Raw genomic sequence first — 72,089 nt, 5'->3', positions numbered from 1 at the left:
CACCATGGTGTTAGGACCATAGCTCAAACCAGCAGCAGTATCAGCCCAGAGCACCATGGTGTTAGGACCATAGCTCAAACCAGCAGCAGTGTCAGCCCAGAGAACCATGGTGTTAGGACCATAGCTCAAACCAGCAGCAGTATCAGCCCAGAGCACCATGGTGTTAGGACCATAGCTCAAACCAGCAGCAGTATCAGCCCAGAGCACCATGGTGTTAGGACCATAGCTCAAACCAGCAGTACAAACCCAGAGCAGCAATACTACAGCACACAGGGAAATAGCTACAGTACACATTAGTGACTGGTAGCTACACATCAGGGGGTGCATAGCATCATGAACCCTCTAACTCATGCTACCTCAGTCAACCCAGGGTGCTGGGTTATTATTGAATCAGTCACTGAGCCTGGGATTTTGGATGCCATTCTCTCTCTTGTAAATATTCATAGCTTTCTGCTCTAATTGTCTGGTTGTCACCCGGATATCTATCTGTATCTGTGCAGAAGAGCAATAACTGGCAGATGTGTCTTATTGGTGAATGGGAGTCTGGGAGAGAAAGTTGGGCTCTCAATTTTTATTGCCGGTCCCAGACAATGCCAGAGAGACAGATCTATAAGGAATCTGTCTGGGCATTGACCTCTTGGACTTCTCCCATCTTCTTTGATATGTTGTTTGTTTAGGAGCTTACCACAGACTGTATCCAGAAAGTTCAACAGGTTTACACTCAAATGTAAGGGGGAGAATAGCTTTAGGAATGAATTTACATTATAACAAGGTTCAATAGGCTTACACATTCAACTTCAGCTGAATTTTCCTGAAACAAGAGGGGCTAGAGCAGTCTTGTCAAACATATGGGCTGCGGGGTCCAATCTGGCCCGCTGGTGGTGTGAGTAAAAAAAACAATAATAAAAATAAAAAAACAATGGGAAAACAAACTCAATATACTTTAAAATTACTACAACCAAATCAAAACTGTGTAGAAATTATAATGGTCCTACATTCATACAGTTTCTTGACTGTGTCCAGCTCCCTAATAATCACAGAAATGAAAGCTAGACTGTCAGGGAGCATAAATAATTCCCCAAACTATCGATAAAGGACAATTTTCTGCACATTTTAATGGCGAGGAAATATAAACAATTTTCAGTGCGGCCCTCCGGACCTCGTTGAAAACCGAATGCGTCCACCGGGGGAAAATGGGTTTAGAGTGATCGTTGAATGACAGTTCATTCAACTTGTGTTGACAGGGGGAATAGATACAATACAGAAGTACTAACTATCTTTGCAAATGAGTTATACTGAGACAATTGGTAATGGGGGTTTATGCAATAAAAACATATGCTATCTGTTGCACTGTTACACAATGGTACAGTGGCTGTACAGAAGCTGGGGTGAGCTTCTGTAACGGTTCATTTCATATCAAAGTGTTCCTACTCCCTCAGGCTCATGGCTTCATGATGCTATTATATGGATGAGCACAAGAACGTGCACAAGAGCATAGAGAGTAGAGGGGACTGTGTGATGATGTCTGCTTCAGCAGAAACTGCTTGAAGCAGAAAGCAAGATAAGCTCTTACTGACTGAGAAAGGCTAAAGCGATCTGAGAAGAATTGGGGAACACTGCCGACCTAAGACTCACCAAGTTGTTGAAATTATACCCTTTTGTGAGGAACTGGATTTTGAGCATCAACCTGGAATTCAGGGACAATTGTAACCCTGAGTTTGTATACAGTGAGGGAAAAAAGTATTTGATCCCCTGCTGATTTTGTACGTTTGCCTACTGACAAAGACATGATCACTCTATAATTTTAATGGTAGGTTTATTTGAACAGTGAGAGACAGAATAACAACAACAAAATCCAGAAAAACGCATGTCAAAAATTTTATAAATTGATTTGCATTTTAATGAGGGAAATAAGTATTTGACCCCTCTGCAAAACATGACTTAGTACTTGGTGGCAAAACCCTTGTTGGCAATCACAGAGGTCAGACGTTTCTTGTAGTTGGCCACAAGGTTTGCACACATCTCAGGAGGGATTTTGTTCCACTCCTCTATGCAGATCTTCTCCAAGTCATTAAGGTTTCGAGGCTGACGTTTGATAACTCGAACCTTCAGCTCCCTCCACAGATTTTCTATGGGATTAAGGTCTGGAGACTGGCTAGGACACTCCAGGACCTTAATGTGCTTCTTCTTGAGCCACTCCTTTGCTGGAATACCCATCCACGACCCACTTTCAATGCCCTGGCTGAGGGAAGGAGGTTCTCACCCAAGATTTGACGATACATGGCCCCGTCCATCGTCCCTTTGATGCGGTGAAGTTGTCCTGTCCCCTTAGCAGAAAAACACCCCCAAAGCATAATGTTTCCACCTCCATGTTTGACAGTGGGGATGGTGTTCTTGGGGTCATAGAAAGTCTTCCTCCTCCAAACACGGGGAGTTGAGTTGATGCCAAAGACCTCGATTTTGGTCTCATCTGACCACAACACTTTCACCCAGTTCTCCTCTGAATCATTCAGATGATCACTGGCAAACTTCAGATGGCCCTGTATATGTGCTTTCTTGAGCAGGGGGACCATGCGGGCGCTGCAGGATTTCAGTCCTTCACGGCGTAGTGTGTTACCAATTGTTTTCTTGGTGACTATGGTCCCAGCTGTCTTGAGATCATTGACAAGATCCTCCCGTGTTGTTCTGGGCTGATTCCTCACCGTTCTCATGATCATTGCAACTCCACGAGGTGAGATCTTGCATGGAGCCCCAGGCCGAGGGATATTGACAGTTCTTTTGTGTTTCTTCCATTTCCGAATAATCGCACCAACTGTTGTCACCTTCTCACCAAGCTGCTTGGCAATAGTCTTGTAGCCCATTCCAGCCTTATGTAGGTCTACAATCTTGTCCCTGACATCCTTGGAGAGCTCTTTGGTCTTGGCCATGGTGGAGAGTTTGGAATCTGATTAATTGATTGCTTCTGTGGACAGGTGTCTTTTAAACAGGTAACAAGCTGAGATTAGGAGCACTCCCTTTAATAGTATGCTCCTAATCTCAGCTCGTTACCTGTATAAAAGACACCTGGGAGCCAGAAATCTTTCTGATTGAGAGGGGGTCAAATACTTATTTCCCTCATTAAAATGCAAATCAATTTATAACATTTTTGACATGCGTTTTACTGGATTTTTTTGTTGTTATTCTGTCTCTCACTGTTCAAATAAACCTACCATAAAAATTATAGACTGATAATTTCTTTGTCAGTGGGCAAACGTACAAAATCAGCAGGGGATCAAATACTTTTTTCCCTCACTGTACTCAAGGCTGAGTCACTGACAAGCCATGGATGACGGAAAGAGATTGGCTACTCAGTCTGACTCAGTTTACATAAAATATATGTGTGAAAGTCTATACTACATTAGAATAGGTCATAGACCGAGTCTATTGTATGTGACCTCATATTACATTGATACCTAATGGTCTCTGTGGATCTAAAGCATCACACAATAGATATTATGTAATACTGTATGCTTTCTAATGCTATGTGCTGTGCATGGAATATTAATGGCCCTCAAGAATGCAGATTAGAGATAGTTAAACTATAACACACTCAGAATATTTACATATGCATAAGATATTATAATTGTTCTATCATTGTTCACGGTAAAATAGTGTGGAAATGATTGTAAGGGCCTTAACTAAGAGAAGAGCCCTGAGACTAATTCAGGCTGGAGACGGTTAACACTGTTTATTAATTACATGTTTAATAGCCCTTCCAGCTTTCTAGATGGTCTTCTCATCCATTTCTCTCTTCCATGTCACTCTTTCTGTGAGACTCCACACATTTTTCATGATTATTTGTGCGCTGTCTTCCTCTCTTTCACGCTCTCACACTTTCTCTCTCTCTCTCTCTCTCTCTCTCTCTCTCTCTCTCTCTCTCTCTCCTCTCTCTCTCTCTCTCTCTCTCTCTCTCTCTCTCTCTCTCTCTCTCTCTCTCTCTCTCTCTCTCTCTCTCTCTCTCTCTCTCTCTCTCTCTCTCTCTCTCTCTCTCTCTCTCTCTCTCTCTCTCTCTCTCTCTCTCTCTCTCTCTCTCTCTCTCTCTCTCTCTCACACACACACACACTCCTTCCTTCTAACTCCATCCATCCCTTCCTTTCTTCTCTCTCAGGTCTGTGCAGAACTAACTTGTTCACTCCTGGCAACCGAGCCAGGAGTCATGGACAGTTTGGCAATTTGTTCAGTCTGCTGAGCCCAAGCCCTGCGTTGAGCCGCCCACGACCCCATTCCATTACAGGAAGTCCCAGTCACCACACTTGCTCAAGTCCCATACCTCCTCACGTCATGCCGCACTTCAGTCACCAAGGCCCCAAGGCCACCGCTATCAAGAGCGTGGACATTTTTTAATGACTCAGAAATGGATGGTTCTTAGGAGTGATGTCCTAAGTTATTTGGCAGGTACATATAATAAAGAAATGAATCAATTACAATGAACATAATCTCGAGAGGCCTTAATTTTATCTGCATTTCATTAACTGAAACATACACCTTAATCAAATTCAGACTAAGGTAATGTAATATGTGAGTTAACCCTGTTATCGAATACAACAGCAATTTCGAGGCTGTTAAACCCATAGAGATGCATTAATCATTAAATCAAATCAAATTTTATTCATCACATGCTTCGTAAACAACAGGTGTAGACTAACAGTGAAATGCTTACTTACGGGCCCTTCCCAACAACGCAGAGAGAAAAATAGAAAAATAATAGAAAGATAATAACACAAGGAATAAATACACAATGAGTAACAATAACTTGGCTATATACACGGGATACCAATACCGAGTCGATGTGCAGGGGTACGAGGTAACTGAGGTAGATATGTACATATAGGTAGGGATAAAGTGACTAGGCAACAGGATAGATATGAAATAGTAACAACAACGTATGTGATGAGTCAAAAGCATTAGTGCAAAAAAGGGTCAATGGGTAGCTATTGGTTAACTACATTGAACAAAAATATAACATGTAAAGTATTGGTCCCATGTTTCATGAGCTGAAATAAAATATCCCAGAAATGTTCCATATGCACAAAAAGCTTACAATATTTCTCTCAAATGCTTTGCATAAATTTGTTTACATCCCTGTTAGTGAACATTTCTCCTTTGCCAAGATAATCCATCCACCTGACAGGTGTGGCATATCAAGAAGTCGATGTCCGCTGGCCCGCAGAAATTATATTAGCATAAAACAAAATCCACATAAAAATCTGTCAGTTTAAGCTAGAGATATCTTATTTTTTGCATTGGATGAGTCTCAATCCACCGCATCCGCCAATGTCGCACTTCCGCATCTGCGGTGAAAGGTGACAAAGCTAGAGTGGTGTTAGTCAGACCATGAGACATCCCGAAAATCGGTCTTCTCACAAAATCGTCTGTAGCATCCGAACGGTTTGGCCTACAAACTATTACCCCTCTATGGAAAGATGAGACACTCATGAACATGATGGTGTTCTCCATTTTGCTCTACGACCCCCACAAGCGTCTGTAGTGTCCGAACAGTTTGGGCTACACGCTAATATGACCCCTCTGTGTAAAAGTGAGACTCTCATAAACATTTACATGTCAATTGGCCTCACAAGACTTGTCTGAAGTTCCCCCGGTACCAGTTGAAAAAATGTATGGAAGTATATATGGAGATAGTTTAGTGGCTTAAAATAAGGGGTTAAATAAATGTAAAAAAACAACAAAATAAAAATACAAACACTTGCCAGCTGGTCAGCGCATGCTCTGAGTACGCGTCCTGGTAATCCGTCTGTTCCTGCGGTCAGTGTTAACCTGTTTAAAAGTCTTACTCATATCGGCTACGGAGAGCGTGATCACAAAGTCGTAAGGAACAGCTAGTGCTCTCATGCATGTAGTAGGATTCGATCTTAGTCCTGTATTGACGCTTTGCATGTTTGAGGGTTCCTCTGAGGGCGTAGCGGGATTTCTTATAAGCGTCCGGATTAGTGTCCCACTCCTTGAAAACGGCAGCTCTAGCTTTTAGCTCAGTGAGGATGTTGCTTGTAATCCATGGCTTCTGGTTGGGATATGTATGTACGGTCACTGTGAGGACGACGTCTTCCGATGCACTTATTAATGAAGCCGGTGACTGATGTGGTAAATTCCTCAATGCCATCGGATGAATCCAGGAACATATTCCAGTCTGTGCTAGCGAAACAGTCCTGTAGTTTAGCATCCGCTTCATCGGACCACTTCAGTATTGCACTGATACTTCCTGTTTGAGTTTTTGCTTGTAAGCAGGAATCGGAATACCGTTATGGTCAGATCAGATTTGCCAAATGGAGGGCAAGGGAAAGTTTGTATGTGTGTCTGTGTGTGGAGTAAAGGGGATCTATAGTTTTTTCACCTCTAGTTACACAGGTGAAATTAAGTAAAACAGATTTCAGCTTCCCTGCATTATATTCACCGGCCACTAGGAGCGCCGCCTCTGGAAGAGCATTTTCTTGTTTGCTCATGGCCCCATACAGCTCGTTGAGTGCGGTCTTAGTGCCAGCGTCTGTTTGTGGTGGTAAATAGACAGCTACGAAAAACATAGATGAAAACTATCTTGGTAAATAGTATGGTCTACAGCTTATCATGAGGTATTCTTACTCAGGCAAGCAGAACCTTGAGACTTCCTTAATATTAGAGACTGCGCACCAGCTGTTGTTAACAAAGAGACACACCACCTCCCCTGAGCTTCCCCAACACTGCCGTTCTGTCCTGCCAATGTATAGAAAACCAGCTAGAGAAACATAGGATAGGATAGTCTCAAACGGAGCTCATCCAGTTTATTCTCCAGTGATTGCACATTCGCCACTAGAACGGCGGGTAGAGACGATTTATCCACTCTCCAACTTAGACTCGTAAGGTATCCCGCATGCCAGCCTCTATAGCGCCGTCTTCTCCTTCTTCGAGTGTCGGGGATTTGGGCCTGGTCCGCGATAATCAATATGTCCTTCGCCTCCGACTGCAGATACAGAGTTATCACGATGAGAGAGTTATACTCAGTGATGAGAGAGGATGAGTCATGAGCAGCATAGATACTCTCTTTCTTCATCTCAGATGCCATTGACTATCATAACATTGTTTTTAGAATAAGAACAATCAAGATACGTTTTTGCCTCGTAATGCTGTCTCTATGGAAACAAGGCATCTGACTGACCCAAAATAAAAACCCACATTACATATTGATTTTGTAATGTGACATGTCTAACAAGACAGGAAGCTGGTAGCAAGCTTATAGCACCATGTTTTAAAGGAATAAGGCAAAGATACCAGACACACAAGGTGATCAAAAAGTATATTTGATCAACTGAGAAACAAGATGCCACATACTCATGCCTATTGTACATGTGATGCTGTGGTATTTGACTACATATTCCCCCAGCAACACTTGTTTATTTTTTGTTCCAAGGGAACCTTCTAGATTCTAGATCCATGTGAGAAAGTTGATCTCCTCCAGCCATTTACAGTCAGGTCCATAAGTATTTGGACAGTGACACAATATGCATAATTTTGGCTCTGTATGCCACCACAATGGATTTGAAAGGAAACAATCAAGATGTGCTTTAAGTGTAGACTTTCATCTTTAATTTAAGGGTTTTGTCAAAATTATTGTATGAACCGTGTAGGAATTACAACCATTTTTACATACTGTAGCCCCCCAATTTTAGGGGCTCAAAAGTAATTGGACAAACTAACATAATCATAAATTAAATTGTGAGTTTTAATACTTGGTTGCAAATCCTTTGCAGTCAATGACTGCCTGAAGTCTGGAACCCATAGACATCACCAGATTCTGGGTTTCTTCCCTGGTGATGCTCTGCCAGGCCTTTACTGCAGCTGTCTTCAGTTCCTGCTAGTTCTTTAGCGTTTTGCCTTCAGTTTTGCCTTCAGCAAGTGAAATGTATGCTCAATTGGATTCAGGTCAGGTGATTGACTTGGCCATTGCAGAACATTCCACTTCTTTGCCTTAAAAAAGTATTAGGTTGCTTTCGCAGTATGCTTCGAGTCATTGTCCATCTGCACTGTGAAGCGCCGTCCAATGAGTTTTGAAGCATTTGGCTGAATCTGAGCAGATAATATAGCCCTAAACACTCCAGAATTCATCCTGCTGCTTTTTTCAGCAGTCACATCATCAATAAATACAAGGGAACCAGTTCCATTGGCAGCCATACATGCCCACGCCATAACACTAACTCCACCAAGCTTCGCAGATGAGGTGGTATGCTTCGGATCATGAGCAGTTCCTTCTGTACAGGCTTTTTTTGATGTTTTTTGGCAAACTCTAATCTGGTCTTCCTGTTTTTGAGGCTTACCAATTACATTTACATTTACGTCATTTAGCAGACGCTCTTATCCAGAGCGACTTACAAATTGGTGCATTCACCCTATAGCCAGTGGGTTAACCACTTTACAATATTTATTTTATTTTACTTTATTATTATTTTTTTTTGGGGGGGGGTAGAAGGATTACTTTATCCTATCCCAGGTATTCCTTAAAGAGGTGGGGTTTCAAATGTCTCCGGAAGGTGGTGAGTGACTCCGCTGTCCTGGCGTCGTGAGGGAGCTTGTTCCACCATTGGGGTGCCAGAGCAGCGAACAGTTTTAACTGGGCTGAGCGGGAACTATGTTTCCGCAGAGGAAGGGGAGCCAGCAGGCCAGAGGTGGATGAACGCAATGCCCTCGTTTGGGTGTAGGGACTGATCAGAGCCTGAAGGTACGGAGGTGCCGTTCCCCTCACTGCTCCATAGGCAAGCACCATGGTCTTGTAACGGATGCGAGCTTCAACTGGAAGCCAGTGGAGTGTGCGGAGGAGGGGGGTGACGTGAGAGAACTTGGGAAGGTTGAACACCAGACGGGCTGCGGCATTCTGGATGAGTTGTAGGGGTTTAATGGCACAGGCAGGGAGCCCGGCCAACAGCGAGTTGCAGTAATCCAGACGGGAGATGACAAGTGCCTGGATTAGGACCTGTGCCGCTTCCTGTGTAAGGCAGGGTCGTACTCTCCGAATGTTGTAGAGCATGAACCTGCAGGATCGGGTCACCGCCTTGATGTTAGCGGAGAACGACAGGGTGTTGTCCAGGGTCACGCCAAGGCTCTTCGCACTCTGGGAGGAGGACACAACGGAGTTGTCAACCGTGATGGCGAGATCATGGAACGGGCAGTCCTTCCCCGGGAGGACGAGCAGCTCCGTCTTGCCAGGGTTCAGCTTGAGGTGGTGATCCGTCATCCATACTGATATGTCGGCCAGACATGCAGAGATGCGATTCGCCACCTGGTTATCAGAAGGGGGAAAGGAGAAGATTAGTTGTGTATCGTCAGCGTAGCAATGATAGGAGAGGCCACGTGAGGATATGACAGAGCCAAGTGACTTGGTGTATAGGGAGAAAAGGAGAGGGCCTAGAACTGAGCACTGGGGGACACCAGTGGTGAGAGCACGTGGTGCGGAGACAGCTTCTCGCCACGCCACTTGGTAGGAGCGACCGGTCAGGTAGGACGCAATCCAGGAGTGAGCCGCGCCGGAGATGCCCAGCTCGGAGAGGGTGGAGAGGAGGATCTGATGGTTCACAGTATCAAAGGCAGCAGACAGGTCTAGAAGGACAAGAGCAGAGGAGAGAGAGTTAGCTTTAGCAGTGTGGAGAGCCTCCGTGACACAGAGAAGAGCAGTCTCAGTTGAATGACCAGTCCTGAAACCTGACTGGTTTGGATCAAGAAGGTCATTCTGAGAGAGATAGCAAGAGAGTTGACTAAAGACGGCACGCTCAATAGTTTTGGAAAGAAAAGAAAGAAGGGATACTGGTCTGTAGTTGTTGACATCAGTGGGATCGAGTGTTGGTTTTTTGAGAAGGGGTGCAACTCTCACTCTCTTGAAGACAGAAGGGACATAGCCAGCGGTCAAGGATGAGTTGATCAGCGAGGTGAGGTAGGGGAGAAGGTCACCGGAGATGGTCTGGAGAAGAGAGGAGGGGATGGGGTCAAGCGGGCAGGTTGTTGGGCGGCCAGCAGTCACCAGTCACAAGATTTTATCTGGAGAGAGAGGGGAGAAATAAGTCAAAGCATAGGGTAGGGCAGTGTGAGCAGGACCAGCAGTGTCATTAGACTTAACAAATGACGATCGGATGTCGTCAACCTTCTTTTCAAAGTGGTTGACGAAGTCATCCACAGAGAGGGGGGGGGGGAGGATTCAGCAGTGAGGAGAATGTGGCAAAGAGCTTCCTAGGGTTAGAGGCAGATGCTTGGAATTTAGAGTGGTAGAAAGTGGCCTTAGCAGCAGAAACAGATGAAGAAAATGTAGAGAGGAGGGAGTGAAAAGATGCCAGGTCGGCAGGGAGTTTAGTTTTCTTCCATTTCCGCTCAGCTGCCCGGAGCTCTGCTCTGTGAGCTCGCAATGAGTCATCAAGCCACGGAGCTGGAGGGGAGGACCGAGCCGGCCGGGAGGATAGGGGACACAGGGAGTCAAAGGATGCAGAAAGGGGAGGAGAGGAGGGTTGAGGAGGCAGAATCAGGAGATTGGAGGGAGAAGGATTGAGCAGAGGGAAGAGATGATAGGATGGAAGAGGAGAGAGTAGTGGGAGAGCGAAGGTTGCGGCGGCGTGTACCATCTGTGTAGGGGCAGAGTGAGTAGTGTTGGAGGAGAGCGAGAGAGAAAAGGATACAAAGTAGTGGTCGGAGACATGGAGGGGAGTTGCAGTGAGATTAGTAGAAGAGCAACATCTAGTAAAGATGAAGTCAAGCGTATTGCCTGCCTTGTGAGTAGGGGGGGACGGTGAGAGGGTGAGGTCAAAAGAGGAGAGGAGTGGAAAGAAGGAGGCAGAGAGAAATGAGTCAAATGTAGACATAGGGAGGTTGAAATCCCCCAAAACTGTGAAGGGTGAGCCATCCTCAGGAAAGGAACTTATCAAGGCGTCAAGCTCATTGATGAACTCTCCAAGGGAACCTGGACGGCGATAGATGACAAGGATATTAAGCTTAAATGGGCTAGTGACTGTGACAGCGTGGAATTCAAATGAGGAGATAGACAGATGGGTTAGGGGAAAATTTGAGAATGACCACTTGGGAGAGATGAGGATTCCTGTGCCACCACCCCTCTGACCAGATGCTCTCGGGGTATGCGAGAACACATGGTCAGACGAGGAGAGAGCAGTAGGAGTCGCAGTGTTTTCAGTGGTAATCCATGTTTCCGTCAGCGCCAGGAAGTCGAGGGACTGAGGGTAGCATAGGCTGGGATGAAGTCAGCCTTGTTGGCGGCAGAACGGCAGTTCCAGAGGCTGCCTGAGACCTGGAACTCCAGGTGTGTGGTGCGTGCAGGGACCACCAGGTTAGAGAGGCAGCAGCCACGCGGTGTGAGGCGTTTGTGTAGCCTGTGCGGAGAGGAGAGAACAGGGATAGGCAGAGGCATAGTTGACAGGCTGTAGCAGATGGCTACAATAATGCAGAGGAGATCGGAATGAAATGAACTAAACATCTGGGAAAGGAGAGAGCAGGGCCTCCCTCACCAAAAAAAATATAACTCTCCCAACTTCCACCTCAGAAACTATAATTGTTTCACTGAACCACCCAAATAAAACTCTCCCAACTTCCACTTTAGAAATTAGAATTGTTGTAAACTACAGCGGTTCAATGAATAGACTCAACTTACTTTATTCAGCTAGCTAACTATGACGCCATAGCTAACTAGCATGCTAGCATCCAATAACACACAGTTTAGCACCAATACTTGGTTACAAAAACTACCAGTAGTGTGTGAACACACTAAACAGATAATTCGTGTCCGTGTCTAGTTCTTTCATAACGCAGCAATAATTAAACGTTGGCTAGCTAGCACAAAGATATTGTATTTAGCTACCACAGTACAGCTAGCTGGTAGTGTTGGCTAGCTAGCAATGGCTGCTGTGTTGACTTTGTTTGAAAACGGCGTCGCTGCGAACGAATGTAGCTGGCTAAAAGGATATTGTTTTTAGTTGCTACCGTTGCTAATAGCTACTCGCCAGCTAATCCAGGAGGTGAGTTAGCTAGCTAGCTTCGTGCTACACCCGGCACCGCCGAATACAAAAGTAACCTACAATAACTACATACAACAACTACCCACAACAGCCCACGATGCCTACCTATACTACCTATTAATATACAGCCCACGATGCCTACCTATAATACCTAACTACAATCTAAATACATAGTTTAAGCCTTACTCGACAAAGCCCAAGCTATGTATAAAGCCAAACTTACCCAACGCCAGCTGTCTGGGTGGCAGACTGCAATCAGTAGCTGTAATTAAGTACAGCAGCTACCAACCACCTAACGTTAATGCCTCGGATAATGAGGTTAGAAAAACAGCTGAATGGTAGGCAGCTAGCTGGCTCAATCACAGGTACTCTTAAGCGTGAAATAACATTGGAAACAATTAACCACAGTTGCTAAAAGTTACCAGTAGCTACCCGCTAGCTAGCTAGCTAGCTTTGTTGGTCCAAGTAGTGGGTAAGCTAGCCTCGTGCTTCGCCGGGGTCCGCCGAATACAATACTTACCTACAATAACCTACAATAACCTACAATAACTACCTGAGTAAACTACCTATAATACCTAACTACAATACCTACCTACAATCTAAATACATGGTTTAAGCTTTACTCAACACCATATAAGAAGCCAAGCTTACCTCCTGCTAGAGAAAACACAACCTCTCCCGACAACCGCTCCCGTCCTTGGTTTACATATTGTGGTAAACTCTCTGTATTTACTCTGGTGAAGTCTTCTCTTGATTGTTGACTTTGACACAGATACGCCTACCTCCTGGAGGTTGTTCTTGATCTGGCCAACTGTTGTGAAGGGTTCTTTCTTCACCACGGTTGTTTTCTGTTGTCTTCCGGGCCTTTTGGTCTTCCTGAGCTCACCAGTGCATTCTTTCTTTTTAAGAATATACCAAATAGTTGATTTGGCCACACCTAATTTTTTTGCTATCTCTCTGATGTTTTTTATTTTATTTTTCAGCCTAATGATGGCTTGCTTCACTGGCGGTGACAGCTCTTTGGACTTCATATTGAGGGTTAACAGCAACAGATTCCAAATGCAAATGCCACACTTGAAATCAACTCTAGACCTTTTATCGGCTTACTTGTAAATGAACTAATGAGGGAATAACACACACCTGGCCATGGAACAGCTGAGCAGCCAATTGTCCAATTACTTTTGGTCCCTTAAAAGGGGGGGGGGGACCACATATAAAAAGTGCTGTAATTCCTACACCGTTCACCCCATTTGGATTTAAATACCCTCAACTTAAAGCTGAAAGTCTGCACTTTCAGTTCATATTCATTATATAATTTCAACTCCAATATACTGTGGTAGACAGCAAAAATAATAATAACTTGGTCAATGTCCAAATATTTATGGACTGACAGTCAATTAAAGGCAGAAATAGAAACATCCTATAGTGGGCACTGCAGAGCTTAATCTAATTCTCCCAGGCTTTCAAAATAAGGTTAAAGGGGACATCCATGGGAGGAAATTCCATGGGAACCAGTCAAACTGATAGATTTAGGGGAAAATCAATTTAACCAACACATTTTGGCCCTAAAAACAGTTCCAGAGTGATATTAGTATACCTTTAATGAGAGATGATTTGTCATTCTCGTTAGACTCACGTATTGTTATCCTCATTCCAGAAACATCCGTCGGCGAGATTGGTTGCCCTGAGTAACCGCTGAAATCTTCCCTCTGTAAAGGCTGTTACCATGACAGCAACTGCAAAGAAGTCAAGATGGTACTTATTTGCTTGATAAATAAGGATATATTCATAACATGTTATTTAAATGAATCTATTGTCTAACCCCACATGTAATATAACCACTGAAATGACATTTTCTTCTGTCCTTTCCATCCTCAACATACCTCACCAGATCTCCTTCTGCTTCATTTATATGGGCCATTTGTCATGCCATGAGGTCAGCATCTATCTTGGATCATTAAGTCGGAGACAGATCTCATATTGAGGAGTCTCGCAATGAAACTCAGAGGTCAATATCCAAACGCATTTCCAATGCATAATTATTAATGGCCAGTTGGGAGATTAGGAGATGGTCAAGCCTCTCATGGAGGAAACAGCTGTGTGCCGTGCTTAATGTGCAGGTTGCATGTCGGCAAAATAGGGGTCAGCCAATGGGGAAGGGAGGAACCCAGTGGGCATACGAAGTGATAAAGACGTCTTTTACCGATTGAAATCTGGTCGGGACGTCTTATAACCAGATCACAACCAGATTAAGACGTTTTATTAATTACGTATTTTTGCCGTCATGAAAAAGACAACTTATTTTGGATGATATGTGGTTTTTGGTTGAAATCTGTACTACTGACCAGTTATCTATATGCTTCTCAATTAATAGATACCAATCTATACAAACATGTGCATAGTGTTTGTGGGCCATGCATCCATTGCATATAAAACACTAGAACCATTACAATTAAACACATTTGAGTAAACACACTTTTTGCATGATTCAGCTAGCACAACAGCTGGCAGAGCGCACCAAAGCGGGTTAGGGTCATACTCTCGGCTCCCGCTAATGGTACTCGGGCCGAGTCCACTTCAGCTTATCCAGCCCGATTTAACTTTTTCAGGAGTACCAGGTTTTTATTGGGCAGGTGATTAAATACCAATAAAAAAAATAAAAAAATACCTCAAATTTTTGACAGTCTCTGCGGGTCCTATAACTATCAGAGATGGTCCCTAATTTAGAGAATCTCCGATGCTATAAATGCTTTTGCTTTTACTACATGCTATGGCAGCTTTTTTCGTAGTTGCACCCAATTGAAAAGTGCACATTCACTTCCATCACATATTTTTCTAGGCTACCAACATGTAAGATAAACATGCACAAAAATACATGATACCCTTACAACACTTTAATGCTGTTCAAATGCAGTAAAACTGCAGTACAATGAAATAATGGTTGTTTAATTAATGATATCTGGTAGCTTGCTGTGTGTGTTGGTTTCTAATGGTAATCTTTTATCTGTGTTAGCTAATTGCACAGTTTATTGTGCTGCACATTTTATTCTGTTCCACTGAATGCATTTTTGATGTTCTATTAGGACTAACTCAATTTTCTTTCAGAATTTAAAGTTATAGATCTGTCATTCTCATTGAAAGCAAGTCTAAGAGGCGATAGATCTGTTCTATGTGTGCTGTTTCTATGCTTCCCATGCTTAAGTTGAGTTTTTCTGTCTTTTACTATCGGTTTTGTACACCAGCTTCAAACAGCTGAAAATACAATATTTTGGTTATGGAAAATCTATTTCACAGTGGTTTAGATGGTACAATAATTCTCTACACTATGCTTGTATGTTTTGTCACATAAACTGAAATTAGGTGAACTATTTGAATATTAGCAACCAGGAAATGGCGGAACGATTTCTGCATATTGCATCTTTAATAAATAGCACATAGGCCTATGTCTTTGATTGGAATATCCTACTACAATCCACCAGGATGTACAAAACATTATTTCTATCACATTTATTTCCATCAATAATTCGTTAAAAATTATTGCACCTGAATTTGACCCTGAAAATATAAACTATTATATTTTCCCTTAAAGCTTTTAACCAATTAACATAATGTGTGCAGTAATTTTATTTTAATTTCAGTAGCTAAATAAGGAGGTAGGCATATCAGTTCCAGCTAAACTTGGAATCTGTGCTTCACTGTGCAGCAATAAATCTCTGTGTGCAGACAGCCTGCTCGAGCGCATTGGTCAACATTCTAAATGGCCATTGGAAAACAGCGCCTGGTAGGCTACACAATAACACAGCTGGAAAACAATGAGTTTCTCAAAATGTACACCAAAAACTTTGAAAATATTTGACTGCTAAGTGGTAGTCCCTGTTCTCCTGCATTCTTGTTTTACTTTTGTAAGTAAAGCTGTGGTTTGTTGGAGGGAAGAACGCCAAGGAACGATTTGCTAGCTAGCTAACGTTAGCTAATTTAGCAGGCTAATTTTAGTTAGCTAACGTTAGCTCTCTGGCTAATCCTCCATGGACATGGTAAGTTAAAATGTTTACCTGTTGTAGCCATTGGTTGTAGCTAACATTAGTTAGCTAATGTTTTGACATTTTGATATCTGTTTAGTTAATAACAGTAAATGTGTGTGTCTGTGTGTGAGAGAGAGAGGGAGAGACAGAGAGAGATTATGATCGCAATAACTTTAGAAAATATTGTCATCATTTCAACATTGTGTCATGCTAGCATTGTGTGTCTATGTCAGAGAGAGAGAGAGAGAGAGAGAGAGAGAGAGAGAGAGAGAGAGAGAGAGAGAGAGAGAGAGAGAGAGAGAGAGAGAGAGAGAGAGAGAGAGAGAGAGAGAGAGAGAGAGAGAGAGAGAGAGAGAGAGAGAGAGAGAGAGAGAGAGAACGTTACAACTCTCAACTGCCTTTTTCAATATCCTGAATCTTCTAGCTTGGATGGAAGGATGGAGGAGGGAACAAAGGGAAGGAGTACAGAAGTTAGCCTGCTGACCAAGTAATGCAAATAGCCTATGTATTTCTGCTTCTCTCCGTCTGTCTGCCTGACTGCCAGATTGCTGAGGGGCAACATAGTCAATGTACTTGCTAAGCTAATTCTAACTGTGAAGACCTTAGACCTGTTCCTGAAACAGGTCAATGACCTGATGCATGGCCTCTACAGCAGTGCTTGGCCACCCACTCAGTTACCAGTGACCTATTCAGCCACATCCCAGGGAGCGAGAGCAGAACCACCCCTCATTAAATCCATAGTCATTGAAAGTAAGTTTTGTGTGAAATTATTGATTTTTTCTGTTTGATACTGTTCAATGTGTATTGATTCCTACTATCCAGCTTTGTAAGAGCTAGGTTTGTACTAGCTGTGCTGAATTTCAATAATGTTTTTTCTTGTAAAAACATCTCAAGGATGATCAATGGAAACAGGGTGCACCTTAGCTCAATTTCGAGTCTCATAGCAAAGGGTATGAATGCTTATGTAAATAAGGTATTTCGGTAAATCTAAAAACGTGTTTTTGGTTTGACATTATTGGGTAGTGTGTGTAGATTGATGAGGGGGAAAAAATACAATTTAATCAATTTTAGAATAAGGCTGTAATGTAACACAATGTGGAAAAAGTCAAGGGGTCTGAATACTTTCCGAATGCACTGTATATGAACAAGATGCTCTTTTTTGAAGACATCTCTAAGCTATAACTGCCACAAACTTCTTCAACTAGTCCCATGGAAATACTTTTAGCCAGCTGAGTCCACAAGGTTTCTTCAGGAAAAATGTTATTTTTAAAATCTAAAATGGATAAAGTTGTAATGCGTTGATTCTCTTCACTGCAGATCTGACCCATCAGACGACTCTTCAATAGGGCCACTATGCTCCAGATCGCCTTCTGTGCTCAAAGATCGTGGTCCTCTGTAGCTCAGCTGGTAGAGCGCGGTGCTTGTAACGCCAAGGTAGTGGGTTCGATCCCCGGGACCACCCATACACAAAAATGTATGCACGCATGACTGTAAGTCGCTTTGGATAAAAGCGTCTGCTAAATGGCATATTATTATTTATTATTATTATCATTGATGAAGATCCACACAGCTCTTATTAATTATTAATCAAATAAAACAATCAGCCTTTATATACTCTGTGTCCCAGTCTTTCAATGCATGTAATGTCTGTGGGTGAATTATGAAACCAATTACTATATGCAGATGTGAAAAAAAATGGTGATGTACACTACCGTTCAAAAGTTTGGGGTCACTTAGAAATGTCTTTGTTTTCGATAGAAAAGCAATTTATTTGTCCATTAAAATAACATCAAATTGATCAGAAATACAGTGGAGACATTGTTAATGTTGTAAATGGCTATTGTAGCTGGAAAAGGCTGATTTTTTATGGAATATCTACATAGTGTTCCAATGGCACGTTGTGTTTGCTAATCCAAGTTTATCATTTAAAAAGGCTAATTGATCATTAGAAAACCCTTTTGCAATTATGTTAGCACAGCTGAAAACTGTTGTGCTGATTAAAGAAGCAATAAAACTGGCCTTCTTGAGACTAGTTGAGTATCTGGAGCATCAGCAACTGTGGGTTCGATTACAGAATCAAAATGGCCAGAAACAAATAACTTTCTTCTGAAACTCGTCAGTCTATTCTTGTTCTGAGAAATGAAGGCTATTCCATGCGAGAAATTGCCAAGAAACTGAAGATCTCGTACAACGCTGTGTACTACTCCCTTCACAGAACAGCGCAAACTGGCTCTAACCAGAATAGAAAGAGGAGTGGGAGGCCCCGGTGCACAACTGAGCAAGAGGACAAATACATTAGACTGTGTCTAGTTTGAGAAACAGACGCCTCACAGGTCCTCAACTGGCAGCTTCATTAAATAGTACCCGCAAAACACCAGTCTCAACATCAACAGTGAAGAGGCGACTCCGGGATGCTGACCTTCTAGGCAGAGTTGCAAAGAAAAAGCCATATCTCAGACTGGCCAATAAAAAGAAAAGATTAAGATGGGCAAAAGAACACAGACACTGGATAGAGGAAGATTGGAAAAAAGTGTTATGGACAGACAAATCGAAGTTTGAGGTGTTCGGATCACAAAGAAGAACATTTGTGAGACGCAGACCAAATGAAAAGATGCTGGTGGAGTGCTTGATGCCATCTGTCAAGCATGGTGGAGGCAATGTGATGGTCTGGGGGTGGTTTGGTGGTGGTAAAGTGGGAGATTTGTACAGGGTAAAAGGGATCTTGAAGAAGGAAGGCTATCACTCCATTTTGCAACGCCATGCCATACCCTGTGGACGGCGCTTGATTGGAGCCAATTTCCTCCTACAACAGGACAATAACCCAAAGCACAGCTCCAAACTATGCAATAACTATTTAGGGAAGAAGCAGTCAGCTGGTATTCTGTCTATAATGGAGTGGCCAGCACAGTCACCGGATCTCAACCCTATTGAGCTGTTGTGGGAGCAGCTTGACCGTATGGTACGTAAGAAGTGCCCATCAAGCCAATCCAACTTGATGTGCTTCAGGAAGCATGGGGTGAAATCTCTTCAGATTAACTCAACAAATTGACAACTAGAATGCCAAAAGTCTGCAAGGCTGTAATTGCTGCAAATGGAGGATTCTTTGACGAAAGCAAAGTTTGAAGGACACAATTATTATTTATTTAAAAAATCATTATTTCTAACCTTGTCAATGACTACATTTCCTATTCATTTTGCTATATTTCCTATTGTAACTCATTTCATGTATGTTTTCATGGAAAACAAGGAAATGTCTAAGTGACCCCAAACTTTTGAATGGTAGTGTAGATTCGTTTTTGTCACGGTTCTCTAAGACAGAACCCAGAAGCAGACCAGGACAAGGTGAGTTGAACGATGGTGAGTATTTATTTACAGATTCAAAAAAGATGCAGAATAATCCAGGAGACGGAGCGGGCGGCGGATATGAGTTGGTGGAGGTGAAGTGGCAGATCCAATGATGGCACGGCAGCCGCCGACAACCAGGCAGGGGTTGGGTGAAGGTTCCGGGAGAATGACTGTAGACAGAAAAAAACGGAGGTAAGTACACGGCAGGCCAACAAGGTGCAAAACAACAAAACTAACGCTAATAACTCAGAGGCTGATACGTTGACAAAACATACTGTTCATGGCTAACGATCCGGCAGGGAATGGATGTCAGGTCAGAGCTTATGAAGGGGTGATGATCAGGACCAGGTGTGGCGAGGCTGATGAGAAGCAGGTGCGGGTAATCGAGAGATCACCCGCCTAGCAACGTCGCCCAGCAACCGGACAGGGTGCGTTCAGGAACCTTCAGGAAACAGGAGATACAGAGCAGAAAAACAGCAACACAGGCAGGAACAGACTCAGGACGCAGTGTTCATGACAGTACCCCCCCTCCGATGAACGCCACCGGGCGGACTACCCGGAGCGCCAGGATGGAGGCGGTAGAAGTCACGAAGGAGGTCAGCATCAAGGATCTGACGCCGAGGAATCCAACTCCTCTCCTCAGGACCATACCCCTCCCAGTCCACGAGATACTGAAAACCCGGCCCCGCCGTCTGGAATCCATGATGCGGCGCACCGTGTAGACAGGACCTCCTCCGATCATCCGAGGAGGAGGAGGCGGAGGGGGCAACAGAGGGCTGAGGAGAACAGGCTTGAGGCAGGAGACATGGAAGGTGGGATGGACTCTGAGCGTCCTAGGCAACTTGAGTCGAACCACAACCGGATTAATCACTCTCTCCACAAACGGACCAATGAACCTCGGCGACAGTTTCCTTGACTCAGTCCGCAGAGGAAGGTCCCGTGTAGCCAACCAGACCCTATCTCCGATGGCATAAGCGGGGGCTGGAATACGGCGACGATTCGCCTGGAGCTGATACCGGTCAGAAACTCGAAGGAGGGCCTTTCTGGCCCGATGCCAGGTCCGGTGGCAACGACGAATGTGGGCCTGGACAGAGGGAACCGAGAGATCCTTCTCCTGAGAAGGAAACAAGGGGGGTTGGTAGCCATATAGGCACTGGAAGGGAGACATCCCAGTGGCAGAAGTAGGGAGAGTATTGTGGGCATACTCCACCCAAGGCAACTGAGAGACCCAAGAGGTGGGGTTGGAGGAAACAAGGCAGCGCAGCGTGGATTCCATCTTCTGGTTGGCTCTCTCCGCCTGTCCATTGGATTGGGGGTGAAATCCAGATGTGAGACTGACTGTAGCTCCAATGGCCAAACAGAAGGACTTCCAGACAGCAGAGGTGAACTGAGGACCACGGTCGGAAACTATGTCACTGGGCAATCCGTGAACCCTGAAAACCTCCCTAACCAGGATCTTGGACGTCTCAGAGGCAGAGGGAAGCTTGGAGATGGGCACAAAGTGGGCGAACTTGCTGAATCTGTCCACAATAGTCAGAATGACCGTGTTCCCCTCAGAAGAGGGCAACCCAGTGACAAAGTCCAGGGCCAGATGCGACCATGGTCGCCGGGGGATAGGTAGGGGGTGAAGAAGTCCAGAGCTGGGCCGATTGGCACTCTTATTCTGCGCACAAACTGGACAGGCAGCAACAAACCTCCGAGTATCTTCTCCCATGGCAGGCCACCAAAATCGTCTGCGTAGAAGCGCCATCGTCCGAGCCACGCCAGGGTGGCAAGCCATCTTGCTGGCGTGGGACCATTGGAGGACAGCCGAACGGACCGACTCAGGCACAAACAACCGACCGGGTGGACCGTTACCGGGGCCGGGCTGCGTCCGAAGGGCCGCCATAACCTCCTCCTCAATCCTCCACATAACGGCTCCTACGACAAGGTTCCGGGGAAGAATCGTCTCAGTCTTGGCCCCACTCTCCTCCGTCTTGGAGAACATCCGGGACAAGGCGTCCGCCTTGCCGTTCTTAGACCCCGGTCGGAACGTCAAGGAAAAATTAAAGCGTCCAAAAAACAACGACCACCTGGCCTGACGGGAGTTGAGACGTTTAGCCGATTGCGCGTAAGCAAGATTCTTGTGGTCAGTCCAGACAACAATTGGTTGCTCCGCCCCCTCCAACCAGTGGCGCCACTCCTCCAAGGCAAGTTTCACTGCGAGAAGCTCCCGGTTACCCACATCGTAGTTCCTCTCCGCAGACGAAAGACGACGAGAGTAGTAGGCGCAGGGATGGAGTTTACCGTCAGTGGAGCATCGCTGGGACAGGATGGCGCCAACCCCCACATCAGACGCATCCACCTCAACGACAAACTGACGGGCAGTGTCAGGTTGAGAGAGAATCGGAGCGTTGGTGAATCGCCTCTTCAAATCCAGAAATGCTCGGTCCGCCTCAGGATTCCAACTGAAGGTTCTGGTACTAGAAGTCAGGGTGGTTAAAGGAGCGGCCACACGGCTGTAATCACTGATAAATCTACGATAGAAATTCGCAAACCCCAGAAACCTCTGGAGCTGCAATCTCGTTCCGGGCTGGGCCCAATCCAGAACCGCCCTAACCTTCTCTTGGTCCATCCTAATCTCTCCCCTGGAGATGATGTACCCGAGGAAGGATGTAGTGTGGGCGTGAAATTCACACTTCTCGGCCTTCACAAACAGGCGATTCTCCAACAATCGCTGCAGAACCTGCTTGACATGCTGGACGTGGCTGGAAAGCTCCTTAGAGAAGATAAGAATGTCATCCAGGTAAACAAACACAAAAATACCGATCATATCTCTCAGGACGTCATTCACCATACTCTGGAACACTGCTGGAGCATTGGTCAGTCCAAACGGCATCACCTGATACTCGAAATGACCCATCTGTGTATTGAAACCAGTCAACCACTCGTCCCCCTCTCTGATCCGGACCAGATGATACGCATTGCGTAGGTCCAGCTTGGTGAACACCGTAGCACCCTGTAAGGAGTCGAAAGCAGAGCTCATCAAGGGCAGGGGATACTTGTTCTTCACCGTGATATCATTCAACCCCCGATAATCAATACAAGGTCGAAGAGAGCCATCCTTCTTACTCACAAAGAAGAATCCTGCCCCCAGGGGTGATGACGAGGGACGAATGAGACCAGCAGCTAGGGACTCCTTTATGTAGGTCTCCAAAGCTTCACGTTCAGGTCGGGAGATGCGGTATAACAGTCCCTTGGGATAGACAGCTCCAGGGAACAGGTTTATGGCACAATCATATGGTCGGTGGGGAGGGAGTGACAGAGCCCTCTGCTTACTGAACACTTCCCCCAAATCGTGATATGTTTCGGGAACCAGGGACAAATCTGTGGGGTTAGCCTCAATGACCTGACTGGGAACAGAATGGAAACAGGCAGTCTTGAGGCAGTTAGCATGACAATCAATGCTCCAACTAGTTACCTTGCCAGTCACCCAATCGAACGTGGGATTGTGTTCCTTCAGCCAGGGGTATCCAAGGACCAGAGAAACATGGGGAGAAGGCAGAATGAAGAATGAGATAACCTCAGAATGATTCCCTGACAACAGCATCTTAACCGGTTCAGTCCTCATCGTGATACGTGCCAGACTACTGCCGTTCAGAGTGGTAGCTTAAATGGCTTCCGGTAGTCGCTCCTTGGGAAGCCCCAGCTGTTCCACCACGTCGGCATCAATAAAGCTGCCATCGGCACCTGAATCGATGAAAGCGTTAATCGCTAAACTCTGATTCCTGTTCATGAGGGTAGCCGGAAAACGGGGTCTGACAGGGGTATTGAGAGGTTGAAACCGGCTCGCTAAAAGTCCTCCCAAACTTAGCGAGCCGGGCAGTTTGACGGCCGCTGGGAACAAGTGGAGATGTAATGTCTCGAACTACCACAGTAGAGGCAGCGGTTGGTCTCACGTCTATGTTGGCGCTCCTCCTTGGTTAACCCGTGCCGCCCCACTTGCATGGGTTCAGAATCTGGAGGCAGGACCTCTCCACTAATCCCGTGTGGTGGACAATGATCGACGCGTTCTGGTCCACCTCCTGACCCGACTGGGAACCGAGAAGCTGATTGATTGGACGGGCCCCATTGCTTCTCCCTCCTTCTCTCTCGAACTCTGTTATCTACCCGAATAGACAAAGCTACCAAACTGTCCAGGTCACTAGGCTCCGGATAGGAGATCAGCTCATCCTTGAGTTGCTCCGACAACCCCTGATAAAAGGCTGCTTGCAGTGACTCTTCATTCCACCCACTCTCCACAGCCAATGTCCTGAATTCGATTACGAAGTCGGCAACTCTGCGAGCTCCTTGGCGAAGAGAAAACAGGCGCTTAGCTGCGTCCTTACCTCGGACTGGATGGTCAAACAGCTTCCTCATCTCTGCCGTGAACTCCTGGTATGACGCCATGCAGGTGTCCTGTCGTTCCCATACGGCTGAAGCCCACTCCAGGGCTCTACCACGCAGCAATTCAATAACAAAGGCTATCCTAGCCTTGTCTGTGGCATAAGAGTGGGGCTGTAGATCGAACACTAATCCACACTGCATAAGAAAGGAACGGCATCTTCCCAAATCCCCTTCATACTTATCAGGCGTCGGAACCTTGGGCTCACGGAAGGGCACAGCTCCAGAAGCGGCAGGCGAGAGGGGTGAAACCGGTGGTGGATTCTCCACCGGCAAACTGAGCTGAGCCTGGATCTTCGTCAGACTGGTAGAAAAACTCCGAACCGACAACGCTATCTCCTGTAGCGCCGTGCTGTGTTGTCCCAACATCCTTTCCTGATTGGTAATGGCATGGCGAACAGAGTCCAGGTCCGCTGGGTTCATTTCTGTCCGGATCGTTCTGTCACGGTTCTCTAAGACAGAACCCAGAAGCAGACCAGGACAAGGTGAGTTGAACGATGGTGAGTATTTATTTACAAATTCAAAAAAGATGCAGAATAATCCAGGAGACGGAGCGGGCGGCGGAGATGAGTTGGTGGAGGTGAAGTGGCAGATCCAATGATGGCACGGCAGCCGCCGACAACCAGGCAGGGGTTGGGTGAAGGTTCCGGGAGAATGACTGTAGACAGAAAAAAACGGAGGTAAGTACACGGCAGGCCAACAAGGTGCAAAACAACAAAACTAACGCTAGTAACTCAGAGGCTGATACGTTGACAAAACATACTGTTCATGGCTAACGATCCGGCAGGGAATGGATGTCAGGTCAGAGCTCATGAAGGGGTGATGATCAAGACCAGGTGTGCCGAGGCTGATGAGAAGCAGGTGCGGGTAATCGAGAGATCACCCGCCTAGCAATGTCGCCCGGCAACCGGACAGGGTGCGTTCAGGAACCTTCAGGAAACAGGAGATACAGAGCAGAAAAACGGCAACACAGGCAGGAACAGACTCAGGACGCAGGGTTCATGACAGTTTTGTCCATTGCTTGATCTATTTTAAATGTAAGAATATGTTGCAGATTTAAACTTTAATTGGTGACTATGGAAACAAATAGAAATGTAATGAACAATGTTTTCAATATCCAACTTTATCCTCTGCAATACTTTCTACAGCAGGTAATAAGCTGTAGTCAGGTGGTTATTACCAGGTTAGGATGAGATCTATGACCAGTACATAATATAGTGGTCAGAATTATGACCAGCTGGTCAGATAGAGGTCACAATTATGACCAACTGGGCATATGGTGGTCAGAAAAAGACATAAAAAGCCTGTCATTTTCAATCAGTTTGCGACCAGAATAAGACCTTATACTGACATCTTTTCAACTAGGTTCTGCCCACTGGGAAGATGGATAGATATTCCACAATTAGGAAACGGAGCACCGAGCACGCCCCCATTCACATTGACTGGGCTGTAGTGGAGCGGGTCGAGAGCTTCATGTTCCTGTCTCCACATCACTAAGGATTTAACATGGTCCAAACACACCAACACAGTCTTGAAGAGGGCACAACAACGCCTCGTCCCCCTCAGGACGCTGAGACTTCTAAATAAGACTGCTAAATAGCTAATCATTTGGCTACCTGGACTACCTGCATTGACCCTTTTTAACAAACTTTCTTACACTGACTCTATGCACACACACTGGACTCTACCCACACACTCACACATACTTACACTGACACCCCAACATACACACACACACACAAACACACACACACACACACACACACACACACACACACACACACACACACACACACTACATACGCCCAAACACACACATAACATGCACACACATGCATACTGACGACACACACACACTTCCACACTGTATATAGATGGCTTCCTGCCATCCAGGACCTCTATACCAGGCGGTCAGAGGAAGGCCCTCAAAATTGTCAAAGACTCCAGCCACCCTAGTCATAGACTGTTCTCTCTGCTACCGCACGGCAAGCGGTACCGGAGCGCCAAGTCTAGGTCCAAAAGGCTTCTCAACAGCTTCTACCCCCAAGCCATAAGACTCCTGAACAGCTAATCATGGCTACCCGGACTATTTTCACTGCCCCCCCCCACCCCCACCCCATCATTTTAAGCTGCAGCTAATCTGTTAATTATTTATGCATAGTCACTTTAACTATACATGTACATATTACCTCAACTACCTGCACCGGTACCCCCCTGTATATAGCCTCCCTACTGTTATTTTATTTTACTTCTGCTCTTTCTTGCTCAACACTTTTTTGTTGTTGTTGTTTTATTTTACTTTTTTATTAAAAAATAAATGCATTGTTGGATAAGGGCTGTAAGTAAGCATTTCACGGTAATGTCTACACCTGTGGTATGTGATTTGATTTGATTTGATTTATAGCCATGTTATTACCTCTTATCCCTGCACATCCACTCAGTACTGGTACTCCCTGTATATAGCCATGTTATTACCTCTTATCCCTTCACATCCACTCAGTACTGGTACTCCCTGTATATAGCCATGTTATTACCTATTATCCCTGTGTATTTATTCCTTCTGTCACTATGTCTATTTTTTATATATACAAAAATCTCTGCGTTGTTGGAAAATGACCCTTAAGTAAGCATTTCACTGTTAGTCTACCCTTGTTGTCTACGAAGCATGTGACAAATAACATTTGATTTTATTTATTAATCTTACTGTGATTGATCTATCACAAATGTGTCTGTTTTTATGAGGAGAAGTTAACCTTTTGATACCATGTGAATAATTTAGGGGAAGGGGGTTATTTCTCAGATATCTGGAAAAATCATTGAGTTTACTTTAATGAGCAATGGGTATACTGTTTGATTAATCTCACATTCTTTAGTCATTGTGGTAAATCTGTGATAAATGTGTATAGGGATAGACAGATTTAGACTACTACAAATAATATCACAAATACATCATTGTGTGAGTCATATAAACATTTATTTAGTTTGTAAATTGTAAACTTGCAAATTACATACATGGTCAGTTTGTTAACCCATTTACACATGATATATGGTGTTGAACATGTAGTGATATGTGAGATTGTCAAAAGGTACAATTCTCGTAGTGGCAATGTCATATAACCATCTGAACAAGGACACAGTTTTTCACATATCAACAGTGGTCTTTTAGAGAGAAAATAATACCATAATATCAAAGGTAATATTTAGTATTTAATATTACAGTTAGCCTCATTTCAGTTTATGTGATAAAACAAGCAGTGTAGAGAATCATTGTATAATCCAAACCGCTGGGAAATATATTTTCAATATCCAAAAATATTGTATTTTCAGCAGTTTGAAGCTGGTGTACAAAACCGAAAGTAAAAGATGCAAAAACAAAATTTAAGAACGGGAAGCATAGAAATAGCGCACATAGAACATATCTTCCACTTCTTAGACTTGCTTTCAATGAGAATTACAGATCTATAACTCACTTTTCTATGTGAACTTGGTCGGGTCGCACAAAAAGTTACATACCGTAGCTTTAATAAACTTTCATAGATATAATATACTGTATTTAAAATCATATAAGCAATTTTTAACATGCAATTGTAAACTTTGTGCCGATGCCATCTTATCAATCTTGCGAGCAAGTTCCTGCTCTTAGTGACAAAAAGCAGAGGATCTGGCTATGTACACTAATATTTTTAATAAATTATTTATTTTATCTATTTTTAGGGTGTTTTCACATATGAAATGCGGTACCCTGGTGCGGTTCTCTGGAGCGTTTGAGAGAGTTCGACATAATACGTTTGGGTTTCACAATGCAATTTATTTAACTTATCAGAATGCATTTTGGAATTCTGGGACTGTCTACGTTAAAACCCTGCTAGCTTAAACATGGAGACCAATTTACAATTATTTGTAATTTCTCTTATGATTTCCTTGAACTAAGTACTACAACAGTATTCTATTTTTTTTTCTTTATTGATTTTCAAATTGTCAAATAATTTATACCATTCATCTCACGAATTACACCTGTGATGGATGTTTGCTCTTCCTAGTGCCAATAATGATGAATTAATGGATGATATGATTGTTCTAGTATATAGATTAATATAAACAGATCAACAAATAAATAACTTTAAGGAAGAATGGATCAAAATACAAGATGCTCACAAGCAAAGGTGTGTTCTACTAGCCCTTCAATTCCATCCCTGATCACAAGTACACGGACCAATAGATGACGTTGAAGAAGAGGAAGGAGAAGGGGAAGAGGGCTCGGGCGTAGAGGTCGACCCGCTTGGCGGCTGAGGGAATGACGGGCTTGGGCGGCGGACGTTTCTTGGCCTTGGCCTGGCTTTTGCTCAGGCCATGGGGCAAGGTAATGGGCTTCCCGTAGCAGTCAAAGTTCGAAAGCTCAAAGTCCCGCGGCAGTGAGCCCACAATGCTGAAGTCGTTGGTGCGCAGGTCCGACTTGGAGGTGCACACCTTTTTGCACCGGGTCTCTGCCCCCTGGAAAAGGGAAAGGTGGTAAACATAACTTTGTTTATGGGAAAGTGGCTTTTTGCTGACAGAGTACCCACCCAACAATCACACCACACACACACATTCACGGAAGGCTGTGGGGAGCATATGGTCAGGTAAAAAGCAGCACCCCTTGAGCAGGTTAGAGGTTAAGTGCCTTGCTCAAGTGCACAATGGCATTGGTGGTGAGATAGTGATGGGTGCAATTGCAAACATTTCATTATTCCCACTACTCCAAACATTCCCGTCCAGTCACTCTCCAGCTCTCTGACTTTCTCTCAGCTAATGGCATCATACATCTCGGCAGCCAGCAGTCAGCTAGAGCTCTAATCACATCCCATGTCATCCTCCTCCCTTACTGCCAACCACCAATGCTGAGCCATAGTGTCCAGAGCCAGAGAGACAGTAGTGATAAGCTGACCCGAGTGGAGCCTGACTCAACGGGGGGAAACTCAAATACCCTGTTCTGTTTGTCATTTCCAGAGACTTCACAGTGTCACATTCATAAAAGGAGTTGTTGAAGCTCATGAGGAATGCAAATGGCTGCCACAGATCACCTGACCACCTGGCCCTTATTACCAGGAGAACGGGGAGACGATGGAGGAGTCAAGGACTTGTCTGGCTCCAGTTTGTAAAGGAAGTGCAATGATGCTTGCCATACCCTTTGTATGTCTCAAAGCCTGTCCTCCAACCCCCTCCAATCAAGGAATACCTTAATTCGTGTGACATTCTGACAAGTTAATTTATGACTGTTCTTTGCCAACCCTGTCAGGACCGTTTGGTGTGGTTTCAGTCAGATCTATTCTGTTGTATGGTTCTAGTGTGGTTGTAGGGTAGGATGGTGCTAACATGCCTACGTTCTGAAGACATTGGCTGTGTTGTGCGTTCCCTATGGAGATAGCGCATAAGGTGTCATGCTTCAAACGTCAGAGCGATGGATCAGCTACATTCCTCTGTATATGATCTTACTCGGAGACACTTTGAGTGACGCTGGGTTGCGAGACACATGGGGTTGATCATTATTGGATGTCCATATATATCGGCATATACAGTGGGGGAAAAAAGTATTTAGTCAGCCACCAATTGTGCAAGTTCTCCCACTTAAAAAGATGAGAGAGGCCTGTAATTTTCATCATAGGTACACGTCAACTATGACAGACAAATTGAGAATTTTCTTTACAGAAAATCACATTGTAGGATTTTTAATGAATTTATTTGCAAATTATGGTGGAAAATAAGTATTTGGTCACCTACAAACAAGCAAGATTTCTGGCTCTCACAGACCTGTAACTTCTTTTTTAAGAGGCTCCTCTGTCCTCCACTCGTTACCTGTTTTAATGGCACCTGTTTGAACTTGTTATCAGTATAAAAGACACCTGTCCACAACCTCAAACAGTCACACTCCAAACTCCACTATGGCCAAGACCAAAGAGCTGTCAAAGGACACCAGAAACAAAATTGTAGACCTGCACCAGGCTGGGAAGACTGAATCTGCAATAGGTAAGCAGCTTGGTTTGAAGAAATCAACTGTGGGAGCAATTATTAGGAAATGGAAGACATACAAGACCACTGATAATCTCCCTCGATCTGGGGCGTCCACGCAAGATCTCACCCCGTGGGGTCAAAATGATCACAAGAACGGTGAGCAAAAATTCCAGAACCACACGGGGGGACCTAGTGAATGACCTGCAGAGAGCTGGGACCAAAGTAACAAAGCCTACCATCAGTAACACACTACGCCGCCAGGGACTCAAATCCTGCAGTGCCAGACGTGTCCCCCTGCTTAAGCCAGTACATGTCCAGGCCCGTCTGAAGTTTGCTAGAGTGCATTTGGATGATCCAGAAGAGGATTGGGGGAGAATGTCATATGGTCAGATGAAACCAAAATAGAACTTTTTTGGTAAAAACTCAACTCGTCGTGTTTGGAGGACAAATAATGCTGAGTTGCATCCAAAGAACACCATACCTACTGTGAAGCATGGGGGTGGAAACATCATGCTTTGGGGCTGTTTTTCTGCAAAGGGACCAGGACGACTGATCCGTGTAAAGGAAAGAATGAATGGGGCCATGTATCGTGAGATTTTGAGTGAAAACCTCCTTCCATCAGCAAGGGCATTGAAGATGAAACGTGGCTGGGTCTTTCAGCATGACAATGATCCCAAACACACCGCACAGGCAACGAAGGAGTGGCTTCGTAAGAAGCATTTCAAGGTCCTGGAGTGGCCTAGCCAGTCTCCAGATCTCAACCCCATAGAAAATCTTTGGAGGGAGTTGAAAGTCCGTGTTGCCCAGCGACAGCCCCAAAACATCACTGCTCTAGAGGAGATCTGCATGGAGGAATGGGCCAAAATACCAGCAACAGTGTGTGAAAACCTTGTGAAGACTTACAGAAAACGTTTGACCTGTGTCATTGCCAACAAAGGGTATATAACAAAGTATTGAGAAACTTTTGTTATTGACCAAATACTTATTTTCCACCATAATTTTAAAATAAATTCATTAAAAATCCTACAATGCGATTTTTTGGATTTTTTTTCCTCATTTTGTCTGTCATATATGATGAAAAATACAGGCCTCTCTCATCTTTTTAAGTGGGAGAACTTGCACAATTGGTGGCTGACTAAATACTTTTTTTCCCCACTGTACAAAGGGTGCCATTTTGACCATGCAGTGGTGTTTTGCATTGGTGTGGTGTCTGGCAGTTTCTTTCTGAATGAGATGAGAATGCAACAGATACACAATTATCTTCTGCATTGTCTTTTGATGGCACCCATAGACAGTGGCAAAATATCCCTAATGTTGTTGTTTTGGAGCTGTAATCTGGATTCTGGAAGTCTTCTCTTGTGTTTTCTTTGGTGAATCGACATGCTGCTACAATAGATTGCTAAATACAAAATAATCTGTGGGAAGTAGCTTCTAAAAACCCACATTTCAAAGTCAAAGAGTTTCTCATCGACTTGCCTCAAGGGCTACAGGGCAAATTAGAAACAAATCATATAGTTGCTAGTTTTTCACTCTAACCATTAAGCTCATTAAATCGTCATTCATTTGATTTACGTTTGATAAGAAAACATATTTGATCTCTGGGGACTAGTGTAATCTTCTCGAAGTCTTGACTAACATACATTACCATGTCAATTAATGTCAATGAAGTGTATGATTTAAAAGAAAATTTCAGGAGTGAAATCTGTACCTGAGTGTCAATCTTTATCCGTGCCAGGCAAGAGTGCAGAAGATGTTAGCATTTATGAATGATTGGATCGTCCAATCTATTTAGCATTTAGATTGCTAACTTCACTCTAATCATGCCTAGGGACAAGGTTAACCATTCGTCATTCAACTAAGTGTGAGGAAAGTGGTCTGGATATAGCAAGTGCACACACGAGTACACACGTGCACGCAAACGTACACACACGCAAGCATCTGTATCCATTAGGGACAACTTCATCCTGACTTAGATCAGTGTCTGGAGACAACTTCATCCTGACTTAGATCAGTGTCTGGAGACAACTTCATCCTGACTTAGATCAGTGTCTGGTGACAACTTCATCCTATTTCTAATTATGAAAGCGAACACACGTACACAAGCAACACACACAACTCCCCCCCACCCCCTTTCATTCCCCACAAACACCCATCCCCTCCCCACCTTTCCCTCACCCACCTGCAGCGTGCTGACATGACAGGGAGTCTCGCTGGTACCGTTGATCGTGTTGTTCTTGCCCACCGCCTTCTCCTTGCCCTCTGCCTTTACCTTGGATGCCATCTTGGCCTTCTCGGCCTCGATGCGCTTGGGGCTGTTGAGCATCACCTGCACCACGGCATACTCCACCAGCGAGGCGAAGCCAAACAGTAGGCAGGCGATCAGCCAGATGTCGATGGCCTTCACGTACGACACCTTGGGCAGCTCTGAGGCCAGGGACGTGCACTCAGAAGACAAGGAGAGCACCGAGAGGATCCCTGGGAGGTTAACAGGGAGGGAGGGAGGGAAGAGGTGACCTTGTCAACTAAACATCAAAAGAAGGAGAGCAGAGCTTAGCGTTGGGGATCCTTCTAGAGGTGTCCTAGGATCGCAAATTAGCATTTGGACTCGACTCTCTAATGCTCAACATAGAATGCACAGCAGACAAGGAGATTCAACTTCAGACCTTGCGGGTCGCAGTATTTGCACGTTTTCATCCTTGCCTTTAAATCAAAGGTCTAGTCTTTGATCTAAACCAGGTGAGTGGTAAATAGCAGGGAGAAGACACAGCAGCCCTCGACAGTTGGAATTTAATACCCCTGATGTACAGTACAGAATAATGGATATATGAATCACCTGGACTAGGCAGTGGTAATAAAACACTCACATTCAAGCCCATATCCCAGGATATACAGTACTAAGAGCCCAATTATAAACCCATGAACCTTCCTTTACCCATGAACCTTCCTTCTCCCTTCCTCATTCTAGTGATGAAGCGGGTTCACAAAGCCACCGATAATAAAGAGCTATTTTCTATTGTTTTTCCTCTCTGATTGGCCAATTAATCTAGGCCGTTATATAAGTGACTGCATAAAAATCTCGAAATAAAAGCATGAGGTCCTTATTTCGGATGATTAGCTAACCCCATCGGAGTTCACCGAGCTCTGAAATCCTTTTCATCCCAGCATGCAAGCTGGCCTATTTTACATAACACAGGGAAGGTGTTGTCTCTGTTTAAACAGCATAATGCTTTGTTTGCTGACGCTTGTCCCCTGATGTATTGTGGGAACAAAATGTGTCCGACACCGACACACATAGTAGGAAGCGTATATGGAAGTACTCCACACATCTAATCACATGTACGCTAACACAAACACACACACACACACACACACACACACACACACACACACACACACACACACACACACACACACACACACAGAGGTGAATGAATGCCATATGTAAATGGACACACATAGGAGATGACTGACCTGTGCTGATCCCATTTACTGAGGTGTCATGAGGTGGCCCTCCAGAGGAGATGGAGGGATGGGACGAAAGTGACTAACAGCTGGAGGGGAAACAGAGGAGGAGGTAGTAGTGATGGCGGTGGTGGGAGTGGGGGAGTAACAATGGATGGTCCTCTTATCCACACAGCTCTCTCCAAACCCATCAGAATGGATGAAGTGACGTCACACGGGGGAGAAGTTGACATTTCTGACTCATGCAAGCTTGTTTATGATGGACCAGGCGAGTTACTCATACAACATAAATTGTTTTATGATATATTATGTATCACGTAGGGGAGACTGTGGATTGACAATGGATGGTTCCATTGCTATTCACATTTCACTCCCTCAGGCACACAGTGAAACAATAAAATGGGACACTAGACTATATGAAAAAGTGGAAAGCACTCTCATGTCATCATGCAGTGATGTCAAATGGATGGCCATATTAGGCTGCATTTGATGCCTCAATAAGTCAGACTAGCCTCGAAATTAGTCAAGCAAAATAATAATGAAACGTAGCGTGATTCAGTTTAGATTTTTGAGGCTAAATTCAGACAACACCCCAGTGACATGGGAGACTAGCTACAGTCAGACACAGTGACATGGGAGACTAGCTACAGTCAGACACAGTGACATGGGAGACTAGCTACAGTCAGACACTGTGACATGGGAGACTAGCTACAGTCAGACACAGTGACATGGGAGACTAGCTACAGTCAGACACTGTGACATGGGAGACTAGCTACAGTCAGACACAGTGACATGGGAGACTAGCTACAGTCAGACACAGTGACATGGGAGACTAGCTACAGTCAGACACTGTGACATGGGAGACTAGCTACAGTCAGACACAGTGACATGGGGTTAGGATAGGGGTTAGGGGTAAGTAGTTAGGATAGGGGTTATGAGTCAGTCAGTGGTTAGGATAGGGGTTAGGGGTCAGTGGTTAGGATAGGGGTTAGGGGTCAGTGGTTAGGATAGGGGTTAGGGGTCAGTGGTTAGGATAGGGGTTAGGGGTCAGGGATTAGGGGTCAGCGGTTAGGATAGGGGTTAAGGGTCAGTGGTTAGAATAGGGATTAAAGTTCATACCTAGAGGGACCCTGGCAGCGCTGGCATCAGGGTTGATCCAGAAGGAGAGCCAGGAGAGGACCACGATGAGGAGTGTGGGGGCATAGACACCCATCATGTAGAAGCCCACCTGCCTCCTCAGGGTGAAGATCACCTCCACACACGTGTAGTAGCCTAGAGGAGTAAAGATAGTGTTTTAGAGCAAGGCTGGAACAAAAGCCTGCAAAACCCTTAAGATGAGGGTTGGCCATCCCTGGTTTAGGATGAGTGTAATATGTAAATTCACAAACTAAAGTGTACCAAGTTTTTCAAGCTACCGGTAGGATTAAACATTCATAACAGTCATCTAAAACGACTTTGGGTAGACAATAATATGACCACTAAATGACTGTTGTGATAACTAACTATTATTGCTATTGTCGGTCTGTGAATGAAATCACAAGAATGAACAACAAGTCTTTTCCAAGAGTTTGACTAAGGACAAGCAGAGAGAGAATGGATCATCATCAAGATACCCTATATAGTGCCTTGCAAAAGTATTCATCCCCCTTGGCGTCTTTCCTATTTTGTTGCATTACAACCTGTAATTTAAATGGATTTTTATTATGATTTCATGTAATGGACATACACAAAATAGTCCAAATTGGTGAAGTGAAAAAAAAAAAATTACTTGTTTCCAAAAATTCTACTAAATAAATAACGGAAAAGTGGTGCTGCATATGTATTCACCCCCTTTGCTATGAAGCCCTTAAATAAGATCTGTTGCAACCAATTACCTTCAGAAGTCACATAATTAGTTAAATAAAGTCCACCTGTGTGCAAACTAAGTGTCACATTATCTGTCACATAATCTCAGTATATATACACCTGTTCTGAAAGGCCCCAGAGTCTGCAACACCACTAAGCAAGGGGCACCACCAAGCAAGCGGCACCATGAAGACCAAGGAGCTCTCCAAACAGGTCAGGGACAAAGTTGTGGAGAAGTACAGATCAGAGTTGGGTTATATAAAATTATCCAAAACTTTGAACATCCCACGGAGCACCATTAAATCAATTATAAAAAAATTGAAAGAATATGACACCACAACAAACCTGCCAAGAGAAGGCTGCCCACCAAAACTCACGGACCAGGCAAGGAGGGCATTAATCAGAGAGGCAACAAAGAGACCAAAGATCTGTAAAGCTCCACAGCGGAGATTGGAGTGTCTGTCCATAGGACCACTTTAAGCCGTACACTCCACAGAGCTGGGCTTTACGGAAGAGTGGCAAGAAAAAAGCCATTGCTTAAAGAAAAAAATAAGCAAACACATTTGGTGTTCGCCAAAAGGCATGTGGGAGACTCCCCAAACATATGGAAGAAGGGACTCTGGTCAGATGAGACTAAAATGTAGCTTTTTGGCCATCAAGGAAAACGCTATGTCTGGCGCAAACCCAACACCTCTCATCACCCCGAGAACACCATCCCCACAGTGAAGCATGGTGGTGGTGGCAGCATCATGCTGTGGGAATGTTTTTCATCAGCAGGGACTGGTCAGAATTGAAGGAATGATGGATGGCGCTAAATACAGGGAAATTCTTGAGGGAAACCTGTTTCAGTCTTCAAGAGATTTGAGACTGGGACGGAGGTTCACCTTCCAGCAGGACAATGACCCTAAGCACCAGCGGAACCCATCCAATTTGAAGGAGCTGGAGCAGTTTTGCCTTGAAGAATGGGCAAAAATCCCAGTGGTTAGATGTGCCAAGCTTATAGAGACATACCCCAAGAGACTTGCAGCTGTAATTGCTGTGAAAGGTTTGTTTCACAATTAAAAATATTTTGCATCTTCAAAGTGGTAGGCATGTTGTGTAAATGATACAAACCCCCAGAAAATCAATTTTAATTCCAGATTGTAAGGCAACAAAATAGGAAAAATGCCAAGGGGGGTGAATACTTTCGCAAGCCACTGTATTCCAGGCTAAATGTGCATGTTCTCACACTCGTCTAACACCGGGGGTTATTTCCTCTTGGATTATTCTTTTAGAAGCAGAACAGAAGAGGGAAGGTGCAGCCCGTGGCGTATTCAATTTTGTCAGCTTCCTCTCTCTCTCTCTCTCTCGCTCGCTCGCTCAATTTTGTCAGCTTCCTCTCTCTCTCTCTCTCTCTGATAATGATCTGCTGTTTAATTGCCTTTATGAATAACCATGATATCTCACTTCCCAGACAGACTGCTGTTTCACTGTTTCTTTCCCTCATTATCTGCTTTGGAGTAACTTTATTAAAGGCCAAATGCAGGCATGTTTTATATATATATATTTCCACTCTATGAGGTTTGAAAAGACTGTTTTGGTGGGATGGAGTTTTGCCCTGCCTGTTGACATCAATAACTAAATTAGCAAGTAGTAGTAGGTAAATTAGTTAGTAGATCAGTAAGAAAAATTGTTACAAACCTCTCTGCAAATAACAGCTATTTTTCAGTTTTCCCCTTCCTGCAAAAATCTTGCTTGAGAAATTGCTCTTTGCTAAGAAGCTATTTTTGGTTCCTTTTGACCATTTTAATTGAAAACAATCACAGTAAGGTTCTTAATTGTTACCCTGAATTGATTTAATATTGAGATAAAAAAGGCTGCATTGGACCTTTAAACATGTCTCTTGTGTTTTCACACCCTGTTCCCTGGCTCCTGCACCTATCTTTCCCTTAAGTAGACCCTGTAGCGATGCCCCTGCCATTCCTCTATGTCAGGGGTTCCCCATGACCCCATTTTGATATTAAAACATTTTTGCAACCCCACAACGTAAAAAAAGTGATGCAATAAATGGCCAATGGTTTCTTTTTTAATAAAACAAAAAACAAAAATAGTTTCTCTTGTGACCCCATTTTCTAATTAGGCGACCCTTAGTTTGGGAAACCCTGCTCTAGGTGGACCCTGCAGTGAATGCTTATGACACGTAATAATGCCTTATACCTGTTGTTAGCACAGTTTTCACTAGAGATAGAGGAAAAAATCAATACAGTTACATATCGGGAAATTATTTTTGATGATATATCGTATTGTATCGTTTTGACAATATCGCAATATTATTTTGCGCTAGTTGGCTGTAACTGCACCAAAACTCCAGTATTTTTCCTTCATAGCTTGTTCTCCATCTTCTTTTTTGAAATAGGGAGCCAATTTGTTTAAAGTACAGAAAATAAATATATGTTTTTATTGTCACATACACCGGATAAGTGCAGTGAAATGTGTTGTTTTACAGGGTCAGCCATAGTAGTGTGGCATCCCTGGAGCAAATTAGGGTTAAGTGACTTGCTCAAGGGCACATCGACAGATTTTTCACCTTGCCGGCTCAGATATTCGAACCAGCGGCCTTTTGGTTACTGGCCCTATACTCTAACCGCTAGGGTACCTGTCGCCCTATTTTATTTCCATGACTGATCAAAACTGTTTTTCTCATGGCTCTCTCTTGTCCCTCTGCAGCAGACATATGGTGAGCAATGGAATAGCAATAGAATCACAGTATTGAATCGCAATACATATAGAATAGTGAAAATTGCAATACACATCGTATCAGCATCTAAGTATTGTGATAATATCGTATCGTGAAGTCCCTGGCAAATCCCAGCCATAGTTTTCACTCAAATGAAAACAGAATACTTGTATTTCATGCCTATGGGGGGCATACCTGTCCCTGCATAGAATTTGGTGCAGTTTCCATACTCTATATCCTCCTGTTTGATATCAAACTGGGGAAGGGCGATCTCCTCCATCTGGACAGGGTCCCCTGACTGCCACATAAACTGCAGGTCATCCGTCGTATAGCCAACTGTAGACACAGAGAGACGGGTACACACACATATATACACACACACGGAAGCATCCACAGGCACACAGGCAAACGCACGCACAAACACACAAACACACATTGTCGTCGTCAACAACAGTTAATACTGTATATAAATCTCCATCCTGGCATGATTAAACTATATCTCAATGTTGTTTGAAGTACATGTTTCAATTAATAGTAATCACACTCTGCTAATAAGAAGATTTTTCAGTAGTCATCTTTAATTACTTGTAATCCTTCCCTAACAAACATGAAATATAGACTGATTTACATGTCCTATACATTGGCTAGTGTGATTACATTTATTTTATTTGTTTAGGCAAGTCAGTTAAGAATAAATTCTTATTTACGATGACGGCCTGGGAAGTGGTGAAGGGCAAGGGCAGCGCTAAATAAATAAATAAAACGAGACAGGAAAGAGACAACAGGAAAGACATCACAACACGTAACAGACAGTAACAACAATGCATAAATGAAACCAATTGGTCTGTGACTGCAAAACATATTTTACATGAATTCAAGAATAACTATAGCTCTCTCGCTCTCTAACAGATACCATATATGGTCATGTGAAACTGAGCCATTATCAGTTACTCACAGCTCTCCAGCTGCATCTTACAGCGCTGCGTATCCATGGGAAACAGGGTCAGGTCCAGAGGACAGGATAGAGTGACAGACAACCTGGCAAAATGCAGAACCACAATGATGCAAATAAAATACACACCATTTACAATTAGAATATCAATATTAACGCAATTAATGACTGTTAGTTGCAACGATTTCATCATTAACGCTATTGATGATTCGTTATCATGTCACGTTGCTCTTCAGCCAACACCACCCTATGCCTGTGGACATAATTAGAAATGATGAATGTTTTTAAAACCCATTGAGATCTATCTGATTGAGGTTGGATTCAATGTGACCTACCGCAATAAAATGCTTCCTTCTAGTGAAAAGTTGGCTAAATTGGTCAAATTGATTGAAACATTTATTAGAAATGTCTGTGTCCTTGAATGTAAGTATGAGCTGTGAGCTAGATGGACGCAGAACGAGAATTACAGAGCTGCTGGGGATTCAGACTGTCGTCTAAAAACTTTCCTCCCAAATCGGTTCATCAATACCGCAAAGCTATATCATTTAAGAGACAATGGCGACTGCTGAATGATTGAAAAAGATGCTTCCTCACATCCAGAAATACATTCTTAATGTGGGCAGCACCTTTATTGTGTTTAGAGTTGCATATTTATTTCCCAGCCGGCCATTTGCACATGAAAGCTTTGGGTTTTGGTTGAGACTTTAGAGGAGTGCTATTTTAGTATTTTGACAGCTTTCCCCATCCTGTATACACAGTACATAGAGTACATCACCACAACAACACAGTACGTTTGGGGAATGACTCAGAGCTTTTAGCCTGAGTGACTTGAAAATACACATAGGGTATCCAATATGGGATCAGGAGTAAGCAGCCGAGCAGCCGAGCTTCAGTACTTGGGAGTGTGATAGGACTAAACATCCTCCTTTCTCCATAACGTAGTTCTTACAGCAGCTAGTGCCACCTTGTCACACGACTTATAAGGACAAGACTAATGTCAAGGCTCCAGATACAGTGAGTAGAGGGAGAACTGACTGGGGAGATAAACATTGGACAGTATTAGTGGGGGAAAGTATTATTAATGTGCTAATCCTTAGGCTGGGTGGAGTGGAGTGGGGCATTGTGGGAAAATACAGGCTGTCATAGGTTTTTTGCATTGTCATCCTGTGGAAATTACTCTCACTAATGACATAGAATATTGTCATTCCAGATCAGTAAAAAGGCTCAACAGATGTATCACGTCTCCAAATCTCTGATTACTCTAAGTCCCTAAAGCAGCATTAAAGTATTAGAGAGATTTCTGTGTGCACTGGATACACAAACACAAATTATGTCATGACATGATTCCTGGTGGATGTTGTGTATTAACTTAGTACAAAAAATATATATTTATCTTGTTCATCTACATAGCTGTATAGTCAATGTATCTTCAACAAAGTTTACCAGAGTGAACATTAACATAAAAGTACCATATTTTCATCAGCAGTTGTCACAAATAGCTTTCTGAGGTAGATTTTATGACACTGCATCAAAATAAATGATTTTATTCTAGCTGCTGTGGTCTGAGTTCCAAAATCATTTAAAAAAAAGCTATGTTTAATTTGCTAGTGCATGGCAGTACCAGTAAATCTACTAGAATAAAAATGCTTTCTTTTCAAAATAGTGCAGCAATTTCTGTGAGCCATCAGATAACAATGTTAAAGCACTCTGAATGAACAATGAAGGTATGGACTTGATTATACCTCATATGAATCTGATTAGGTTGTTAGTACCCAGTTTACTGTAACTGTGAGGAAATGGCTGTCTCCAAAGCTGGCTTAAAGGAGAGCAACCACTCTCCAATTTTAAAAACACATTTTTCCTATTTTGTTGCCTTACAACCTGGAATTAAACTGGATTTTTGGGGGGTTTGTATCATTTGATTTACACAACATGCCTACCACTTTGAAGATGTAAAATATTTTTTATTGTGAAACAAACAAGAAATAAGACAAAAACTTGAGCGTGCATAACTAAGTCAATACTTTGTAGAGCCACCTTTTGCAGCAATTTCAGCTGCAAGTCTCTTGGGGTATGTCTTTATAAGCTTGGCACATCTAGCCACTGGGATTTTTGCCCATTCTTCAAGGCAAAACTGCTCCAGCTCCTTCAAGTTGGATAGGTTCCGCTCGTGTACAGCAATCTTTAAGTCATACCACAGATTCTCAATTGGATTGAGGTCTGGGCTTTGACTAGGCCATTCCAAGTCATTTAAATGTTTCCCCTTAAACCATTCGAGTGTTGCTTTAGTAGTATGCTTAGGGTCATTGTCCTGCTGGAAGGTGAATCTCCGTCCCAGTCTCAAATCTTTGGAAGACTGAAACAGGCTTCCCTCAAGAATTTCCTTGTATTTAGCGCCATCCATCATTCCTTCAATTCTGACCAGTTTCCCAGTCCCTGCCGATGAAAAACATCCCCACAACATGATGCTGCCACCACCATGCTTCACTGTGGGGATGCTGTTCTCGGGGTGATGAGAGGTGTTGGGTTTGCGGCAGACATAGCGTTTTCCTTGATGGCCAATAAGCTCAATTTTAGTCTCATCTGACCAGAGTACCTTCCTCCATATGTTTGGGGAGTCTCCCACATGCCTTTTGGTGAAGACCAAACGTGTTTGCTTATTTATTTCTTTAAGCAATGGCTTTTTTCTGGCCACTCTTCCGTAAAGCCCAGCTCTGTGGAGTGTACGGCTTAAAGTGGTCCTATGGACAGATACTCCAATCTCTGCTGTGGAGCTTTGCAGCTCCTTCAGGGATATCTTTGGTCTCTTTGTTGCCTCTCTGATTAATGCCCTCCTTGCCTGATCCGTGAGTTTTGGTGGGCGGCCCTCTCTTGGCAGGTTTGTTGTGGTGCCATATTCTTTCAATTTTTTTATAATGGATTTAATGGTGCTCCGTGGGATGTTCAAAGTTTCTGATAATTTTATATAACCCAACCCTGATCTGTACTTCTCCACAACTTTGTCCCTGACCTTTTTGGAGAGCTCCTTGGACTTGATGGTGCCGCTTGCTTGGTGGTGCCCCTTGCTTAGTGGTGTTGCAGACTCTGGGGCCTTTCAGAACAGGTGTATATATACTGAGATCATGTGACAGATCATGTGACACTTAGATTGCACACAGGTGGACTTTATTTAACTAATTATGTGACTTCTGAAGGTAATTGGTTGCAACAGATCTTATTTAGGGACTTCATAGCAAAGGGGGTGAATACATATGCACGCACCACTTTTCACCACTTTTCCATTTTTTTTAACAAGTTATTTTTTTCATTTTACTTCACCAATTTGGACTATTTTGTGTATGTCCATTACATGAAATCATAATCAAAATCCATTTAAATTACAGGTTGTAATGCAACAAAATAGGAAAAACGCCAAGGAGGATGAATACTTTTGCAAGGCACTGTATGTTCAGATAGCTATACCGTGATTAGCCACACACTCATAAGACAAAGTAGAATAATTGACCATACGCCATAGGATGATTAGCATACACATGTATACTTCTGGAAGTTTCTCTGCTAAAATATATTTTTCAAATCTCAATGGCATCACCTGTATAGGAAAATAAATCAGTCAAAATGTTTAACTGTACGCCAACACTCACCTCATGCTGATGAGGACGTCACCGTTGCGGAAGATGAAGAGGAGAATGTTCTCCTGGGTGACGTCGTGGAAGTTGGCGCTCTTCTCGTTAGCGAAGAACAGATCAGGCTTCCACAGGCATTTGAACATCTTTGGATCAACGGTGAGCGATTCAGACTTAAAGTCCCGAGGTAGCCTGAGTCTGGGATCATTCCATCGCTGCCTCAGGAAGATGTTCACTCTGTAATCCTGTTATTATCACATTCGGGAACACAAAAGCATTGCAAAACCATAGTCCTGCAGTTATTGTCGCAAATGGAGAGATCCATCCTTGTGTGAAGGCTCTAGTTTCACAGAGAAACACAGAACACAAAAAACCTTCCCATGGCTTTGCTAACCAATGGATGAGCTAATGCTAAGGTTTATGCTAATGTCAAGGCTCAAATATCACTAAATATAGACAAAGTAGTCAGTCATGGGCACTGATAAATGGTTGACAAGCAAACCTGACTTTCTGGAGTTACATGTCAAAAAACTGTGTGGTTACTATCCATCATTATCCATCAACAGGGATGGCTAACAAAATGGCTGACTTCTTCCCATGAACTCTACCCACTGATTATAAACAAACAAGTTTGATCAAAAGTGTCTAAAGCAATTTGAAGTGACTCAAATCCAATTTATTTTGCATATCCGATTCGAATCTGTTATTTTTCCTACAGTATGATCAGCCAAAAAGCACATGGAATCTGATCATTCAAGTCACATTTCAAACCACCTTCTTCGGTGGTTTGAAATCAGATACAAATCTGATTCCTGGCCATGCGACTTGTGTCTGAACAGTCAAATCAATGTATTTGCCCTCGAGTGGTTTTTAGACTGTTATTTGGCATAACTTGTGGCTTGCTAGCTACTCTGTTAACAGTTTGACAAGAACATGTGGTAGTTTGACAAGAACACAAACAAATTAGTTAATGTGCTAGAAAGCTAAACAGCTACCTAGCTAGCTAGTTGACTCCTGTGGCTAGCCAAAAAGGACTTGTTTTGAAAGTTGGATCATCTTATCCTTTGAGGCTTTAAGTGTTCTTACATTATGATTTTGAAAATTCAAAGCAACTGGGAGACTTCCATGGCAGGCATTGTTGTCAGTCACCTTAGCTTGCTACATAACTTTTGAGTAGCCATGTCAGCAAAGGACTGCGGTCTGAACACACACAAATCTGATTTGGTCACTTCTAACTTGCTGTTCGGACAGTCAGTGTCCCAAAACGGATTTGAAAAACAAAACTGATTTGTGCATTTAGGCATGCAGTGTAAACAAGGCTTAAGTTACTTCAACATGCAAGTCTTAGGTTCTACAGATGCAGAGAAAGGCTGATTGCATTTCGATTTAAATCAACCAACAAAATGTTGACATGAAAATAACTGTTTAAGGGTGTTGCAAAGGTTCAAGGGGATATCAATACAGCAACATGGAATGATGCAAAAGCCTCATTAAGAGCTTGATTAAGAGCTTAGAACATGTTGTTTAAGAGTGACGTTTTATGTGCCATTGAGTTTTGGTGTACGTCAAATTCTGTTGGAGAGCAGATGTAGGGAGGGGCTATTAGTTCATTTCGTGAAGACGGATGACCTGTCAAATAATCCCCAAACACACCAACTGTGTGTGTGTGTGTGTGTGTATGTGTGTGTGCACATGGATGTTGCCTTGTTAAAATTGTGATCAGTTTAATGACAACGACCATATTCATTCACAATATAAATTCAGAAACAAAATGTCCAATAGATGTTCTGCTGCACCACTGTATCATGGCCTTAACAACTGACCATAACGTTTAACAGGCCTATCTTTGACTGTACCCTGACATAAACTCAACCAACCTCTGTTGCATTCCAAATTCCACACCTTGCCTTTTGTAAATCTCTAAAGATTAAATGTAATCTCTGCGGCAGGGTATCACCACCCATCTGCCGCTGTGAATTTGGCAAAGATTTAACACATCCACCAAGTGTAATGAAAGAGGAAAACTCAAGATGGAGAGGCCTTATAAAACATGGTGGGAATTTATTATCCGCTGCAACATCAAATTAGTCATCCTCTCCAGGCAACTGTGCCTCATAAAGTGAAAATGGATGTGTTAACTAAGGTGGGCGTGCAGCGGAGAGGAGCATATAGCTGAGGTGTAAATGACAGAACAGTATTTCAAAAGATCAGAAGCCCTGTCGAGTGATTAATGGAGAACTAGAGGTAACCAGCTGTCTCTCTCCATATCTTTCTCTGTCTTTCACTCCTTCTCATCAATTCAACTATCTCTTGTTCATGCTGGGATACAGCTAAGTGGAAATATGGAAAAGATGAGCTTCTGTCTGTCTGTCTGTCTGTCTCACTCTTTCTCCCTCTCATATAGCTAACCGCTAACTCTTGGGTTTTGACTGTTATCGTTTTCATGTGACGTATATCATCATCTTAATCGTCCCTGGTGTGAAATTCCCCACTGTTGGCATTAAGTGCACCGGTAGAACACAGACACACACCACTGATCTCTGGCCAAGGGAAATATTTTAGGTGGAAACCCAAGCCATTCCAGGATACAGGATCTAAGCTTTGTCATGGGTGTCACTCCCCATAAAGTGCAAAGACATTGGAACAGCAGTTGACTCTGGAGCAGACATACACACCTGCCTCAGCAAAACAGCAAACATAAAGCTCAATGGCCCCAAGTGATACATACAGTACCTTCGGAAAGTATTCAGACCCCTTGACTTTTTCCACATTTTGTTAGTTTACAGCGTTATTCTAAAATTGATACAAATACATTAAAAAAAACTCATCAATCTACACACAATACTCCATAATGACAAAGCAAAAACAGGTTTTTAGAAATGTTTGCTAATTTATTAAAAATAAAAAACTGGAAAAAAATGAAATATGACATTTACATAAGTATTCAGACCCTTAGTACGTTGTTGAAGCACCTATAGCAGCGATTACAGCCTCACGTCTACTTGGGTATGAAGCTACAAGCTTGGCACACCTGTATTTGGGGAGTTTCTCCCATTCTTCTCTGCAGATCCTTTCAAGCTCTGTCAGGTTGGATGGGGAGCATTGCTGCACAGCTATTTTCAGGTCTCTCCAGAGATGTTCGATCGGGTTCAAGTCCGGGCTCTGGCTGGGCCACTCAAGGACATTCAGAGACTTGTCCCGAAGCCACTCCTGCGTTGTCTTGGCTGTGTGCTTAGGGTTGTTGTCCTGTTGGAAGGTAAACCTTCGCCCCAGTCTGAGGTCCTAAGCGCTCTGGAGCAAGTTTTCATTAAGGAGCTCTCTGTACTCTAGACTTGATGCTTGGCATTCAGGCCAAAGAGTTCAATCTTGGTTTCATCAGACCAGAGAATCTTGTTTCTCATTGTCTGAGAGTCTTTAGGTGCCTTTTGACAAACTCCAAGTGGGCTGTCATGTGCCTTTTTCTGAGGAGTGGCTTCCGAATGGCCACTCTACCATTAAGGCCTGATTGGTTGAGTGCTGCAGAGATGGTTGTCCTTCTGGAAGGTTCTCCCATCTCCACAGAGGAACTCTAGAACTCTGTCAGATCGGGTTCTTGGTCACCTCCCTGACCGGGTCAGCCAGAGTCTTGGTGGTTCCAAACTTCTTCCATTTAAAAATTATGGAGGCCACTGTGTTCTTGGGGACCTTCAATGCAGCATTACTTTTTTGGTAACCTTCCCTAGATCTGTGCCTCGACACAATCCTGTCTCGGAGCTCTATGGACAATTCCTTCGACCTCATGGCTTGGTTTTTGCTCTGACATGCACAGTCAACTGTGGGACCTTATATAGACAGGTGTGTGCCTTTCCAAATCATATCCAATCAATTTAATTTACCACAGGTGGACTCCAATCAAGTTGTAGAAACATCTCAAGGATGATCAATGGAAACAGGATGCACCTGAGCTCAATTTTCAGTCTCATAGCAAAGGGTCTGAATACTTATGTAAATAAGGTATTTTTATATTTATTTTTTATAAATTAGCAGACATTTCTAAAAACCTGTTTTCGCTTTGTCATTATGGGGTATTGTGTGTAGATTGCTGAGGATATTTTTTTAATATATTTTTTCATTTTAGAATAAGGCTATAACGCAACAAAATGTGGAAAAAGTCAAGGGGTCTGAATACTTTCCGAAGGCACTGTAGATGGATAACAACGCCCATGGGTTAACAGACACTTGTCTGGCTGGCTGGCTGGCTGGCTGTTTCCATCCACCCAACCACCCACGTACTTGCCATTCCTGTATGCACAGTATCCTCAGTGCAGGAGGTCTATTTGCATTCCAAATCCATCTACAGTAACGCTCACTTGCAAATCCATTAGCCTACATAGGGCCTGAGAGGCTAACTGAACAGATTGTTAACTATTCTACTCCTCCCATATGTGGAATGAAAAGACAACAGTAGGTAGGTTATTAGGAAGTTTAAACAGCATTCTTTTGAATGTCTCTCAAAGTGAGTCAGGGTCAAATCATCTTGTCCTTGAGTTTAATCTACATTCATTAGCATCCGGAAACACAGTTGTTTCAGCAATGAAGCCATCAGATAAATGAGGTATGAAAGCCTTTGTCCTAATAATGATTCACCATTAAATCGTCTGACGCACTGTAGTCTGCGTACAATACATCTTCCTGAATCAGCTATGCTTATTAATAATGTACTATTATATTACTGATTGATTAAATTATATGTTAATCAGATGGAATTTAACCATGGGGGGTTTGAGTAGGTTAAAGATGCCCCTAGATGATGCCCTAAGGTCAGTTGTTTACCCTTATGGTTAAGGTGAGGATTTGGGGAGGATAAGCGGGGAACTTCTATTACACAGTGAGGAAGTCTTACCATAGTGGTCTCCTGGATTGACCCAAAGCTGTTTATAAATATGTTAACTTTATCCTCCACAGGAATGCCTAAAAAATAAAATAAAATAAAAAATAAATAAAAAAAAGGTTAGAACAGCATAAACACAGTAAAATATCTCACCTGTCACACAAAACGTGTTGAGATTGATTCCCTGGGCGAAGCGGTGCCCGAGAAACAGCTTCAAATATAATTTCGGAGATTAGAGAGCTGACATTAATGGATGGCAAGATCTAGCTTTCATCTGGCCTTGAGAAGAACACCAGATGTGGGCCCAGTGGGAAGAATAAGCAGGCAGTCATAGAGGGAGTTCACATGGCACGAACCACATCAAACATTCAAAGTCTGGGAGATGCATACAGAGCCAATGCCAGGGAATGAGGATGGGTCTGCGATGGTCTAAAGAAGACCACCCTGGACCCATAACATCATCAGGTGGGGATTCTATTGGGGCACAAAACATCTTAAAGGCCTGGGAGGGGGGGGTTCTTTTGACAGTGTGTATAGATTGAGTTAAATCAAATTGTGAATTACTGTAAAGGTCTACTCCAATAAATGCCTTTAAAGTAGCTTCCTCCACATGGAAACTTGGATGATAGAATAAGAGAGAGAGAGAGAGAGAGAGAGAGAGAGAGAGAGAGAGAGAGAGAGAGAGAGAGAGAGAGAGAGAGAGAGAGAGAGAGAGAGAGAGAGAGAGAGAGAGAGAGAGAGAGAGAGAGAGAGAGAGAGAGAGAGAGAGAGAGAAGGCTAACCTTTGAAGTTGGGCCTGATTCGAGGATCATAGGTGATCAGTAATCTGTTCAAGATGTTACTGGTTGAATTCTCAGGGACCCGTGCGAGATCCTCAGGTGTCAGCTGTCTGCAAAGAAGAAAGAAAAATGAAGGAAACTCTAAACCACATTACGTAGCAGGTCAAATTCTCCTGGATTAACTGTGCAGACGGAAGTATATCTTTGTGTTTCCATAACCTGAGAACTAACAGTTGATGATTCAAGTAGCTTTGGTAATAGGACCTCCCCGGCAAACGATGCTTGGGGTCTCAGAGCATTCCTGGAATGTCTGCAAAATTAGGGTTAAATGTTCACATGATTATGGCAAGTGTTCTTGGTTCTCATAGCAGAGTGAAAAATCAAGGAAATTCCTCAAGAATTCCTTTGACAATCTGAAGAAAATCAAGGACTAAAAAGTGAATGGCTGTATAGGTTGCTCTAATGTCAGCAGCTAATGTAAATGGCAACATCCACAATGTTGCTGAATACAACATTTGCATAATGTTTCTTGCAACCCTAAAATGACGTTCTCGGAACATAGTGTGAAAATAATTTGCATTTCTGTCAACAACCAAAGGTTCTTAGTGTATGTGTGGAATATTCACATAAGTTGTGACCTTAGAAGAATTTTCAACATTCAAGGAACGTCTTCTGCTTTCTGAGACTGATTTGCTGAAATAACAATGACCTGAGAAGAGAACGATGGAGGGAGCAGGATTTGGCAGAGGAAAGAGGGAAAATCCAGTCCACGTGGGTGGCAACTGAACTCTGCCAAGGAATTCAACTTGAAAAGCACATTACATATGATTTTGTAACCCTTATCAGGCACTGAGGATGAGTAAAAGTGCTCGGCTGGAATTTGTGTGTGCATGTTTGCAGTTCCCTTGATCAAAGTGTATCCCCTCTGCTCCACCATAAGTCCCCCACCAACAAAACTTTGTTTTCTCTCCAGTTTAGGCATTCACTGTGAATATTGTAATGAAATTAAAGGTTTCCCTTCAATTTCAATAATCGTTATGTTTGATCCCTTTTAGGATTTAGTAGAGTAAGACATCAAACATGGATAGGGATGAAATTCTTTTTTTGAGAGATGATTCTTCTGGCCAGCTGTCCTGATTTCTAATGTATCAAACATCTGTCTCTTCTTGGATTGCATTTTCAGACACTAAGCATTTGCAAATGGTCCGAGTAACTGTTTGTATTTTGGAGTTTGAGCAATAAGCAATGCCGCAGGGAATCTCATGAGGTGGGGTGAAATTCTGCACTTACGAAGGACAGTAAACTTGCTTCCCCTTCTTCCCTTTCCTTGTCCCTTTCTCTTTAGTGGATCCTCCCTCTATCCAGACCAAGAAGACGAGGAGAAGGATGGCCAGCTTCTTGACGCCCATCTTGGTCAACCACTGAGCCTGAAAAGAGAGAAAGAAAAATAATAGATATCTTCATGTCTTCAACTCACTTAATGTGTCGACATTCGCAAGCTCTCTCCAAATGTTGTCTTTTTGACCATCCAATAGAACTAGACGGTGATTTGCACATATGTAGCAAGGCTACCCCATTTGGTTAGTTATATCAATCAAATGTATTTATAAAGCCACATTTGCATGCTCTAGTTTAAATCCCTTCCTGTAAATAAAGGCTTTAGATCTATCACATCTATTGTTCTGTCTGCAGATTGGTACTCCATGGATATGACTCTGATGAGATTCTGTCACCAATATAACCTGATTTTATTCATAACTTTGAACATTCTGTATACTTTTAATCTTGTGGCTCAGTTGGTTGGAGAAGTATATATAAACATACTGTACACTGAATGTGTATTAATACACTGAGGGTACAAAACATTAGGAACACCTGCTCTTTCCAGGACATAGACTGACCAGGTGAAAGCTATGATCCCTTACTGATGTCATTTGTTAAATCCACTTCAATCAGTGTAGATGAAGGGGAGGAGACAGGTTAAAGAAGGATTTTTAAGCCTTGAGACAATTGAGACATAGATTGTGCATGTGTGCCATTCAGAGATTGAATGGGCAAGACAAAATATTTAAGTGCCTTTGAACTGGGTATGGTAGTAGGTGCCAGGTGCACCGCTTTGAGTGTGTCAAGACTGGTCCACTACCCAAAAGACATCCAGCCAACTTGACACAACTGTGGGAAGCATCGGAGTCAACATGGCACAGCATCCCTGTGGAATGCTTTCGACACCTTGGAGAGTCCATGCCCTGACGAACTGAGGCTGTTCTGAGGGAAAAGGGGGCAACTCAATATTAGGAAGGTGTTCTTAACGTTTTGTACACTCAGTGGTATGTGTTATTGGCCATTTCATGTAAGAGTGTCTGCTAAATAACCATATCACAGCATTCCTAAAGTCTAATGTCTTCCTAAAGTCTAATGTTGTTTTGAAAGTTTCATAAATTGAATATAATACAGCAATTTTACTATATTCAAAGCACTTGTTAAGTGTCAAAAGCACTCTACAATTGTATTGATTGATGGATGCCACCAACACAATGTACACCTTTATTCCATTAAGAGATTACAACCCAGACTAGTTCCTAGACAAGTTCATTTGCCAGAATGGAGCTCTTGCATTTCATTGTCTAGACACTCTGCCGCTGCACAAGGAATTCCCTGTCTGCTACTCCCACATTGATCATCATCAGCTGTAGCAGAACTGTGCCCCACTTCGGTTCACTCTGTACCTCGGCACTAAAACCTCTCCTAGCTTATACAGATCTTGATCACTCTTTTGTTGCTGAGAATGTTCCTGCACAGCAGGAAATCCAAACTTGTAGTGTATTTTAGTTTTAAAAAGGCTTCTAAAGATTGTAATTTCCACTTTGAGATATCAAATTTGATTTGCCCTAATGAAAAATGTATCAACCTTTACAAAAATGTCCATTAATTAGAATACACATAATAATTCACATTTCATGTTGCTGCAGGATTATTTTCCTGCTGTAGCAAACTGGCTCAAATTAAGATCCTACATCTGTATTTCACACATGATTATTAATTCCACACAGCTGAAGTGTTAGCGGTTTATTTGACATGACACCTATCCCCTTATGTACTTCTTTGTGTCTGACCCAGAATTCCCTTGACCTAGAATTACCCCTAATGATTATCTTCCAGTGATATATTACCAGTGGTGAAAAAAGTTCTCAAATCTCATACTTGAGTAAAAGTAAAGATACCTTAATAGAAAATGACTCAAGTAAAAGTGAAAGTCACTCAGTAAAATACTACTTGAGTAAAAGTCTAAAGGTATTTGGTTTTAAATATACTTAAGTATCAAAAGTCAATGTAGTTGCTAAAATATACTTAAGTATCAAAAGCAAAAGTAAAAGTACAAATAATTAAAAATTCCTTTTATTAAGCAAACCAGACGGCACCATTTTCTTGTTTTTTTTATTTACAGACAGCCAGAGTCACACTCCAACACTCAGACATCATTTAAAAACAAAGCATTTGTGTTTAGTGAGTCCACCAGATCAGAGGCAGTAGGGATGACCAGGGATGTTCTCTTGATAAGTGTGCGAATTGGACCATTTTCTGTCCTGCTAAGCATTCAAAATGTAATGAGTACTTTTGGGTGTCAGGGAAAATGTAAGGAGTAAAAAGTACATAATTTTCTTTAGGAATGTAGTGAAGTAAAAGTAAAAGTTGTCAAACATACAAATAGTAAAGTGAAGTATAGATACTCAAAAAAACTACTTAAGCAGTACTTTAAAGTATTTTTACTTAAGTACTTTACACCACTGTATATCACCTTAATTAGTCTTTCTCTTTCTTTCTTTCTGTCACGCCCTGGCTCTGGGGACTCTTAAATGTTGAGCCAGGGTGTGGATTTTTCCTTGTTTAGTTTTCTAGGTTTGTCGTTCTAGATCGTGTATTTCTATGTTGGCCAGGGTGGTTCCCAATCAGAGACAGCTGTAGCTCGTTGTCTCTGATTGGGGACCATACTTAGGCAGCCTGTTGGCATGTTACGTTGTGGGATCTTGTTCCGTTAAGGTTTGTTGTATAACCTAGGACTTCACGTTTCGTTTGTTGTTTTGTTCATGTTGTTGTGTAGAAATAAAGTATGTACGCTTATCACGCTGCGCCTTGGTCCGCATCTGTCGACGATCGTGACACTTACTTTCTTTCTTTCTTTCTCTCTAAAGCGATTTACAGTCAAGTTCACAGAGCTGTGCAAAGTTGTGCTATGGCTAAGTTGTGCTATTGCTGGTGTCCCCTGCATATTTCATAAGCTTTTAGTCACTTTGCTTTGGCATGGTCCCTGTTTCCTAAATATAGTTTGTTTAAGTATTTTCCCTTTTCACTGAGTGAGGACTGAGGAGACAATCATTGCTGCTCTCCTAATATTATGTAAATAATATTTATTTTATTTAACTTTTATTTAAAATTAAATTTAAAAGATTTAACCAGGGAGACACATTGAGACCTAAGTCTCATTCACAAGCATGCCCTGGGAACAACAGTCACATCAGCACACACACAAATATACACAATATACATACAATATACACATTAGCCATTATAATCAAATAAAACAAACACATTCATCACTATAAAAATCCTTAACCAAATTATCCAAACGAAGTGCCAACTGGAGACTAATATGAAAAAGCAGATTTCCTGAACTCTGTGGTTACCAAGGGAGTCATCATTGTTAACCAATCCTGTGACCTTGTATTATAACCTGAAATTCTACATTTCAACAAAGATGTTAAGTATGTTGGAAGCTTGTGGAGTAGGGCTTTATAAACAAAAAGAGAGTAATGGAGTGATCTATGTGTCTTTAAACAGGTCCAGACAACTTTTTGGTAAAGGATGCAGTGATGAGTATTAAAACTGTCAGATGTAATAAAACGAAGGGTGCAATGATAGACAGAATCAAGGGATTTTAGAGTAGAGTCAGTTGCACTTCCGTTGAGGGTATCACCAGTCAAGAAAAGGTAGAAAAGTTGATTGGGAAAACATTGCAAATAACCTCAAAAAGCCCTGTTTTAAGAGAGTTCACCACTATGTCACTCCATTCTTACTGATCCATTCTTACTGATCCATTCTTACCATAAGAGCCTTGTGTTGTTGTTTATATAGAGAGTTAAATTCAAGTGTAAAGGCAGTGACACAAGCTCCCACATAGAATGCCTATTGGTATCATCAGGCCAATAGGAATTATGTTCACCCAACAAAACCTTCTCCATTAGTGCTTTAATTGCACTATTGGATTTCTGACATTGGAGGCCTACTAAACGGCTGTTATTGCTTGTGCAGGGTTACATACAGTATGCACAATGTAGCAAAAACACTGCTATTATTGAACTGCAAAGAAATGCCCATTTAATTTGGCTACCAAGGCACTGCAAATAATTTTTCCATTCCACGTTTCATAGTCTGCAGACAAATAAATTGTGACATTCATAGTATAGAATAGATACCAATGAAATAAATACAAAAACAGCTTTGCATGACATTATTCAACGTTCCCTCATTTTCATCTTTGTGTCTTATCGAGCCTTTTATTGTGCACCTCCATACTTAAGTAATCAAATCAAGCGATGCAATTCCTTCTAATAGCCTACCAATTTCAACAATCACTACCTGTGGCTGCCTGCACCTCGCATCAGGTCCAATTGCAACAAGCGAAGACGCTGCCACTTGCCCAAAGCTTGAGCGCCACTTGCAAAAGATGGAGAATAGTATACATAGCGAATAGACCACCACGATATGAGGTGATAGGGGAATGGGGGGAGATGTCATTACGTACGTGCGAAAACATACGTCGGGGTCATGCGTTTCACATTGCCTACATTGACGTGAACATAGGCTACAACACCGTTTTGTTTAAAAATACAAGCATTTCACTTACCATTTTGTTTTCTTTAATAGTTTATTCGTTACTAGACCGGGTAAAGCTGACAATGTAAGCGGTCGTTAGTCTTCCTTGACCATACGCAGTCGATATTCTTCGTTCTGGTCTCCCTCGTCCGTCATTCAATTAAAGGAGGGTTGTTGATTTTTCTCTCTAATTTACATTTCGGGAATTTGCCTATTTTTCTCTACGCGCGGTCTTGCTTTTATTTTTATTGAATGTATGTGGTTGATGCCCTTTTGCCTTAGTTCAGGATGCACAAGATGGAGGATTGCGTGTGCACCTGTCATGCAACATGCGCAGTAGCGGCTGCACACATAAATACATAATTGCCTCAGCAACCCGTACAGCCGCTTTCTGCCCACAACGATAAATGAAAGGCCGTTATGTTTGGCCAATAATATATATATTAATGTGAAGCGTACAAACTCCCTATTATTTACGATGTCATATTCATGAGCAACGTTTAGCGCCAACTAAAGAGTCGGTCGAGTGCTTGTGAAGATTGCACATGACACCATAGACTATTTAGCAAATAAAATGACAGTGTATAATGAATTATGTCTTGTTGGTTTGTAGACACATACATGTTAGTGAATGTAGGTTCAATATATATTTTCATATTGTGTTGAGGCGTTAAAATGTTAATTTATGACTGAATGCCTATCAAGGTCAGAAAGGCTATGTTCTTGTTGGGATGATCAGCAAAATCCAACAATGACTGAATAAAGTAGGCTAGTCTGTAACATCCTACATTATAATTAGATGAGTTTTATTGTGTAATATTTTGTCAACTCGAAGCCTATCCATAACACAACATACCATCTATAACACAACATAAAATCTATAATTCAACATACATCCATAACACAACATAACATCTATAACACAACATAACATCTATAAAACAACATAACATCTATAACACAACTCAACATCCATAACACAACATAACATCCTTAACACAACATAACATCCATGACATAACAACTACATCTATAACACAACATAACATCTATAACACAACATAACATATATAACACAACATAACATCTATAACTCAACATAACATCTATAACTCAACATAACATCCATAGCACAACATTACATCTATAACACAACATCCATAACACAACATAACATCCTTAACACAACATAACATCCATGACATAACAACTACATACATAACACAACATACCATCTATAACACAACGTAACATCTATAAGACAACACAACATCTATGACACAACATAACTCTATAACACAATATAACATCTATAACTCAACATAACATCTACAGTACCAGTCAAAAGTTTGGACACACCTACTCATTCCAGGGTTTTTCTTTATTTTTACTATTTTCTACATTGTAGAATAATAGTGAAGACATCAAAACTATGAAATAACACATATGGTATGTGGTAACCAAAAAAGTGTTAAACAAATCAAAATATATTTTATATTTGAGATTTTTCAAATAGCCACCCTTTGCCTTGATGACAGCTGCACACTTTTGGCATTCTCTTAACCAGCTTCACAAGGTAGTCACCTGGAATGCATTTCAATTAACAGGTGTGCCTTCTTAAACGTTAATTTGTGGAATTTATATCCCTCTTAATATGTTTGAGCCAATCAGTTGTGTTGTGACAAGGTAGGTGGGTATACAGAAGTTAGCCCTATTTGGTAAAAGACCAAGTCCATATTATGGCAAGAACAGCTCAAATAAGCAAAGAGATACGACAGTCCATCATTACTTTAAGACATGAAGGTCAGTCAATACAGAACATTTCAAGAACTTTGAAAGTTTTCTTAAAGTGCAGTCGCAAAAACCATGAAGCGCTATAATGAAACTGGCTCTCATGAGGACCGCCACAGGAATGGAAGACCCAGAGTTACCTCTGCTGCAGAGGATAAGTTCATTAGACTTACCAGCCTCAGAAATTGCAGGCCAAATAAATGCTTCACAGAGTTCAAGTAACAGACACATCTCAATATCAACTGTTCAGAGGAGACTGTGTGAATCAGGCCTTCATGGTCGAATTGCTGCAAAGAAACCACAACTAAAGGACACCAATAAGAAGAAGAGACTTGCTTGGGCCAAGAAACATGAGCAATGGACATTAGACCGGTGGACATTTTTCCTTTGGTCTGGAGTCTAAATTTGAGATTTTGGTTCCAACCGCCGTGGCTTTGTGAGACGTGGTGTTGGTGAACAGATGATCTACCTATGTGTATTTCCCATTGTAAAGAATGGAGGAGGAGGTGTTATGGTGTGGGGGTGCTTTGCTAGTGACACTGTCTGTGATTTATTTAGAATTCAAGGCACACTTAACCAGCATGGCTACCACAGCATTCTGCAGTGATACGCCATCCCATCTGGTTTGAGCTTAGTGGAACTATCATTGGTTTTTAAACAGGACAATGATCCAACACACCTCCAGGCTGTGTAAGGGCTATTTTACCAAGAAGGAGAGTGATGGAGTGCTGCATCAGATGACCTGGCCTCCACAATCCCCCGACCTCAACCCAATTGAGATGGTTTTGGATGAGTCGGACCCCAGAGTGAAGGAAATGCAGCCAACAAGTGCTCAGCATATGTGGGAGAGGTAGTGGCAGTAACTCAATAAAACATCTATAACACAATGTAACATCTATAACACAACGTAACATCTATAACACAACGTACCATCAATAACTCAGCATACCTGGCAAGTATTATCTATTTAATCTCTCTTAATCTCTGTCATTTCTATATCTATGTCTCTACACTAAATCATGATCCACTGATAAAAGCAACTACACTGAACGAAAATATAAACCCAACATGCAACAATTTCAAAGATTTTACTGAGTTACAGGTTATATAAGGAAATCAGTCAATTGAAATAAATAAATTAGGCCCTAAACTATGGATTTCACATGACTGGGAATACAGATATGCTTCTTTTGGTCACAGATACCTTAACAAAATGTAGGGGCATGGATCAGAAAACCAGTCAGTATCTGGTGTGACCACCATTTGCCTCATGCAGTGCAACGCTTCTCCTTTGCATAGACTTGATCAGGCTGTTGATTGTGGCCTGTGGAATGTTGTCCCACTCCTCTTCAATGGCTGTGCGAAGTTGCTGGATATTGGCTGGAACTGGAACACGCTGTTGTACACATCGATCCAGAGCATCCCAAACTGGCTCAATGGGTGACATGTCTGGTGAGCATGCAGGTCATGGAAGAAATGGGACATTTTCAGCTTCCAGGAATTGTGTACAGCTCCTTGTGACATGGGGCTGTGCATTATCATGCTGAAACATGAGGTGATGGCGGCAGATGAATATGCACGACAATGGGCCTCAGGATCTCGTCACGGTATCTCTGTGCAATCAAATTGCCATCGATAAAATGCAATTGTGTTCGTTGTCCGTAGTTATGACTGCCCATACCATAACCCCGCCGCCACCATGGGGCACTCTGTTCACAATGTTGACATCAGGGGGGGCCAGTATGAAAAATTTATGCACTCACTAATTGTAAGTCGCTCTGGATAAGAACGTCTGCTAAATGACTAAAATGTCCCAAAAAATCAGCAAACCGCTCGCTCAAACAACGCCATACACGCTGTCTGCCATCTGCCCGGTACAGTTGAAACCAGGATTCATCCGTGAAGATCACACTTCTCAAGTGTGTCAATGGCCATCGAAGGTGAGCATTTTCCCACTGAAGTCGGTTACGACGCCAAACTGCAATCAGGTTAAGACCCTGGTGAGGACAACGAGCACGCAGATGAGCTTCCCTGAGATGGTTTCTGACAGTTTGTACATAAATTCTTTGGTCGTGCAAACCCACAGTTTCACCAGCTGTCCGGGTGGCTGGTCTCAGACGATCCCGCAGGTGAAGAAACCGGATGTGGAGGTCCTGGTCTGGCGTGGTTACAGGTGGTCTGCGGTTGTGAGGCCGGTTGGACGTACTGCCAAATTCTCTAAAACGTTGTGGAGGCGACTCATGGTAAATAAATTAACATTACATTCTCTGGTAACAGCTCTGGTGGACATTCCTGCAGTCAGCATGCCAATTGCATCTGTGGAATTGTGTTGTGTGACAAAACTGCACATTTTAGAGTGGCCTTTTATTGTCCCCAGGACAAGGTGCACCTGTGTAATGATCATGCTGTTTAATCAGCTTCTTGATATGCCACACCTGTCAGGTGGATGGATTATCTTGGCAAAGGAGAAATGCTCACTAACAGGGATGTAAAGAAATTTGTGCACATGGAACATTTCTGGGATCTTTTATTTTAGCTCATGAAACATGGGACCAACACTTTACATGTTTTGTTTATATTTTTGTTCAGTATAACTTACCTGCTCAATCTCATTACAAGATTGTTGTTTTCAGTGCAATAGAAAGTCAGTGAGGTAGGGGGAGTTTGCATCAGCGAATGCATGCTTGTCTGCCAAGAAACACAGTGTCAGTGTGTGTGTGTGTATGTGAGTGTGTGTTTCGCTGTGTGTGTGTGTGTGTGTGGATGCCCGCCAGCATTCTCTCTCTGTTGAGGAGAGAGAGAGTGTGTGTGTGTGTGCAGGAATGCATTCTAGCCTCTTAAACCCATCAGGACATTGGGAGTGGAGGTTCTCTACCATCTATGGTGTGTAGTGTACCTCCACGTTGTAGCCAGGCCAACAGAGAATCAAAGCTGACCTCTGAGGTGGAGACACTCCTTTCTCTCTCACACAGTCTGATATCAAAGGGAATCAAACTATGTGGTTTATGACCCTTGCCTTTGTACGTCTAGTCAAGAGGTATTACTGAGGAACAGTTTGCATCACCTTTTTAAATGGGCCTTATGTTGTTCTTCCAAAGAATAAGAAAATTGAATCTATTCCAAATCCCATTTCACATATAACCCAGGGCTTTAGTTCCTTTTATATTATTCAAAGAGTCTGGGGCAGATTGGACAGGTTCCCCACGTTGGTCCCTATAGTATCAGTCTGGGGCAGATTGGGCAGGTTCCCCATGTTGGTCCCTAATAGTGGGGCGGGTCAAGAGCTTCAAGTTCCTTGGTGACCACATCACTAGCAAACTATCATGGTCCAAACACACCAAGACAACGCCTATTCCCCCTCAGGAGACTGAAAAGATTTGGCATGTCCTCAGATCCTCAAAAAGTTATACAACTGCACCATCGAGAGCATCCTGACTGGTTGCATCACCACTTGTTATGGCAACTGCTCGGCATCCATCCGCAATGCGCTACAGAGGGTAGTGCGTACGGCCCAGTACATCACTGGGGCCGAGCTCCCTGCCATCCAGGACCTCTATACCAGCCGATGTCAGAGGAAGGCCATAAAAATTGTCAAAGACTCCAGCCACCCAAGTCATAGATTGTTCTCCCTGCTACCACATGGCAAGCAATACCAGAGTGCCATGTCTAGGTTCAAAATGCTCCTTAACAGATTCTACCCTCAAGCCATAAGACTGCTAAACAGTTCATCCAATGGCTACCCAGACTATTTCCATTGACCCCCTTTTTTACGCTGCTGCTACTCTCTGTTTATTATCTATGCATAGTCACTTTATCCCTACCTACATATACAGTACATATTACCTCAATTACCTCGACTAATCTGTACCGCCGCACATTGACTCGGTACCGGTATCCCCTGTATACAGCCTCGTTATTGTTATTTGTGTTACTTTTTATTTAATTTGTATTTAATTATTATAGCAAATATTTTCTTACTTAAAAAAAATATCCATTGTTGGTTAAGCATTTCACGGTGTTGTATTCGGCGCATGTGACAAATTGATTAGATTTAAATACTATCGGTCTGGGGCAGATTGGACAAGTTCCCCACGTTGGTCCCTATAGTATCGGTCTGAGGCAGATTGGACCGGTTCCCCACATTGGTCCCTATAGTATCGGTCGAATTGACAGGCCATGACAAGAACCACCTCTCTGATGGACAACGGAATGCCATTCCAAAAATTTGTCAATATGGGATTAGTAAATCTAATATGGAATTATATCTGGCATGCAGGCCACATTCTGTTATCAGTAAGTAAGGACTTTGTGTTGACATGTTCTTTGTTTTAATGAAAATAAAGCCCTTGACAGAGGTAGAGGTAGAGGTAGTGGTAGAGGTAGTGGTAGAGGTACTGGTAGAGGTAGTGGTAGAGGTAGAGGTAGAGGTAGTGGTAGAGGTAGAGGTAGAGGTAGAGGTAGAAGTAGAGGTAGTGGAAGAGATAGTGGTAGTGGTAGTGGTAGTGGTAGAGGTAGAGGTAGAGGTAGGAGTAGAGGTAGTGGAAGAGATAGTGGTAGAGGTAGTGGTAGTGGTAGAGGTAGAGGTAGAGGTAGAGGTAGAGGTAGAGGTAGAGGTAGAGGTAGAGGTAGAGGTAGTGGTAGAGGTAGAGGTACAGGTAGAAGAAGAGGTAGTGGAAGAGATAGTGGTAGTGGTAGAGGTAGATGTAGTGGTAGAGGTAGTGGTATACCACTTTGATGGTTTGGGAGGCCTTCGTTTAGCCCTAAGGATTCAGTCTTCAATTAGAGTTTCACTGCTGTTCAATTGTGGTGTGTGTGTGTGTGTGTGTGTGTGTGTGTGTGTGTGTGTGTGTGTGTGTGTGTGTGTGTGTGTGTGTGTGTGTGTGTGTGTGTGTGTGTGTGTGTGTGTGTGTGTGTGTGTGTGTGTATGCACATGCATTTGCATGAAACGTGTGTGTGTATGCACGTGCATGTGCGTGAAACGTGTGTGCCTGTCTAGTTTTTGGGAGTAATAATGGTGAGAAATATGAGAATTGACAGGGACAAGCACTAGCTATGTGGCAAATAGTGCTGATAAAGTGGATGAACAGGTGATTGGTGATTGAGAAGGGAGAGGCACCAAGAGAAGGGATTAATATTCCTACAGTATATGTTGAAGATACAAAGATTGAAGACGTTTAGAGGGAAATGGATTAGTGGTGATGGCCTACCAGACACTATCTAGATCTCAACCAATCAAATATTTTTGGTAGTTTTCTCATTGACAAATGGGTCTTATTTAGAGAAAGAGGTATACGGTAGTCAAAGGCTGATTGTTGATGGCTAAGGGAGAGGTCTGCTAGCTAGACATATCAGTCAAGGCCATTGGTAATCAGGTTTTTCTAAGAACATAGAAATGCACGGAATTGGTGTTTTCCTAGTTGCTGAGTTCTCCCTTTCCATATCGATCACTTGCTTTCTTCTCTCGTTATCTCTTCCTTGTCTCACACTCCCTCTCTCCATAACAAACACACACACACACACACACATACACACACTTAGGCTGGGATTCAATCTGATCGAGGGTTATAGGCATTTCGTTTTTTAAATGCAATTTCCTATTGAGTCGACATACGTATAGTTTACCGTGCCGTACCTGCCCAGCATATTGGCAGTGTTTACCTGTTGGATCAGAATACAGGGGAAACACATTACTAACAGTTATGAAATGTAATACCACTTTCCATATATTTGATTGGATACTGTAACTATATGACATACACAACTATTCTGTGCGATTGGAGATTGCCAATGAGTAATGGTCTCCAACACCAGATCCATGGTCAGCCATTGGTCAAGACTTGAGCTGCAGCTTCAGGGGCTACCACCAGGGGGCTCTAGCCTCAAAGCAAAACTCCACTGTAACACAATAACACTGCTGGAGGACATTTGTGACTGTGGCATACTGTAAGATTCAATGATAGTCACAGTTTTGGTTTTCTGTGTAGATCAACATCTGACTTTAAAAGTGCTCTAATGAACAATTTAGCGATTATTTATTTGTAGCTTCAAATGGTAACGGCTCAGCGGAGCACTCAACAGCAGAGGCTGGTAAAAAATGTTTTACCGTACAAATGAAGTCAGCAAAACAGCCTAAACCTCTCCTATAGGTATGATGATGATGATGTACTATGATTTCAATACTGTATAGCAATGTCCATTCATACGGTTTTCACTGTAACTCACCTCTAACAAAAAAATATCTCACATTCACCGTGACGAATACATAACATAATGGGGCATTTATTTGACAGTGTGTCCCAAAAAGGCAACTGGACTGTAATGGGATTTAGCTCTGCTAGAGGCTGTGAATTTTCTCTTGTATACATTTCCATCCAGCCTACTGCAGAGCATTCTGTCTGTCATGTCTTTGTATGCTTGCAGTGACCCAAAGGTCCGTCTTGTTTCTAATTTCCTCTGTTTATTACATGTTTTGTATCAGTCTCTGTGTTTCAGGAGACCACCATGGAAGCAGCAATCACATGTGGACAGGGAGACAAAATACCAAGCTTTCACAGACAAAACCTCCGGGGGTGAAAGAGTATGTGCCTGTGTGTGAGAGGGAGGGAGAGAGAGAGAGAGAGAGCGAGAGAGAGAGAGAGAGAGAGAGAGAGAGAGAGAGAGAGAGAGAGAGAGAGAGAGAGAGAGAGAGAGAGAGAGAGAGAGAGAGAGAGAGAGAAAGAGAGAGAGAGAGAGAAAGAAAGAGAGGGTGTGTGTGTGTGCATGCTTAAGTGTGTGTGTGAGTGTGTTTAGCTATCCTTGTGGGGACCAGAAGTCCCCACAAGAATAGTAAACAAACACAAATTTGACCATCTGGGTACATTTTGTTAGTCCCCACAAGGTCAAATGCTATTTCTAGGGGGTTTAGGGTTAAGGTTAAAATTAGTGTTAGGGTCAGAATTACGTTAAGGGTTAGGGTTAGGAGCTAGGGTTAGGTTTATCGTTAGGGTTGAGGTTAGGTTTTTGGGTTAAAGTTAGGGTTAAGATTAGGGTAAGAGTATGGGTTAGGGTTAGGGTTAGGTTTAGGGTTAGGGGTTAGGGACTGAAAATAGGATTTTGAATGGGACTGAATTGTGTGTCCCCACAAGGTTAGCTGTACAATACTATGTGTGTGTGTGTGTGTGTGTGTGTACATGCATGTGTGTGTACATGTATGTGTGTTTGCATGAGAGAGGGAGAGACAGAGAGAGAGAAAGAGAGGGTGGACTGTACGTGTGTGTGCATGCTTAAGTGTGTGTGTGTGTACATGCATGTGTGTGTATATGCATGTGTGTGTGCACGAGAGAGAGGGAAAGAGACAGAGAGAGAGAAAGAGAGCGAGAGAGAGAGAGAGAGGGAGAGATTCCACAATGTGAAGTGCTGACATCTGCTGCAGGCTTTTGCAGGGGTGGAATGTGATACTCTTCTTTACACAAAGGGACTTGGCCCTTGCAGCAGGCACAAGAAGACCTCGACATGCCACACTCCATGGAGGCAACACACCAACCCGTGTATGACAGCCATGCAATCTCTTATCCGCCATTTACTTTGATTAAAAACATTAAAACCTCTCATACCTTTCGGGTGGTGACATCTTTAGGCTTTCCCTCCCTCTGAGGCTGCAATGTCTCAGCAACGTGAGACAGGGCTAAATTGCTCCGCCATTACATCATGTGTCATGGTGAATAGGTTCAATGTGTCTGCAACTCCCTTTGATAGTTTGTCTGCTGGTATACTTACACAGGGACACACACTTGATGATTCTACAGACAATGAGATGAGAGTAACCACATTAAACGCACATGATGAGGTACAGCATTGTGCTGGAGTGGAAATTGGGAACAGAAGGGGGAATGGTAACAGCGGTGTCTACAGCTTTGATATGACACATTTTGAGTTTTTAAACATTTCCCCAAACAGGCATTAGGCATTGTTCTAACTTCCCCATGATGAAAAGTTCTGGGCAATGATGGTGAGATTAAGGAATGAGTCCAGGGGGAGTGTTTATGGTACAGTATTCACATTGTTGAAATGGGAAATCTAGGTGTAGCCTACAGTGCCAATATCAAAACACTATTAACCCTTAATGGCATGATATCACAAGGAACACGCTTAACAGCAATGGGTAAAAGAGGACTAACTGATGGAAATTATATTTTGTAAATTACATTGTGGCGTATTGTATTAACATTGCTTGACTTAAATGTGCCACGCATTGTCGCTCTATTGATGCAAAATCTAGTTGATATAATTTATGATGTGATTATAATGAAGATTAATGATCCAACTTACAGTAGTAATGATAATAATAAATACTGTAGTTCAATACAGGCACAATGCATTATACATCATGGACACACATGGTTTGCTACTGTAGAAGAAGTGTCACGGTTTACTTAGCCAGAACCCAGAAGCAGACCAGGACAAGGTACGTTGAGACAAAGGTGAGTGTTTATTAATAGATTCCGAGTGAGGCTGAATAATCCAGGGAACAGAGCGGGTGGCGTGGATGGGTTGTTGTGGGTGCAGTGGTTGGTCCGGTACTGGCTCGGCAGCCGCCGACCATCAGGCAGAGGTTGGGTGAAGGTTCCGGGTGAGAGACTGCAGACAGAACAAAACGGAGGTCAGTACACAGCAAGTCAAAAAGGTGCAAAACAACAAAACTAACACTAATGGCTCAGAGACTGATACGCTGACAAACATACTGTTCATGGCTAACGATCCGGCAGGAACTGGATGTTGGGCCAGAGCCTAAGAAGGGTGATGATCAGGACCAGGTGTGCAGATTGCTGATGGGATGCAGGTGCGGAAAACAAGAGCGCTCCCCGGAGCGTTCCCGAACCCTCGGGAAACTGGAGATTACGAACAGGAACACTAGTCACCAGACAGGACCCGACTCAGACAGCCGGGATCGTTACAAGAAGACCCAGATGCAAACAGTGTCAAAGTAACAAGTGTTTATTACACAAAAACAGGGGGCAGGCAAACGACAGGTCAAGGGCAGGCAGAGGTCAGTAATCCAGATCAGAGTCCAAAAGGTACAGAAAGGCAGGCAGTCTCAGGGTCAGGGCAGGCAGGGGTCAATAATCCAGGGTGGTGTGACAAGGTACAGAACGGCAGGCAGGCTCAGGGTCAGGGCCAGGGCAGGGAGAATGGTCAAAACCGGGAAGGGGAAAACCGCTGGTAGGCTTGACGAAACAAAACTAACTGGCAACAGACAAACAGAGAACACAGGTATAAATACTCAGGGGATAATGGGGAAGATGGGCAACACCTGGAGGAGGGTGGAGACAATCACAAAGACAGGTGAAACAGATCAGGGTGTGACAACTTTATCAGGGAATATGTTTGCAAAATCAGTTTATAAGCCCTTAGATTGCAATATCTACTAAGTTAACATATGGAATTGTTTTAAGATGGTCATCAAATGTATCATTTAGCCATTTGATTTTGAATTTTAGGAACACTGTAGGTATAAAGAAAATATATAAAATAAATGTTTGATATAACTTTGAATATGGCTTTTACTGCTATAGCCCATAGAAACTCATTGAATAACACATTCATAAATGGTAAAAAAGACAGTCAAAAAATAAATCATAATGAACAAGGTTTTAAAGTATCTGTCCTATATCTGAGAGATATAAGAAAACTCAGAAGAAAAATATATTTATACCCATGTTTGGTCAAGTTATTCATGATCATTCATTCATGGCGCAATGTTCCCTCTAAACTGCACGCGTGCATGAACGCGCAATAGCCCGGAGACTGCTGCGCAGAAATATCAGCCCACAGAGAGAAGTACGAGATTGAACTTCACTCAACTTTCTAGGTCAGTGGTCCCCAACAGGTTGATCGCGATCGACTGGTCGATCTCCAAGGCATTCCTAGTCGATTGCCAAGCATTTATGTAAAAAAACCAACAATAAAGCCTTGTGTTCCAAATTTTTTTATTAGTCTAGGGCTGTTTCCGGTAGGTGCACCCGATTCAGCTGCCCTGCGCGCCGGATAGGCGAACTGTTGCCATTTTGAACCATTTCATTTGTCTGAAGGCACAAACTCTGCCTTCCCGGCGGGCCCAGAGAGCAAATCAAGCTACAGCAAAGCTGCCATGCGATCTTTAAAACGTTTAAAACCATGACTAGAGAGAGACTGTCAATGCTGTTTTTATGAGTGAGTTAATGTTTAAGTTCTTACTCAGCACTGTCAACACTTTGTATTCAACAGTTTTATAAGCCATAAAATGCGCCTTCTTCCTATTTCCACTCAGCACTACAACAAGCACTGCAGCAGTAATGAATGAGTAGGAAAGTGTATCTATAGACTTGCGTTGTTGTTATTATTACAGGCTTGGGACTTTTTAAATATCGAGGAATATTTAACTTTTTCTGTTCATAGGAGTAACAACATGAATTTGTGCATGAGGCAGAAATAATGCGGTGTGACTCGAGTTTCGCCATCATCTGGAAGACGCTGTCCTTTTTTGGTCAGTGTCAGTGGAGGAAAGGGAGAGTGGAGGGATGTTGAGAAGCGGACCCTCAGTCTGCTGCTCTCTCCCTCCGCTGAGACTGACCAATAGATGCAGGCACCATCAGCCCAGTAAAATAAAATAAAAAGTGAATGATTTAAATGTATGCTCACTCTGTGTATTACTTGTGAAGCTGTGCTTCACAAGTAATACACCAACATTACTGGTGTGATCATATAGACTACCTCAAATTTTGAAATATGATTTTTAAAAATGGCCCGAACAACAATGCATTGGCAAGGCAATTCAAGCAAAGCCAATATGCGGTGGTAATGTATTGAGCCTATAGCGTACTGCACAAACCTCATTGTTACACTACTGTTTTTAATTGGTTAATGTTGCATAGGCTTATGTTTTTTTAAGTCATGTAAAAAAAATATCTGAGCGGTAGATCTCAGCTTGCATTTTGACTCAAAGTGACTCAGAAAAGGTTGGGGACCACTGTTCTAGAGTTTTCTGATTGGTTAAAACTGCATTCCAGCTGGTGTCTATTCCACAAGTTACCACCGGCTAAATCTATGACGTTAAAATGCCTATTTACTCCATTCCATCTGACTGCGCAATCCACTGTCTCAGCCCAGCCAAGCAATGTATAAACTTGATCTCCACTATAAAAAGCATCTAGACATTATCTCAGATTTAGACTAACATTTAGTTTTCAACAGCGGAGATTTGTATAAATCATGCTGTCTGTCTCTCCGACATTTGCAACATTGTTTCAATATACAAATTCGATCTCCAGCTGTCCAATAATAATGAACGTGTTCGGAGTCGGGACGAGACAGACAGGCAGGCAGCGTTTCTCAGCCAGTCTAAATCATGAATCAGCTGGCATCATTTTTATGGATATATACAGAGAAATGTCAATTGAAAAAAGGCAAAACGAAACGAAGTGCAGCTAGTTTGCAGTCTTTCCAGCTTCAATTTGAATTGATTGTGTTAGCTGTGTTGTTGACTAGCTCCTCTGAACAACACAGTGTCCTGATGAGTGAGCCCATTTTCTATGCCAGGTGAAATCGAGCATCATTAGCTCATTGTTATGGATGTTTCCAAATAAATGTCTCTAGAAAACAGCTTAAACAAATGCAAATGCAGCTACTTTGCTGTTATTCTGGCTTTTTGACGTGACCGTTAATTAGCCGTAGTTGGCTAGCTAGCAAGCAAGGGATAAGAATGTTTGCCAGCCAGTATGGCAATGGAACATTTAGAACAAATGACTGGTTCGCTTCCATAGATACAGAACAAAAAGACAGAACGACTGGGTCGCGTCTCTAGCAACCGAACCAATAGAATGAACAACCAGCCGGCTAGGGTAGCAACCCTAGATTTGTGTCGGGACTATATCTTGTGGAAGGATGAAATAGAATAAATTAATAAAAATAACGTTTTTAATGAAAATATATCGATCAATATTTGAATGTGTTGGTAACCGTTGTATAAAAGTGATGATGCCCTCGAAGCCGGTGTTGGGAGGATATATTGGCGACTTCGTCTCGGGCCTAACAACACCCGTGCCAATATATCCTCCAAACACCGGCTTCTCTGGCATTATCACTTAAACATATACTGTACATTCCGTTATCAGCATCGACAAAACTCTCTCTATCCTCTATCTTGTTAAGTGTGTTCATGTGTGTTGGCTGAGCCCAGTAATTGGCCACACCTGATCTTGTTTCCTTTGAAATGGGGTCTGTTTAATTGACTAAAATGAATAGCTTTGTATGCATAAAAAAAACATGGCACGCTAGCTCCATCCTGGTGGTGCACTGGACTAATTCCATGTATTAAGAACAGAAGATTATAGGCACCCCAATGGTGGAACCAGCCTCCCTGTGAAGCTAGGACAGCAGAGTCCCTGCCCATCTTCCGAAAACATTTGAAACCCTAAATGTTCAAAGAGTATCTTAAATAATCCCACAGCACCCCACTACCTAACATTTGCACTTTACTTTATAGCTACTTTCTTGAGGAAAATTGTACTTACTATGACTGTGATATGTGGTTTTCCTACCTAGCTATCTTAAGATGAATGCACTAACTGTAAATTGCTCTGGATAAGAGCGTCTGCTAAATGACAAATAGAGAACAGAAGATTATAGGTTCAAATCTCACTGATGCCGCATCACAATAAAAAATAAATGTGTTTGCATGATTAATGCCTAAGGAAATGAATTTCCATGTGTCCTGTCTGTGCTTGGAGTTTAAAGGTTAACCTAAAATAAGCTAGCGGTGTTATTAAAAGTCTTATTGAAACATTCAGTGAAAGTTTTAAGGAAGTTATTCAAAAACCGCCAAATAGCCTAGACTTTATACTCAGAGCGTTAATAAAACCTCCCAGGAAAACTTTCAAGTGACCATAGTAAAACGTTCTGAGAACCTTCCTGCAACCTAAACATTTACTTCCCAGAACAGGTGAAATGTTCACTTCAGTTCTCAGAACGTTTAAAAAACGTTATGTTTTACCGGTCTTATGGTTTTGTTCCCAGAACCAACGGGGAACCAATAAAGTGCGTTCCCACAACTTCCAAGGAACCAAATGTGCTAGCTGGGCATGCACAAGTAGAGCTGCATGCAGCAACTGAACAGTTAACTTCCCGGGGAGTTTCCTTCGCTAGGAAGTTTTACTTTATGTATAGCACCTGTTGTGTCGTCAGTTCAGTTGGCAGTCTGCTTTTCCAAAAATCCAGACCCTGTTGTCTCACTTTTAGCGACAGTTTAGCTCCAGTCTCCAGCACAGTTTAGTTCCAGTCAACAGCCACCGTGCCAAGACCTCACCAAACAACTGGAGTTATGTGTGCTCTGCAATATCATCCACTGTACAAACTGTATCGAATTGCACTGCACTCTCGTGGTATCTGCGGTTAATGTGAAGTTATTGTAATGCCTGCAAATCTGTGGATTGGACTTGCAGACAGCGGAGACTTTGGATTCCAAACTAATGAATGTCGCGCGCAGGCAAAAGTATCGCACTTCTCCTTGTACAAAAAGTTTAAGATTTAAGCTTTTACGATTTATTTCACTCAATATATAAGTAATTTGGTGGCTTTGATGGAACTTCAAGGTGGATATGTAATTTAGTTAAAGCGCAGCAGTGACTTTCTAACTTCCAAGCCAATTTTCCATAAACCCCACAGGTGCGCACTTGCATCTGAACCACTTTGGCGCGCGAGACGGCCATTGGTTTCAAAGTTATCCTATTGTGGATATTACGGGATTTTTATGACGTTTCATTTTTTTCCCAAAAACTCCGTATTTGGATGAGATTATGTCGATTTTACTCTGCGTTTATCCGCTACAAATGTGTCCAAAACAGCATTGTTGTCATCCAAACAACGTTTAGGCTACTAAACGTCTCGTCAACAGTGTTTTGTAATCGCTGTCCGCCACTAATCCAAATGATCCTTCCATTATTAATCCTGTTTGTATCGCTTCTACAACAACATGGCTCAGAAACTGAATCAAGTCACGTCAGCAAATTCCAACAACCAAGTTTAAAGGAACAAAACGGTAAGTTGCGTGTTTGTAATGTGTGTTTAGCTGTCACTTTTAACATGGGTTGAGTTGGAAATAAAGGAGTTTAGAATTTCTCACATATCCATTCCTGCTCATACATAAACTTCCAGAACTCAAACCTACTCTTACAAGGCACATCTTGCTTGAGTTTAAACAGCAATGAATGAATACGTTTTATTCAGTTCAAACAGCATTATCCAGGATAGGAAGTGGATATTACCTTTAACTTTAAAGTGTGCCCGTGTGTGTTTAAGGGGGGGAAACCCTCTGAAATTTCATGTCCCCTGAGAGAGGTTTTCTCTTTGATTGTAAAAGGCTCCTTTCATTCAGTGGTAGTCCTCCAGGTGATGTAATTTGCTTACCCTCTGAACCCCACTGATTTAGACTGTCAAATAAAAAAATTAAGTTTAGGAATTTATTTTAAAGTCAAATAAATATGATGGTGACACATGCATAAATTGGAAGAGACTGTCCAATTAATAATCTCTGCAAATTATTTATTATTTCCAGCATGTGGAACTTGAATCAAGCTGTTGTTGTTGTGATGAGGTGTGTGTGTGTGTGCCGGTGTGCACACCTGGGCATTAGTTCATAAATAGCCTATGCTTTTGCACCCAGGTAATTTTGCAGTTAATTTAACATTATTTGATGAAGCATACATTAGCAATGTACTCTGTCCATTCATTTATTCTATGTAAACTGTTTGCAGATTTTTGGTTTACACGGATACTGAATCACTATGAGAATGAAGGCCCTGGCTAACGGTATCCTTTGGCTCTGACGTGTGAGTGTTTCATCAGCTCTCCAGTGTGGTTGATTGCTGATGCTCGGCGACAATTTGATATTGAAAGCTAGACCTATCTGGCATGTTTAGTGGTGGTTGCTGGGTGAGTTACAGTCCTGGGAGAGTTGCGGTCATGGAATAGTTGCGGGCCCTCTACTATTAGTCTCAGCGTGGTTGCTAGTGCGGTCCCTCTACTATCAGTCTCAGCATGGTACTAGTGCGGTCCCTCTACTATCAGTCTCAGCATGGTACTAGTGCGGTCCCTCTACTATCAGTCTCAGCATGGTACTAGTGCGGTCCCTCTACTATCAGTCTCAGCATGGTTGCTAGTGCGGTCCCTCTACTATCAGTCTCAGCATGGTACTAGTGCGGTCCCTCTACTATCAGTCTCAGCATGGTACTAGTGCGGTCCCTCTACTATCAGTCTCAGCATGGTACTAGTGCGGTCCCTCTACTATCAGTCTCAGCATGGTACTAGTGCGGTCCCTCTACTATCAGTCTCAGCATGGTACTAGTGCGGTCCCTCTACTATCAGTCTCAGCATGGTACTAGTGCGGTCCCTCTACTATCAGTCTCAGCATGGTACTAGTGCGGTCCCTCTACTATCAGTCTCAGCATGGTACTAGTGCGGTCCCTCTACTATCAGTCTCAGCATGGTACTAGTGCGGTCCCTCTACTATCAGTCTCAGCATGGTTGCTAGTGCGGTCCCTCTACTATCAGTCTCAGCATGGTTGCTAGTGCGGTCCCTCTACTATCAGTCTCAGCATGGTTGCTAGTGCAGTCCCTCTACTATCAGTCTCAGCATGGTACTAGTGCGGTCCCTCTACTATCAGTCTCAGCATGGTTGCTAGTGCGGTCCCTCTACTATCAGTCTCAGCATGGTACTAGTGCGGTCCCTCTACTATCAGTCTCAGCATGGTACTAGTGCGGTCCCTCTACTATCAGTCTCAGCATGGTACTAGTGCGGTCCCTCTACTATCAGTCTCAGCATGGTTGCTAGTGCGGTCCCTCTACTATCAGTCTCAGCATGGTTGCTAGTGCGGTCCCTCTACTATCAGTCTCAGCATGGTTGCTAGTGCGGTACCTCTACTATCAGTCTCAGCTTGGTTGCTAGTGCGGTCCCTCTACTATCAGTCTCAGCATGGTTGCTAGTGCGGTACCTCTACTATCAGTCTCAGCTTGGTTGCTAGTGCAGTCATTGTACTACAGTAACTTTCTCCAAGGGAACTATTGTTGTTGACCGTTGTTATGCAACATGATACATGGGCTTTAATCTTTATTACAGAAGATGGAGTCCTATTCACTAGGTGTGTCAGGCAGTAACGATCGACCATGACGGTCTCATTCTGTTCCACTTGGCTCACATCTCCAGTGAGGCTCAGCCACTAATTAAACCACTTCACCTTGTCTTGTAGCTTATTACACTTTGGGCTTTAGGTTGGATTGTTTCTTGATTAATTAACATTTTGTTAATATGCTTAAATGTTAAGTGTCTTTTCCATTATCTTGGGGTTGATAAGTGAGTGTTGG

At 42.8% G+C, this 72,089-nt stretch overlaps 2 protein-coding genes across 3 annotated transcripts in view; one reads left to right on the top strand and one right to left on the bottom strand.

Annotated features, from left to right (window-relative positions):
* Window positions 1–27,213: 27,213 nt before the first annotated feature.
* glrbb (glycine receptor, beta b) lies at window positions 27,214–54,256 on the bottom strand. Of its 2 annotated transcripts, none has more exons than XM_041850504.2 (10): window positions 53,959–54,256; window positions 49,347–49,483; window positions 48,060–48,166; window positions 47,290–47,357; window positions 42,426–42,652; window positions 38,785–38,867; window positions 38,025–38,165; window positions 34,388–34,540; window positions 31,986–32,281; window positions 27,214–28,309 (listed from the first exon to the last, which is right to left on the bottom strand). In XM_041850504.2, exons 1-10 carry the CDS (start codon window positions 53,959–53,961, stop codon window positions 28,016–28,018), a joined length of 1,509 nt encoding a protein of 502 aa, XP_041706438.1. In that variant the 5' UTR covers window positions 53,962–54,256; the 3' UTR covers window positions 27,214–28,015. The 2 variants fall into 2 exon arrangements, with proteins under 2 accessions (XP_041706438.1, XP_041706447.1); XM_041850513.1 differs by lacking the exon at window positions 27,214–28,309 and adding an exon at window positions 33,278–33,357 and having other exon boundaries at window positions 32,198–32,281.
* A 14,523-nt stretch (window positions 54,257–68,779) lies between these two features.
* LOC121546234 (platelet-derived growth factor C-like) overlaps window positions 68,780–72,089 on the top strand; it is a 79,858-nt gene continuing 76,548 nt past the window's right edge. Inside the window, exon 1 of the mRNA XM_041857336.2 lies at window positions 68,780–69,768. Coding sequence (XP_041713270.1) covers window positions 69,519–69,768 — 250 coding nt within the window. The 5' untranslated portion in view covers window positions 68,780–69,518. The remainder of the gene's footprint in view (window positions 69,769–72,089) is intronic.

Source organism: Coregonus clupeaformis, chromosome 3 (genome assembly GCF_020615455.1).
Source record: "Coregonus clupeaformis isolate EN_2021a chromosome 3, ASM2061545v1, whole genome shotgun sequence".
NCBI classification, from domain to species: domain Eukaryota; kingdom Metazoa; phylum Chordata; class Actinopteri; order Salmoniformes; family Salmonidae; genus Coregonus; species Coregonus clupeaformis.
This window is presented reverse-complemented; position numbering and strand designations above follow the sequence as displayed.

Coding starts and splice junctions, on each gene's coding strand:
- glrbb (XM_041850504.2), bottom strand. Junction 32,282..34,387: donor CGCTGCCAGGGTCCCTCTAG/GTATGAACTTTA, acceptor TTAACCTCCCAG/GGATCCTCTCGGTGCTCTCC. Junction 28,310..31,985: donor GTCATGTCAGCACGCTGCAG/GTGGGTGAGGGA, acceptor TCCCTTTTCCAG/GGGGCAGAGACCCGGTGCAA.